Here is a 71,886-nt window from a genome sequence, read left to right on the forward strand (position 1 = left end):
AATAGTGTATGTATTCTTTCATAAGCAGAAACATACTACTGATACTTTGACAGAGTGGATACATATTCTGAATTCATAGTGAGAATAGGATTTTGACATTTCATACACATCATTTTACTGAAGACATCACTACCATGAATACTGGCAATTTGTTTATAATTTGGAACAAAATATATTGAAATGACCCATACTGCTATTGGACCTGTGATCTACTCAGTGTGGTCTGTCCTGGATTATCTGAGCCAAGGAAGGAAATAATTCTCACAAAGCATGGCTAGTTAAAAATCACTGCTAATTGAACCTTCCTAGCACTTTGGCTGGTAGGGTCCTTAAATGTGTATCTGATAGTACTTTGCAGTTTGATGAAGCAAAAAGAAGAGTTGGCTTTTACAGGAATTTTTTTCTTTGATTTAGTTATATTTGTGTGAACAAAATCTGATTGTTACTTTGGGAGGATAATACATGTCTTGCATTATTATATACATGAGACATATTATTAATCGGATCAGGGCCTAGTGTGTGATTAGCAGCCTGGTTCACTATTATAACTAGTTGTCTTTACATCTCTTATGGTTTATTTACTTGTTAGAACACTTTAAATGGAAAATGCTTGTCATTTGAGTATCTGAATCCTTAGAGGAAAAAAGAATGGAGTATGTGTCCCCTTGAAAAGCCTGCAGATTAGATTATCAGCACAGTTAATACATAAGGGACTTTGTGTCTCTCTAACTTGCCAATATCTATTTGTTGAGTGTTGCAAGAGTTTGCTAATTAAACAATTCACAAGATGTTTTGAGCAGAACTTGTGGACATTTCACCAATTGAACATTTTATTGCTGCCGTTGAAAAAAGCTAGTTGGTGTTTATTAACTAACGTTCTTGCCATGGTTCTGGAGAATCATGGGTACAGCTCTGGTCCCCGACTCTAGATTTTTAGAGCTCAGAGTCACTATTGACACTTTGCTTGCAAACGTGCCTGTTGTTACTTCAAGGCACCACCATCACTTTACTGAACTTGCAAATATGAATTAAGTAACAAGATGCTTTTGACTGAGAGTCCAAATCAAATTAAAGCTGTGTGTGGGAGGGGATTGGGAGAAAGGCTCATTCTTAAGAACAATTTTTTTAACTCAAAGAAAAACATATTGTTTCAGATATAAAGGTAGGAACTGAGATATTCAAAATTAAAAGTAAATCCTTTCGGGTTAAGAATTTCCATCTCATAATTCCTTACAGATGAAGCTACAAAGCAGTTTTATATCATAGTGTTTAAGTACAAACTTCCCTTATCCAGTCTTTGTGGTATAGCCCAGCAGGACTTGGACTACTGGCCTTCCCACTCTGTTGTCCTGCAAGTGAGCCCTCAGCGGCGAAATGGGAGAAGCACAGAGAGTCTGCACTCACCCACAGATCCCTAAGAGGGTAAGGACAGTTTCTGGCCTTCTCGTCCTTCACCACCTTTGCGAGTGATTTTAGTTGAGTGAATTGGCCATTCCTAGAATGTAATTAGTAGGAATATTAATTTAGCCTTTATAAAGGTGAAAAAACTGCCCCACTCTTCAGACAGCTTATCTAATCTGCTCCAGCATATATCAACTTGCTTGGACTTTAATGCCTTCAGACCCAAAAGCCTGTTTATCAGCCACACACAACCCACTCAGAAACAGCAAGAGAAGCTGCTACGAAGGAAGTAGGTTTGACTGTATTTGCCCTTTGTTGTGGTCAGTAAAGGAACTACTTGTGCTTTTTAATTAGAAGGGTGGGACCAGATTTTTCTTAATTGCAGTTTGAGCTATAACACAAAACACTGAAAGAAGAAAGATTTTTTAAAATAAATTCAGTCACATTCTCTCCTGCATTCAACCCCTAACCTTTTCTTTGAACGACTTCTCATTTTCCACTCTTTCCTTAACCCTTCCTTCAGAGCATATTCAGCCTCCTCAGTTCTGAATAAGGTTTCGAAGCTGTAGCACTGCTTGTGTTTGTTATTTGGCTTGGGAAGGTGCCCAAGATGTGCAAGGCCCCAGCAGGTGAGAATGCAGGGACAATGGGTGTGGCTTTTGTTTTCAGAATGTAGATTCACAAGTGCTCAAGGAATATGACTTCAGCACTACACATTTTGAATAGCCAGAAAGGGTTCATCAGAAATTGCAGACAGCTGCTTGTACTACGTAGGATTTATCCCTAGAACTAGACAAGGAAATTTGTATTTCCTGTTTTAATTAGAAGGGACTTTCACAACATAAGAATAAAAACCATGGTTTGCCCCAAAGACATGCATCTGCTTTATATGAAATAAATGCATTATAAGTGTGAGAAATTGCTTGAAGATGGCCATGATATTGAGAATATGCTGTGTATTTACTTTATAGTCATCTGAGGTTTTTTTTTCCAGTAAGGTTAAGAACCTCAAGAATTTTTATGAGTGGTTTAGAGAAAAGCATGTTCAAGCACTGGAGTTAAAGTTGTATTTATATAGAAATGTGAAAAGAAGCCTTTTGCTTCATCCACCTGCCAGATATATTCACATATCTGTAGCCTTGTCTTATGGACCCTGAGAAGAGGCAGTGGTCCTTAATTTTTCACTACAGTTTTTGGTTTAGAATGCATACTGAATGGCGTATAAGTGGATAGGAATATATTTGTTGGGATATTTCTTTTTTTTTTTTTTTTTTTTTTTTTTGAGACGGAGTCTCGCTGTGTCTCCCAGGCTGGAGTGCAGTGGCGTGATCTCCTCACTGCAAGCTCCGCCTCCCGGGTTCACGCCGTTCTCCCGCCTCAGCCTCCCAAGTAGCTGAGACCACAGGCGCCCGCCACCACGCCCGGCTAGTTTTTTGTATTTTTAGTAGAGACGGGGTTTCACCATGTTAGCCAGGATAGTCTCGATCTCCTGACCTCGTGATCCACCCGCCTCGGCCTCCCAAAGTGCTGGGATTACAGGCTTGAGCCACCGCGCCCGGCCTAGGGATATTTCTTTTCTTCTAAATTTGTAAGATAATCTACTGGTTTATTACACAATATTGATTTTTTTATTCTCAGTAAATCAACCTTACATATGTCTATGCAGAGAATGCTAAATTGACTGTTTCAAAGGAAAGCATGTCAAAGAGCCATTTTTAAATCATTTGGAGTGACAGAGGATTCCTCACAGAAGCATAACTCATCTTTTAAAATGATATTGGATGTAATCATCACTTAGTCCTTGCTCTACAAGAAACTCAATTTTTATTCCTATATACCTCTTACTCCCAGAAAATGTGCCTTAAACCTTACATAATTCATTTCCCTTTTTAATTATACAAATATAGGTAAGACAGAAATAAGAAGTATATTCTGAAGATCATAACTCAACTTTTGCTGTAAAAAGTAGATAGAACTTGATGCAAGTGAATTTGTGCCAGTTTCTCCTAACTTTCCCATTTGGGCAGGGGCACTGCTTGATTGTATAGGTTTAGAATTTTGAAATGCTTTGTGACTCTTCATCTCCTTGGACTATTCTTACATTACATACCACCCTGAACCAATATTTGGCAAAAGTTATTTTCAACTCTCAAGTGACTCTTGGGACAGCCTCTAAGTCAGTTTGAGCTGCTATACAAAGCACCACAGAGTGGGCAGCTTATAAACAAAATAAGTTTATTTCTCAGGGTTCTGGAGACTGAGAAGTCCAAGATCAGGGTCCAGCCAAGTTGGGTTCTGGTGAAGGCCCTCATCCAAGTTGCAGACAACTTCTCACTTGTTGTCTCCTCACCTGGATACAATCAGAGTGAGAGCGCTCTCTGGGATTTCTTTTATCAGGTACTAATCCCATACACAAGAGCTCCACCCTCATTGCCACATTGCCTTCCAAAGATCCTGCCCCCTAATCTATCATATTGAGGGCCTAGGAGTTCAGCATGTGAATTTTGGGGGGACACAAACAGTCGCAGCTTCAAGACAATTGATTCTGGCCTCCATTTGCTTCCACTTTGGCATTCCCACTAGCCAGCATCTTCCTTCCTTCCTTCCCTCCCTCCCTCCCTCCCTCCCTGCCTCCCTCCCTCCCCTCCCCTCCCCTCCCCTCCCCTCCCCTCCCAAAAAAAAAAAAAAAAAGGAATCCCTTCCCTTCCCTTCCCTTCCCTGTCCTCTCCTCTCTTAGGTGGAGTTTCGCTGTTGTTGCCCAGGCTGGAGTGCAATGGTGCAATCTCGGCTCACCGCAACCTCTGCCTCCTGGGTTTAGGCGATTCTCCTGCCTCAGCCTCCTGAGTAGCTGGGATTACAGGCATATGCCACCACGCCAGGCTAATTTTGTATTTTTAGTAGAGACGGTTTCTCCATGTTGGTCAGGCTGGTCTTGAACTTCCGACCTCAGGTGATCTGCCTGCCTCAGCTTCCCAAAATGCTGGGATTATAGGCTTGATCCACTGCGCCTGGCCACCAGCATATTTCTTTAACTTCATCTTCATAATGTCAGTGTCCTGTTCAAGAAATCACGGTTCATAAAGATCACTTGATGAACCAAATTTAAATTTATAGCATTCAGAGTCGCCATCTATCCAGTCAGTAATTATTTTCATCCTACAAATATTTCTTGAGTACCTACATGTATCAAGCATTGTCCTAAGTGCTGAAGATACAGCAGTAAAAACAACACAGACAAAACACCACAAGACCCCTGTTATTCTGTGACCCCAATAGGGGTTACATTCTAGAGGGAGAGACAGATAATAAACAAGCACATTAATTAATTCCATTTCAGGTACGATAAAAAAGAGTGATTATGACAGTAGAAATAAAACAGTATAAGAGAATAGAGAAACAGGCTAGGACACTATTTTAGATAGAGCTCTGTAGACCAAAAAAGAGTCTCTGAAGAGGTGGCATTTGAGTAGAGACTAATGAAATGAATGAGTGATCTGTGTCATGTGTGGTAGAAATTCAAAGGAGGGAATATGCTTGTTTGTTAAAGAAATAGAAAAGCAAACAAACAAAACAAAAACTGTGTCTGGAGCCTAGAGAACAAGTGGGAGAGTGAAAGGAGATGAGACCCAAGGGATAGGTAGAACATGGAAGGGCCTGGTTTGCATACCTTGGCAAGTAAGGAGCTTTAATTTCATTCTGAGGATGATGGAAAGCCTTTGGCAAGTTTTACCATTGGAGTGACATGATGTGATTTATGCTTTCACAGATTTCTGAATGTAGGTGAAGAATACATGGTAGACGACAAGTAGGGAAGAGGAAGATCACTAAGCAGACTCATTCTTTCAACAGTCCAGGCAAGTGATGACAGTGTCTTGGCTAAGATTGGAGTGGTAGAGATGGTGAGATATGGTTGGAGGATTTGGCATATATTTGGAAGGTAAAGCAAGTAAGACTTGCTGATGGATTGGATGTAGGTGGTGGAGACGGAGATAGGGAGAATAATAAATAACTGATGATTCCTAAGTTTGATTTTGGTGAATGGAGGTGCCATTTACTGAGATTGGAAGATATGGAGAAGAGTAGTTTTGGAAAGAGAGAAACAGTTCTGTTTTGGATTAACATTGAGATGTCCATAAAATGTCCAAATAAAGATGGCAAGTAGGAAGCTGTTTATAGGAATCTGATGCTCAGGGGAGTGTTCCAGGCTGGAAATGAAAATCAGGAGTTGTCAGCTTGTAATTAATGTATTCAATCCAGACAGTTATTTAAATTCAAGCATTAGATGAGGTAGTTGAACTCCAGGTCATGCTATCTTTTCGAAGAGGAAAATGAGGATCCAGCAAAAGACACTAGATGTAGTGGCCAGTGAGGAAGGAGGAAAACAGGACAGTAGAATAGTCCAAAGTCACGTGAAGAATTTTCTCAAGGAGAGCACAATTGTGTCAAGTGCTGCTCAGAGATAAACAAGCCGAAAACAGAGAATTGCCCATTCATTTGGTAACTTGGAAGTCACTGGTGAACAACGTGAAAGATGATTTTAGTGCAATCATAGGTGAGAAAGCTTGATTGCAGAGGGTTGGGGAGAGACTGAGATGAGAGGAAGTGGAGGCTGTAAACATAGATAACTCACTCGAGTACTAGGGATTGGCATAAGTGATGAAAGAGGAGGGACTATATAATAGAAAATTATGTACAAGGGGGGATGGATCATAGACTTGAAGTTGGGTGACAAGGGAAGTGAGAACAAGTGGTAAATACTGGAGAATGGAAAAGTAGGGCAGTTGTTCATTGGATTGGAAGAGCTGATCTAATTTGAGGAATTTCTGGAGTCAGAGCAGTAAAAATGTTCCGGGAATACTAAAGAGGAGGAGAGTAGAGACAGAGGCTTTGGAGGACATGTGCTTCATGGCATGATGGCCATTAAGTGAATTGAGAGTGGGTGGCTGGGATGGGGATAAAGGGGGAGAAAACAATCAGATGATGACAGAGGTAACAAGAACTAACAGTACGGAGGAAGACAGTGAGCCAGATGTAAAAGTCTTCCGTCATCAAGGGGGATAGACCAGGAGATCAGGGGATGATGGCAACTAGCAGAGGTGTAGCAGACACCTGATGTCATGTGCTTCAAAGGAACTGGGATTGGGATTGGAAGAAATTATCTGGAAGCAGTCAGAGAAGCAAGGAGAACCCCAACCTCAATGCCAAGTCCCCTGCTTCTCTTCCTGGCTTTTAGCCAGTGTCCCTGGATTTAGCCACAGCAGTTAGATGGCTCCACTAATCTGGACTGAGTGCCTTCCAGCAGTTCAGCTCTGCCTTGCCCTTAAACACCTGGCTAAGGAGTTACACACCAGTCAGGATGTCCCTGGTTTTCCTTCTGGCTGAATTCATCTGCAATGGCCATGATAATTATATCCCATAGCTCATTGTTATCTCAAACATATTTTCCAGTATGTGATTAGATTCTGAATTCCTCTACTTCATTTTGGCCACCCTCAACAAATTTGGCTCTTATACCCCAGCAACAAGTACTGTAGTGTAAGGACACGTGATTTCTTAATTTGAGTTGAAGGTCTTAATACGGAAATTGAAGCTTAGAGACATTGAGTGATGGGCTTAAAGCTTTCAGCTAATTAGGGGCAGAGGTCTTCATGCATTTTCAAGGCATTGGGAGACTTTAATGATATCCAACTGGCAAATTCAGCTCTGGCCCATCCATGATCATTTCTGCTTTAGTTAACGGAGTTAGAATTTAGACCTGTCCAGGAGACCTAGAAGTGAAGTGACAGACTTTAAAGCACCATTACAAGATATATTCAGGAGAGAATCTATTCTAAAGTTAATTGTGTTGATCCACTTCGATTATCAGATTGGCAAAGACGAAAATAGCTTAAAAATGCCAGTATAGGCAAGAGTGGGGGGAAAACAGCTATCAGTGAGGTTGTGAATATGTTCATCAGTGTTGCAAAGCAAGTGGGATGTGTCTATTAAAAATTTTTTTAAAATCTTTTAGCCTCCACTGTCTACATAGCTGGTTTTGATAACTCTTTTAGAATATTGGATATTTTAGGATAAATTCCAAATTTCAAATTTGGAACTGCCTATAGAATCTTAAAAATACATTTTTACTATATCTATGGGAACAGATCTTTGTCATGTGCAGTATTTCTTGTTATGCTTCAAGATCTAAGTATTAAGGGTAATTTTCTATTCCTTTGTCCTATGGAAAACTGAAATTTTAATTTTTCTTCTCACAGGGAAAGAAAATGTGTAATCCTTCATGAGGCTAATCCACAACATGAAAACTCATATCTTGAAACTGATTTTCCACTGATTTATGCAGAACAATTTGAGATGTATTTTCAGTGCTCCAGATGCCTCTGCACAGTTGTTGATGGGAATGTGGAGGAAGTTGGCTCTTACTGAAGTAATTTTAGTGGGATGTATACACAAAATATTGGCTGCACCTGGCCCTTTCTAAGAGTGAAGTGTCTTTTATAGCAAATTGCTCTAACAAGAGTTATTCCTGTCTAGAAAAGGTTTGGAATAGCTTTCAAAACATTTTCCAACATAACCCCTACCCTTCCTCCAACACACACACCATTTTGAATCATAGGTTTTGACTAGGTTTTGGTTTGCTGCTGCTCAGCCTGCAACAGTTGGTTACTAAACAGGAGGACTACTAATGTGTTCAGAGAATATTGATTCTCTTCTGGTAGCTGATAGGAGGGTTTGTTGGGAAGGAATGGGAGCGTAAATGAATAATCAGTGCTGGTTTCTGTTTTTAAGAGTCAAAGGAAATGGCAGTCCCCTCTCATTTCACCTCCCACCCCCCAAAAACGCCTACATGAAGATAGATGGATTCCCTTCCCAGCAGAGGGCGAAGGGGATGCCCTCTATCTGCAATAGGAATGGCGGGGTGATTCTTGGGTCCCCGCAGATTTAGTCCTTTCATTGTGTTGTTTTCCTGGGGCTTCCTGACTGTGACCACTGCTCAGCTCTTAAAACCTCTACCTTCAGGTCACACGAAGGTCAATGTAAACTAACTCAACACCTCCTTTCCAGATCCTTCTTCAAATGGCAAGAAAGACCAGGGGAAATAATGAGCTTGGATTTTCAAAGGCTGCTTTCTACACCAAGTATGTGCACTGGAAGTCTTTTGTGCTTTGGCTGTAGTGCAGATAATCTCAGCACCAACTAGTATGGTCTAACGCTGGTTTCACAAGTAGAGTTTTCTTGATCTTAATCTGTATCCTGCCTATGAATGCCTTACACCCCTCCTCCTACCAAATAATGAAAAGTCACATTTTAAAGCAAAAACATGAATTGCTGACATATCAGCTTAAGTTTTCTCCTCATTTTCAGGTATTCAAGAATTAGGTGTGACTCCCTGCCCTGTGTGATACATATTTTCTCTAGGGCATCCCTTCATGTGTAAAGAGAATGAGTCAATTTAGTAATTCTTAGTTCTTTGAAAAATAATTTCTAAAAAAATAGGAAAGAAATACATTGTGATCAATCCCCAAAATATTTATTAGTCAATTCTGGAAATTCCATGTTAAGTTTACGACATGCTGAATCAAGTTCTTGACCAAATCATTTGTTAGCTTGAGATTAAAAAGATGGGGCAAGGAGAACAGCTGACATGGAGGGTAGAAGGCAGAAATGTGTCAGGAAAGCTTTTGCAATGTTATTTTTGGTTTATTTCCCCCTTGTATGCTAGCTAGTCTTATTCAAAATAAATTATTCATCTTCATTGTGTCAGTGTGGCTTGTAGGGATTTAGCCTATATTCTGTTTACTTACATGTTTTAACAGAGTGCAGAATAGAGAATAGCTTTGAATTTAAAACTAGCTTAGAGAGCTCAAAGCTCGCTCATTCTGCAAAGGGTAATAATGCCCTAGTATTAAATTTTTACCCCAAATCCAGCATCTGGGATGGACCCGATTGTAAGAGGAAGTACATTTTTCATAGATGAAAGGGGGGAAATCACTGTCTCATCTAAAAATAGCGTTGTGTTTTCCACCAGTTTATATCAGCTGGAGGTAGGATTAAACAGTAGTTGTCTAGAAGAAAGAGACAGTAATTGAGTGTGACTGTTTCCTCTGCAAAGGCCTGGCCCAGGTGGTGAAAGTTAAGTATTGTCATTCAGATAAGGCCCAAAAGCAGTTAGCCTCGATGTCTATTTGGCTTTTCTGTAAAATGTCCTTTCTGGGTGTTGAGCTGTGGACAGACAAAATCCAGGCCTGTTCACAGGGCAGTCACAGTGATCACTCAGGATCAGTGAGATGCTTAGCCAGCGGGGAAACTGTTGGGCAGTTTAAAACACAGGTGGATGTTTTTGCAATGAGTAAAGGAGCCTTGAAGAGGATTTGCCAAATGACTCAAACCTGATGTTTTGAGGACAAGCAGAATAATTCTACTCCTGTGTGAAAGGGGAGATAGGAAGCAGTGCTTGTCGTCTAAGGCCGTGCGGCCCAGCCTCAATTTATCTTGACCTCTAATAACAGGAAAATCCTCTCTCTGATTTTCCTGGCAGTATAGGCATAATTTGGGTCCTTATGTTTCAGATGTTTCCAGAGCTGTTTCTCCTTGGTGAGAAGGAAAGAATGCATGCTTGGCCAAAGTCCTTACAGATGCTGAATTAAAGCTAGCATTGATCAGGAGACTTTCTGGGGATAGGGTGGGAGTAGAGAACAGCAGAGAGCCTTGGAAAGAGCCTTGAGGGGCTTGCAGATTCTGGAGGGGTTTTCAGCCCAGCCAGTGAATTGCTTTTTGAATTTGGAGCAGTTGCTTAACTGAATCACCGTTTCCTCTTCTGTAGAAGAGAGTTGATGCTCTCTGCTCCTAGTCTATCTGGTCTTCAGTAGGACCTCTGTCAGCCACACTGGTTGTCCCTGTGACTAACTGTGCACAGACTGCTGGAATGGCTGAGGTCTGCCAGGGATGAGTTTATTCTGATCTCTGGGGTAGTTGGAGGCTGTCTTGATGGCTAGAGGAGGTGTGTGGCTTTAGTCTTTTTGTTGATCTTATGTATTTATTGAACAAGTGTTTCTTTTTGTCGAGTTTTTGTGTTTTAAACAGACCAGGTCTTGCTATGTTACCCAGGTGCTGGACTCAAACCCCTGGGCTCAAGCAATCCGCCTGCCTCAGCCACCCAAGTAGCTGGTACTACAGACATGTGCCACCATGCAATCTCATGTATTATTTCTTCAACAAATATTTCTTGAGTACCTACTATGTTGAGACCTGCCCCCACACAAACCAATCCATAAGAGCCAGGCCCTAGGTGACAGTACATTTTCAGAGAGCATCCTATAATTTAGCTCTTTTATAGCATCTCGTGTTGTTAATAAGCTGAAATGTACACTGGGTAAAAGTCTGGAAGGAGGAAAGTGTAATCAACAGTTCACTTTTTCTTATGTGTATGATTAACATGTATCAGTAATGTTCAGTTTATCGTAATTATATATTAAAAGGGCTACACTTTGGGCACACAAGTATGTTTTTAATTACTGCACAAAAGGTAATACAGGACTAGGCTGCTTGCCCAATAATATATAAATATAGAAAATGATTATGTTATTTGTAGTTTGTCAGTTTATTTTAAATAAAAACTGGGTCAGCAGGCCTTCAGATAAGAGGTTAGGATAAAAGAAGATTGAGACTTCCCTGCTTCCATGGATTGAACCCATGACTTCCAAAATCAGGGGTCTGCACCATAATCCTAATGGATTGACTTCCAAAATTCCTTGGATTTGTCCTGCTGGACTTGTCTCTCTAGGGCTTAGCTGGATCCCTGCAGATAGATATTATGGTTTATATACAGTAATTCCACTTAGTCCAGCTGTAAATTTAAGTCTATTGTATTAATACAACATTGAAAGGCAGCCTTGCCCTTGCCCATGGAAGCTGAGCCTGTCTTTCAGATGTGTTTAGCAGAAAATCAAGGATTTTCAATTAGTTGGTTGGGAGGCCCTTGGAGAAACAGCCGCCCAGCCTAACCACCCATTGTCTATGGTTTCCGCTTGCTCCTTCCAAATGGGACAAATAAAGAGATTCTGTGCGTGGTCATTAATAGGCAAGCTTTGGTGGGGGCTTTGTTCTTAAATGGGGGCTTTATCTTATCCCTGCTGGTTAAGCCCCTCCATGTACTCCTCACCTGTCATAACTGTCATACATTTAATTCATCATGCTGGTGGGCAGGAGCTAGCTGATCATGTTTAAATGGAAGCGGGGTGAGCTGTGAGGAGGGCTCGGTCAAGTCAGTCTTAGAACTTTACCCTCAAAGACGATTATCAGATTTTAATAAAGATTTTTTAAATAAGATTTTAATCAAGTAGGCAGTTTCGTGAAGGAGAATTTTCTGCTTCATGATTCTCCCGCAGAGCAGGTTGGATTTTAGAATCTAGCATTTCAAAAGATAGTGCAACAAAATATGTTTAAAATTCTTGAATCCAAATTTAAAATACAAGAGACATTCAGAAAGGGCATTCTTCTGTTCCTTTCCTGTCTAACTTTTTTCCTAATTATAAAAGTAATGTTCATTCTTAAAGATTTGAAAAAATACAGAAAAGAAATCAACAGCATTTCTACCACCTGGTTCTAATTGATTACTATTTTATATATGTTTCTAATCTTTTTTTCCTGTGGATATACATATATACACATTTTCCACTAAAAATGCTTACAGTAAGTAATGTCAGTTACTCATCCAAGTATTTTCTTCATCATTACGTATCTATTGCAACACTGTTCTTTATTATAAAATTATGATATTGCCTGTGGTAAAGTGTTTGAACCATACCTATGGACATAGTGTGCCAGGCCCTTTCCGGATGCTTCATGTGTGTTAAGTGATTTAGTCTTCACAAGCTCCCAGTGAACTTAGTGCTATTGTTATCTCCATTTTGCTGATGAAGAATGAGAGATGTAGGGAAGGTAATTAACTTGGCTAAAGTCACACAGCATGTAAATAGTAGAGCCAAGATCTTAACCCAGGCGGGATGACCTCAGAGCCAATTCTCTTCACCACCATTACAAACAGCCTCATAGAATTTGCTTGCATAAACAAGACATTTAACCGAGTCTACATTGTTAATCATTTGGCTTGTTTCCAGTTTTTCAATATTATAAACAGTGCTTATAGGCAAAAACTTCATGGATAATTCTCTGGTTGCATTCAGTTACTTCCCTGGAATAAATTCCTGTAAATGTAATATCTATGTTTAAATGTATGATGTTGGGTTTCCTTAAAAAGCTAAATATAGAATTACCATATTACAGCAATTCTACTACTAGCTATATACCCAAAAGAATTGACAACAAGGACTCAGATACTTATATGCCAGTGTTCATAGCAGCATTATTCACAATAGCCAAAAGGTGAAAGCAATCCATGTGTCCCTCAACAGAAGAATGGAGAATCAAGATGCAATATAAGCCATCAAAAGGACTGAAGTGCTGATACATGCTACATGTGGATGAACCCTGAAGACACTGTGCTAAGTAAAATAAGCCAGACACAAAAGTTCCAATACTGTATGATTCCACTTGTTTGAGATACCTAGAAAGGGCAGAATCAGAGACAGAAGGTAGAATAGAGGTTACCAGGGGCCGGGGAAAGGGAGGAATGGGGAATTATTGCTTAATAGGACGGATCAGAGTTTCTGTTTTGAGTGATGAAAAAGTTTTGGGAATAGTGATGATGGCTGCATAACAGTGTGAATGTAATTAATACTACTGAGTTGTATGCTTTAAAATGATTAAAGTGGTAAATTTCTGTTTTATATATTTTTTAACCACAATAAAAAAATGTACATTTGGTAAAAATTTAGAGTATCTTCAGCAACATCTTATTATTTTTAAAAAATTCAAAGCAGTTTGTATATAATTTATCTAAATTATGTTTATTTTGCATAGGTAAATATATTCACATTGTTCAGAATTCTAAAGGTGCCAACAGGTATACAGTATACAGTAAAAAGTGTACACACGATCCAGCCACCTTGTTCTTTTTTTTTTTTTTTTTTTGAGATGGAGTTTCGCTCTTGTTGCCCAGGCTGAAGTGCAATGGTGTGATCTTGGCTCACTGCAACCTCTGCCTCCTGGGTTCAAGCGATTCTCCTGCCTCAGTCTCCTGGTAGCTGGGATTACAGGCAGATGCCACGACACCCAGCTAATTTTTGTATTTTTAGTAGAGACAGCGTTTCACCATGTTAGTCAGGCTGGTTTCAAACTCCTGACCTCAGGTGATCCACCTGCCTTGGCCTCCCAAAGTCCTGGGATTACAGGTATAAGCCACAGTGCCTAGCCCACCCTGTTCTTCTCCTCAGAGTAGCAACTGTTCTCAGCTTCTTGTGTAGCTTTCCATATGTTTATCTGTGTGCAATATGCATATTCTCCTTCCTTCCTTTTCACATAAGTTATAGTGTCTTGTAAACTATTCATTTAAATTTGTATTTATAGAAACTTCTCCCACTTTAACTCATGCACTTTCCAAAAGCATGGTTAAATTCTCCTTCTACCATCCGCAGTCATACACAGGAACGTTGTTACCACAAGCTGTATTGAGCTGGGGTTCTGGGTCAAGAGATGGGCATCCTTGCCTGGACACACAGTGCACTCTTCGGAAGGGACCTTTTCAACTCTACAGTGACAGCATCATGTCATCTGCAAAGAAAAGAGGACATGCAGGCATTTTTCTTTCCCCACATAAGGAAATCATGTTACCCTCCCTAATTTGTTGAAAAGAGCCAACTTCTTTAGGAATTTGGGCTATGAACATTCTCTGTTTGGAGGCTGTTGTTAGGTTAGCCAGGGGCAGAGCCTTCTTCAGCTGCAGGTGACTCCCTGTCATTCACCCGTCTTTGTGCCTGATGGTCTATCTAGTGGTGTGGGGTTGCACAAAGCACACCAGGTTGTGGGGATAGACCTCGCATTGGCCATCAGCTTGACTACCACTAGCCATCACCTTTGGATGGTCACTTTGCCTCTCCTGTAAAATAAAGGGCTTCTGTAAGGACCCTTCTGGCATCTGCAGTCTACGAAGTCTTTTTTTTGAGATGGAGTTTCGCTCTTGTTGCCCAGGCTGAAGTGCAATGGTGTAATCTCGGCTCACTGCGACCTCTGCTTAAACCACTGTTTAGTAGCTTAGCACAGAGTCCAATCAATTAAAAAAACTTAAAACACATAGAGTTGAGAACAAATTCTGTAACTTGATTATATATGACTCCCAATAATGTCTAGGTTTAAAATAAATAAAACATCAGTTCTTGATGAAACCATATATGAAGATGCTAAAATTGCCTGATGACACAGAGCTTTAAAAAAAAAAATCAAAGTTATCCAAATTGTTTGTAGACTTATGCAGCTCCAAAGTGGTGTTAAGAGTTAATAAATGAAAGCATCTTTAGCACCTAGGAAAGATATTATGGGCTTTTTCCTTTCAACAGCAATAGATACCTGGAAAGTCCTTTTATAGTTGTAACAATCATGGAAAGAAAGCAAACTGGAATCTGAGAAAGGTGCTGGATTTGAAGATTTAGATGACAGCATCTCCTCACTCTTCTATGGTTTGGCAGCCCTCTCCACTGCTCAGATACCATGGAGAAAGAGAGACGAGCTTCTCAGATACTCCGAATGACACGTGCCAAACACGTGGAAGGTAAATCCCCTAATACAGTCTGTTCTTCCAGCATTCCCTGGCAGTCAGCCAAGCTAAATATTTCTGCTGGATAAAAAATGCACTCTCGTGTGCTCTACTGTTAACTGGTTGCCTGACTTTAGTGGAAGAGGTTGCTTCAGTGGGGAGAATGGGAAATGAGGATGGTCTCCAATACCCTGTGTGTGCGTTTTTCACCTTAAAAAAAAGTCTCTCCATTATTTGTGGCCAGTGACTGTGTTAATTTATGCTAGAAGGAAGGGGAAAATTGGGAAATAGATTTAATGCAATTCTTCCCTCTCCCCATCCACCACTTCTCCCACAATTTGTTTTTGGTGATTATCTTTTCAGATTTCCTCAGTGGCTGTCATTTGTGTCTGTTGCATGTTTTTTAGCTAAATCAATTTTCAAAGGCTGTTACATTTGGTCAACTGAGAGACCTAACATATGGACTAGTGGGTTTGTGTCAGATGGGGATTATAGTTAATTGAAATTTATGACAAAACTGCTGACTTCATTAAGACTAATTAGAGGAATACAATTTGGAATCAACATTTCAGATACCCCCTTCTAACTGTTTTAGATGTTTTTCTTTTACATAAACGATAGCACATTTTTAGTCATGGCAAGAATTACAAATGAAATTATAGTACACTTTTGTATCTGCTTTTTTTTTATCCAGGGACTTATCTCAAGCATTCTTTCATATCTCATTTTAAACTTTTTAAATTCCTGAATAATACTTATATTATGTTGGCCTTATTACAATCTATTTGATAATTTCTATAAATTTGAATATTCAGGTTGTTTCTAGTTTGTCATAATTGTACATAACATTGTAACTAATATGCTTATATAACTTTGCTCGAATTATTTCCCTGTGGATATATTTCCATAAGTATAATCATTTGGTCAAAGGTTATAAATCTCTAAGGCTCTTGGTAGATGTAGCTAAATTTCTTTTCAGAAAAGTTATACCAACAAAGTATAGTTTGTAAATATCTAGACATTTAAATTTAACCTAAAATTTCGAGAATTTCCATCTCTTTATATTTTCCTCTATGTAAATATTGGTAGTATTGTTAATATTTGAATAGTAACCCCGTGGCATACTGCTTCTATCTTTTGTGCATTTGACAAACATATTGGGCTCTGACTGTGCGCTAGGCACCATGCCATACCCCAAAGATTGGCTTTGCTACTTTCAAATATTTATTCTGGAGGCAATCTTCCAGACTGTTTCTTTGAATAACCATGATTTTTAATGACATGTTTGAACCATCTACATTAAGAATGCATCTTACTGGCCTGGTGCAGTGGCTTATGCCTGTAATCCCGGCACTTTAGGAGGCCAAGGCAGATAGATCATTTGAGGTCAGGAGTTTGAGACCAGCCTGGCCAACATGGTGAAACCCTGTCTCTACTAAAAATACAAAAAATTAGCCAGGCGTGGTGGTGCGTGCCTGTAATCCCAGCTACTTGGGGATGCTGAGGCAGGAGAATCACTTGAACCTGGGAAGGGGAAGTTGCAGTGAGCCAAGATAGCACCACTGCACTCCAGCCTGGGGGACAGAGTGAGACTCTGTCTCAAAAAAAAGAATGCATCTTGTTATGCCACCCATTCATGTTCTAATTCAGAGAATGAGGAGAATTATATGTATATGTTATATATGTATGTATGTATATGTATGTTATATTTGTGTATATATCTATACACACGCACATACAGACATACATGTATCTCCAATAAAAATTAATACAGAAAGATAACAATACTGATCCACTTCCTGTTGATTTTGCAATGATTTTCTGGTATTGGATATTGCATTGCTGTACCCATCCATACATTTACTGGTGGTTTCCTTTCCAAGCCACAGTATTCACTCATAACTGGAATCAGGAGCACAATCTGTGGCCACAGACCCAAACCAGCGTAAGTGACCGCTCTGAGTACAAAACTCAGGTCCTTGGCCTCATTACCCCAGTTCTTTGTTAATCTCAGAGGCAGATTGTGTGTTATGTGGTATCAGTCCAAGCCATGTATTCAGATGCCATTCCTGGGAATATTCCAAACCACAGTATATTTTCTTTGCTTGGGAGGGAGGGTGGGTGAGAGTTAAGGAAGACAATATTTTAAGTGTAGATATCATCTAAAAGGTTGGCATCTGATTAAGGCAGTGGTTCCCAAACTTGACAGCACATTGGAACCACTTGAGGAACTTTGAAAAATAGTGGTGCCTGGCTCCCACCCCAGCATTCTCAAGGTTCATTAATTGATTTGAGATGCAACTTGGACATCAGGATATTTTAAAGTTCCCCAGGGTATTCTAGTGTGCAGCAAAGTTTGGGGACTACTGAAAGATTTCATGGGGCATATTTTAATGACCTACTATCAATGTGTTCCATTTTCTGATGCCCTTGGCTGGGCTTTTGCAGTTGTGTTTACACCAAGTCATAGACATTTATCTTCTTTACCTATGGTGAGGAAAAGATGTCCCTCATACTTAGCTGTTTCACTGGGGGCAGGAAAAGAGGAGAGAAGTAAGGGAAAAATTCACATTCCAAAAGATAGCAACAACTAATTGAATCTGGACATTGTTTTTTAGGGCTATTTTGGGGTGTAATATGTACATCTTAAGCAGAATTCCAGATCGCAAATGAGGTAGCTCTGGGAATCACGACCTTCCTTGTCCTCTCTACACTGAAGTGCAGCATGCAATTGGTTGTGCCTCACCTGAGACTAAAGTATCTCATATTCCCCAAGCACAACTCTTCTATTATCTGTTATAGAAGGGGAAGCAATAGAAGAAGGGAAGAATAGAGAGAGAAAGAATAATTCCCTCTTCCTTCCCACAATTAATTAGTGCCACAGTCTTTTCTCTATAACCCAGTCTGAATAAAACTCAAGACCCGGATATCTGGATTTCAGCGTCGCATTGGGAGGCTCTGCCTGGATGTATATGTGGCTTCGCCTGCTGTCTGTGATGCCCCCTGTGTGGGGGAGCTGCAGGGCAACCTTCTAACCATCTACATCGTGAGCCCTGGGTAAATGAGAACAGAAACACGACGTGGTGGATTGAGCTGTTCTCTGGAAAGAGGATGGTTTCAATACTCCTCATCCCACACAGCTTCCAGGGGTGCTTTGAAGGGAACCTTATGCCGGCTGGCTTTTGAGCTTCCCCGGCAGACATGGCCTATGGTGTGTACAAATTTGACTCTGGTGGGCTGAGGAAGGGGAAGTAATGATGTCACAAGGGAGTAGTAGAAGGGATGAGAACTGGCTGCTGGCCCTGCTCTTCACCATGTGGCAATTAACAGGAGACAAATGTCCAAATCCTGGTGACAAATGAATTTGTTTGCCTATGTGCATGTATATCACTCTAAACCCAGAGTATCTCTCAATTTCCTCTTTTTTTTTTTTTTTTTGAGACAGAGTCTCACTCTGTTGCCCAGGCTGGAGTGCAATGGTGCAATCTCGGCCCACTGCAACCTCCACCTCCTGGGTTTATTCTTCTGCTTCAGCCTCCTGAGTAGCTGGGATTATAGGTGCCCACTACCATGCCCGGCTAATTTTTGTATTTCTAGTACAGACAGGGTTTCATTATTTTGGCTAGGCTGGTTTCGAACTCCTGACCTCGGGCGATCCACTCACCTCGGCCTCCCAAAGTGCTAGGATTATAGGCATGAGCCACAGCACCCGGCCTCAATTTCCTTTTGATTAGGTATTAAGGGCAATGCTGTATCATCATATATCATATTATTTCTTCAATTTAAAAAATGTTCTGAATAATGATTAAGCCATTTACTGTCTATGTTCTCTGGTCTGCTGGACAGCGTGAAGGAACTAGTGTATTTATTTATTGCATTGCCTAGGTAATATGTGGCTAAGTATTTATTGTTTAAACATTATTTGTGATTTTTAAAATTTATGTGAAAAGAGAAAAGATCACAATTTAGTAACTGATTTCAACGAGTGTATTTGTTAGAATCATGATCAGTCACTGTACATGGAATCCCAGGCCCAGTGACCAATGAGGAGGGAGGCCTGGCTATAGTATTGACACAGATGCAGGTCCCACATCCTCATCTGCATTCCTCAGAGGCCAGGTGTGACTTTGGATTCAGAATTTTTCAAATGTTAGAGAGGTGATATTGAAGCATATACCCTCAGTGAGGTGTTCTTATTCAAATGTTAGGGTTTCTGCAGCAGAAAACATGATCCACATGAGTGGAGACAAAGACTACAGACAGCCTCTGGTCAGCATCCGTGGGAGCCATGCAAAATTTTGGGGGAGGGAAGGACCATGGGAAGGCTGCAATTCAGAGTGATAATTCTGGTGGCAGTGGTGATGATGAAAATTGCAAAGGAGTGAAACTGAAAATGGAGAAGGTAATTACAAGGCCACTATAGTATCTTAGTGGTTAAAGTGGGTCTATGGCAGTGGAAATAAAAAGTGAAACAACATTCCATTTCCAGAGCTTTTTGGATTTTGGAATTGCAGATGAAATGTTGTAGGCCTATAGTCATAACTGAGTGACCAAAAGAAAATTACTTTCCCTAAGAGTCAATTTCTTCCTTTATGAAATTAAGAAATACAGTTTCTAGGGATTGTAATTTCCCGTGTACCAAACACTTGTGGACTTCCCACTCAAGTTGCCAGTTGCTCACAGCATGTTGTATAATGATTTTAAAATACATTACTCATGTATGTTTGATCATTGCATTTTCTGATTTGCATGTTTCCCAAGGGTTGTTTGTATTTGTTCCCAAACTAGACAATGCTAGTTATAATTATGTAACTTAATTAAATATTATATAAATCAATGACGTATAAGTATTAAGAGTTGTTTCCATTAAAAACAAGTAGAACTCTTTGGAGACGCTTGGTAAATACAGTTGAAAAATCCTATAATTGAAATAGATGAAACAACTATAGAATATTGGGGTGGGGGACGAGAGGGGATATAAATACCAGAGAGGCCTGGTGCAGTGGCTTACACCTGTGATCCCACCACTCTGGGAGGCCGAGGCAGGCGGATCGCTTGAGGCCAGGGTTCAAGACCAGCCTGGTCAACATGGTGAAACCCCATATCTACTAAAAATATGAAATTAGTCAGGCATGTTGGCACACGCCTGTAATCCCAGCTACTCAAGAGGCGGAGGCATGAGAATCGCTTGAACCTGGGAGGCGGAGATTGCAGTGATCCGAGGCCTTGGTCCTGCATCAAAGATAGGAGAGTTGACATATTGTTTCCAATACTGTATAATGTTTAAGGTTAATAGTCGTCATTTTAAAGAAGCTCTAACTTAACTGTTTGTATAATTTAAAAACTATTGGTCCCAATTGCGTTGGATAAGAAAGCATCAACCATGCTGACTATTGACCAAATTAGGCGGGAAATTTTTTTTTATTATCATAACACAACTTGATTTGTGTTATCAATATTTCTTAACGTATCAACGTACCTTATATTTTGAAATTTTCTCTAAGACCGTGTTTTTATGAATTGAGCCATATTTTTTTTCTTTTTTTTTTTTTGAGATGGAGTCTCGCTCTGTCTCCCAGGCTGGAGTGCAGTGGCGCGATCTTGGTTCACTGCAAGCTCTGCCTCCCAGGTTCACACCATTCTCCTGCCTCAGCCTCCCAAATAGCTGGGAATACAGGCGCCTGCCACCACGCCCGGCTAATTTTTGTATTTTTAGTAGAGACGAGGTTTCACCGTGGTCTCCATCTCCTGACCTCGTGATCTGCCTGCCTTGGCCTCCCAAAGTGCTAGGATTACAAGCGTGAGCCACTGCGCCCGGCTGAGCCGTATTTAAAGTAAGGACAGTCTATTATTACCTTTAGTGGCTTTGTTTCCAAAACAAACAATTTTCAAAAATCCTCATTTTCCTATATTAAATTAGATTTCTGGGAGCTGAAGTAATATTTTAGCCATGGTTTTAGTTCTGATTCTTAAGTAATTCTATATATTTTGAGACAATTGTATTTTTATTCTGGTGATCTATGGCATTCAGAATAAGAACATTAATATGTAATAGCAGTAGCTTCTTGAAATCCAAGACATTTTTAAAAAGCTTTACATAGCCTTGTATTAACCATAAAATGTCCCTGCTTCTGATCATCTCTTCCCTGGCCTTCAGGGGCTATTGTGTTTGTTTTCCTGTAGGATTACCCTCATTTTTTCACATACAATTTATCACCATCAGATGCTTATCAGGAATCCTAGTCGAAAGAAGACTATACTTTTAATAGAATGTAGACTTTCCCTTTTCAGGGAAAGTTGCAGCAAGCTTCTTTTTCTTTCTCTTCTTTTTTAAGAGCTGGAGTCTTGCTATGTTGCTCAGGCTGGTCTGGAATTCCTGGGCTCAAGTGATCCTCCTGCCTCAGCCTCCAGAGTAGCTGGTACTACAGGCATGCAGCACTGCACACAGCTAGTAAGATTAATTTTCTTTTTTTTTTTTTTTTTTTTTTTTTGAGACGGAGTCTGGCTCTGTCGCCCAGGCTGGAGTGCAGTGGCTGGATCTCAGCTCACTGCAAGCTCTGCCTCCCAGGTTTATGCCATTCTCCTGCCTCAGCCTCCCGAGTAGCTGGGACTACAGGCACCCGCCACCTCGCCCGGCTAGTTTTTTGTGTTTTTTAGTAGAGACAGGGTTTCACCGTGTTAGCCAGGATGGTCTCGACCTCCTGACCTAGTGATCCGCCCGTCTCGGCCTCCCAAAGTGCTGGGATTACAGGCTTGAGCCACCGCGCCCGGCCAAGATTAATTTTCATCACCATACTCTTATTCCAAAATCAAGGAAGTTGGTATAAAACAATAATAAAAATCACTACCGGTAAAATTTAAAAAAAAAAAAAAATTTTTTTTTTTTTTTTTTGAGACACGGTCTGGCTCTGTTGCCCAGCCTGGAGTGCAGTGGCACTACCTCTGCTCACTGTAACCTCCACCTCCCAGGTTCAAGCCGTCCTCCAACCTCAGCCTCCCGAGTAGCTAGGACTACAAGTATGCGCCACTACACTTGGCTAATTTTTATATTTTTGTAGAGATAGGGTTTTGCCATGTCACTCAGGCTGATCTCAAACTCCTGGACTCAAGGGATCCGCCCACCTTTGCCTCTCGAAATATGACATCCCAAAGTGCTGGCATTACAGGCGTGAACCACCACACCCAGCCTGGTAAAATCAAAGTATATAAAACTCTAAATACATGATTGAACTCTTAGGTGGCACTAAGATTGAAGAATCAGTAAAATAATGGAATTGTATTAAATTTTGTATACAGAAAGAATTTGGAGTGATAGTGCCTGTAAAAACTAGATTTGAAATCGTAGTATTTTGTGGAGAAGGCTTTTGGGGAATTGGATGGTGTTATGTTACATCGGTCTTTTAAAAAACATGTAAGCTGTTACTTTATTAACAGAGAAAAAAGAAGCATTTTTTCTCTGAATAATTTAAAACTATGTAGCACTAGAAAAAATAATCCCAATTTAAATTTATTAGATCTGAATTAGTATTATATGAGGAAGGCATACTGCTTAGTAAAATGTAATGTAATTTTAGGCTATATTACTTAAGATGTACAACTGTTTCCTACACACAAACAAATGGATTATATGCAGAATGGTTGCATAACTTATTTATCTTTGTTTTAAACTACTCTGCACATCCTAAAACAATTTTGCAATCAGAATTCTATCAGCCCACTAAGCAACAAGGAGTTTGTTTTGTTAATTGCTCTAGTTAAACCTAATTACTGTGGGTGGAGTGGCTTTCCGTGAAGGGGAGGAAGGCCCTAAGACTGGCAGGAGAAAATTTTAGGAAGAAGTCCAGTGCCAGGAGTGCAGATGGCTGAGTGGACAAAAGCAGACCCCACAAGAACTGTGTAAATCACTTTCACTTGGAAAATCTATTACATTTGTTTTTAGTGGATGAACTGATTTTCAAATGCTGTTGTCAGAGATAAGTTCTTCCCATTCCCATAAACATGAACATCTTAATGTCTGTGGCTCCTGCCCTGGAACATGTTTTTCGAAGTCCCATAAACAAGGGCTGAGCGGCAGTCTTGTTTTCTCTAGAAAAAGAGAAAGTACATTCAGAGCCCACTACAGTGCTCCCTTCACAGGTGGGAGCTGAGAACCATTTTAATTGATTCATTCAGCACACATCGAACACACCGCCAGGCACTGTGCTAAGGGCTGGGTTTTCAAAGATGCCTAGGATTATGCATAGCCCGGTGGGTAGAAGACCACAGAGACAGATCATTGTCTAGGAGAATGAATCACAGTTAGAGCATGAGCAAAACAGTGGTATACATGACGAAATGGAGCCCAAGGCTCCCTGTTTTCCATTGACACCGCCTGAACTGGAAGCCAGGTGTCTGGGGCCATGCCTAGCACTGTCACCATCACCCAGCAACTCTGTTAGCAATACATGTACTTCAATAAACCAGGACTGTATGTGGACTTCTTGGCTGTATCTTTGCTTTTTGGGACTTCTGAAATTAAAAATGTTTCCACGAATGTCTGAAGTCATATGAATGAATGTTTAATATACATAACAGTTTGAAGGATAATTTCACATGCTGTGTTTTCATTCCTAATGGCATTTTGGAAAACCTATCTTCTAAAGAATGGGGGAATATCGTCACTGGAGAAACCTTTTCTTTGTCTGGCAGAACCTTTTTCTATTAATGTAAACTAGTTGTTAATGAAACAGCGGTCAATAAGGAAATAAATCTTTGATTTGTTTAAATATCTTCTGCACAGAACATCAAGACAAATGGGTGTCCCTTGTCTGAGGAGGGGAAAGCTTTGGGAGAACATTGAGTTAAGCAGTGAGGTAACTGTGATGAGATCTTTCTTGCTCGGTAAATGTGTTTACTTTTTTCACTGGTATTTATACTAGTTAATGTGTTGCTCCAGATAAATCTACTTCCTGCGTCCATCTTTCAGCTTGTTCTCCTCTCTTGGGAGTTGACAAATGGTTTGTGTTTGACACCGTTTATCAGCTGAGTCCCTGCTGGGTGCTGCCAGTGGCTTGCTCAGACTACCGTAGAGAAAAAGTGAGCACGGTAAATTTGTATTTCTAGTCTCTCTGTCTAGAGGAGGGTGCATTGCTCAGGAACAGATTCGGATGACTGCGAGTCTTACCTCCTGGAACACATAAATTTTCAGTCCAAAATAAGCTCTTAATCTTTTCCTGGTGGGATCTCTGTAAAATTGAATAAAATGACACCCAGTTTACAATTTCCTCAGAAGGGCTAAATTAAACCTACTGAGTGACTGCTGTCATATTTTTGACACCCTGAAAGTGCCTTACATTTGGGGAACACTGAAAAAACATGTCCCCCAAAATGACTGCAATCCCAGAGACAGCTTCTTTTGATGGAGCAGGATAGCAGCCAGATGCCTTCTTTGTGTTGTATCAATACTTTTGAAAACATTCATTCACATTCATGCAAAGGGAATAAACTTAAGTTAAACAGCATGGCTGGGCACAGTGGCTCACGCCTGTAATCCCAACACTGGGAGGCCGAGGCGGGCAGATCACTTGAGCCCAAGAGTTTAAGACCAGCCTGGGTGACATGGCGAAACCCTGTCTCTATCAAAAAATAAAAAAATTAGCTGGGCGTGGTAGTGGGTGCCTCTAGTCCTAGCTACTCAAGAGGATCACTTGAACCCGGGAGGCTATGGTGAGCCATGATTGTGCCACTGCACTCCAGCTTATGTGACAGAGTGAGACCCTGTCTCAGAAAAGAAATAAAATAAATGAAACAGCGTGAGGGCCTTGAGTAGATCATTTGGGGTCTCTGGAAGTTAAAGTTTTATTTTTAAAAAATTATTGTCAGTATTATTTTGAGATGGAGTCTTACTCTGTCGCCTAGGCTAGAGTGCAGTGGTACGATATCAGCTCACTGCAACTTCCGCCTCTCGGGTTCAAGCGATTCTCGTGTCTCAGCCTCCCGAGTGGCTGGGACTACAAGAGTCTGCCACCACCCCTGGCTAATTTTCGTATTTTTAGTAGAGACAGGGTTTCACCATGTTGGCCAGGCTGGTCTCAAACTCCTGACTTCAGGTCATCCACCTGCCTCGGCCTCTGAAAGTGCTGGGATTACAGGGGTGAGCCACCATGCGTGGTCTATTATTTTTAACATTTAAAAAAACTGTTAAAACAAGGATCAGTGAGGGAAAAAAAAATAACTGAAGAGAATGGTATAATGCACTCAGTACCCAGTTCAACAATTACCAACTTAAGACCTAGGTTGTTTCATCTATCCCCACCCCACCCAGTGATTTTGAGGCAAAGACCAGAAAGCATATAATTTCATTGATGAATATCGTATCTTGTATTTCTGAAACACAAGGATTTATTTTAAAAGAAAATCAACACAGCAGGGTGCAGTGACTCATACCTGTAATCCCAGCACTTTGGGAAGCTGAGGCAGGCAGATCACTTGAGGCCAGGAGTTCGAGACCAACCTGGCCAACATGGTGAAACCACATCTCTACTAAAAATACAAAAATTAGCCAGGCGTGGTGGCACATGCCTTTAATTCCAGCTACTCTGGAGGCTGAGGCACAAGAATTGCTTGAAGCCAGGAGGTGGAGGGTAGTGAGCAGGGATCGCCCCATTGCATTTCAGCCTGGGTGACAGAGCAAAACTCTCTCAAAACAAACAAACAAAAAACCCAACACGTGATTCATGATGGTTGGAATTGTTAATTCCAGTATTGTATTTTAAAAGCACAGATTATTAACCACTCTTTAGGCTATTGAGCAGGGAAGAGTATTTCAGCATTAAAAATACACCCAGGGGCCAAGATTGAATTACAAAGATGATTTTGCTCCTTTCATGCATTCTAGTAGATTCTGGAAGGAGAGCACATGCAGGCAGGCACCAAACTGGCATTTAAAGCTCTGTTGTTTAGATAGAATTACATCCTTTGGGGTGTTGGGTGAGAATGAATGCTTTACTCTGCCTAGCTTGTGGTGGCAGCGTAATTAGTGAGATGTCAGCTACAAATGAATCAGTGAGGCATGCACTCCCCACACATAAGCACATGCAGATTTGGCAGCTAGCAGTGATCTAGCAGTTGGAGCCTAAGTGTGCCTCGTGCCACTTGTTGAGCCTAATGCAAAGTGCAGTTTAATCACTGATGTGCCCGTGAGCATGATTAGCTGTTAACCGATTAGTGAACTGTCTGAGGCCCCAGAGTCATTGATTTGGACTCAACCTTCTGTTCCACGCTCTCCACCCAGCCCCCAGCATCCTTCCTTCTCCTCCCCTCAATCTATGAGGAAGAAGGGAGAAGGAGAAGAGGAGAAAAGGTCCAGATGGGAAGAAAAGAATGCTGAAAAGATCCTGTAGGAAGTAGGTCAGGTACTTTGGAGATTAGAGTAGCTTGCTTCATCCCTGAATGCGAGAGCCAGGCACAAGTAGCATACAATTAGAAGGAATTAGAACAGCAACAAGTAGCTTGGATTTATCAGCTTTAATTGTCTATTGTCAGGACAGAGCTCTCCTCCCAGGGATCATGGTGGCAGTACACATCCTAATACTTTTAATGGGCATCCATTGTGGGATTATCTCTCCTAAAGGCAGTGCCTGTTCTCTTAAAAGAAGCTGTGGGGATCCTGCCTGAAAAGCACCAAACCGCTCCTCCCCTGTGTTTGGTCCCATTCTAGGGTAAGGCAGGGTTGCCCTTCAGTCCCCCAGAGGTGCACCTTAAGGGAGCGGATGCCTATTGAACATTAACTCCTTTGCCCTGCTTCCCCGGGGTGCGTGCTTGGAGGAAACAATGGGCTGTAGATGGAGAACAGATAAGTCAGGGCCAATGGCTTCTGGATCTCCAGGCTATCTTCATGTTAGAAGGTTTCCCAGCTTTTCCTTAGTCAACATTAGAGAGTTGTTCAAAAGATAAGGTGTCTATTAAATGAGGTTTGTTATTGTCTTACCTTTGCCTTCTCTTTCCTGTCCACCTCTCAGGTGGGTAGAGGTGAAGGACAGTCACGTCTTCTTCCAAACTCTGGCACTGAATTCGGTTTAGGCGGGTTGAATTTCTTCTGGTGTCACCACCGGTTTAACATTTGAAAGGTTCTCCAATAAGCGCAGCCCCCTCCTCCTCCTTTTCAAACCCATGTGTACCTTAGGTCCAGTAGGTGCTTAGGATCCAATATAGTACCCTGAGCTTGGCTGGAAATCTGAGAGCCAAGTTGTGGTTCTGCTGCCTGAGCTGCAGCCCTGCCTGTGGGCTGGCATTTCCCAGGTTCACAGTTGTATGTAAGATCCAATTACCAAAAAAGAGTCTGGGAGAGATGCCCTTTCTGCTTCCTGATCTCTGGTCCTCAGTTTCCTCAGCAGGAAAATGAAGTGTTGGAGGGGATATATGGTCTTCGACTTAGATTGGGTACTAAATCCCCTTTGGAGCAGAATGGGAGTTGGGGGCTGGAGGTGGTCAAATGATTTCACTATTAACCTTTATGATGCTGTCTCTTCTATCCTAACTTACCTTGGCATGAAAAAAATCAAGCCTCTACAGTCTTGATCTTCCCTTAGAAAGGATGAGAAGATTGTCAGTCCCATTTTAAATAAAACCACCTGTGTCCTTTGGTTAATATTCTGTGATTTCAGGGAAGCACACGGTGGCAGGTACAACGGTAGGGTCCTTTTTCCTGTTCAAAGGGGACTGCTCCTCCCTGCACTGGGTCTTCTGCTGCTGTTCCTGTTCATCCTCCAGAGAAGCCTTTCACCTTCATTTTCAAGCCAACTGGTCCTTCCTAATCTTATTCTTGGCGACATTCCCTTTATTTCCACCTTAAGTCCTCCCCTCTTCCATAATGGCTTCTCCACCCACTGAAAGGTGAGAGAAGCAAACATTTGACCCACAGTCTTGCTCTGTGGAAGCTACTCCTCCTGTTCTCCAAATAAAGAGAAGAGATGAGTTTCAGAGTGGACACGTTTTCTGTTGCTCTTTTTCTCCCTTGTTAACAGTTCAGGTTTTGCCTTCGGTTAGTTTAATTTTAGGATTATTCCTTTTTTCACACCAACTGTAAGGTTAGGAAGTGCCTTCTGGGTTCTGAAATAATCTTCCTTCCCCTGTTCTTTCTCACAGACTTCTCAGAGATTAAAATTCTTCTGTCTGAATATTCACTATGATAAAAAACATAATTAGAAGGGAAAGCAAATATTGGAAACCCCAAACCTTGGTTTCCCCACAAGTCACATGGAAATGATTAGTATTGCTATTATCATTTATTAAGTAGGTAGATGCTGAAATAAAGGAATAGCTTAAAACATAATTTTAAAACCATATATAAATGATTAGATGAGAATACAACTGTCTTTCTGAAGGGAGGCTAAAAAAGATATTAATACTTAGATGTAATGAAACAGGTGGTTCTTTAAATACTCTGAGACCTAGGATGTCTTGTGGGTTTTATAAAGTCCTCAGGAGAACACTTAGAGCGTCATTCCTAGGGAGGGAAGGGAGCTCTACTTGGGTTCTTGAATTTACTTAATTTTTGTTTCCTTTATGTAGGAAGTCAAAACACTGACCTCATTCCAAAACATCCAACAGCCCCCGAAGGTCACCATCCCAATATTTAGGCCCTGAATATGTTTGTCAGAAGTTTTTGGGAGGTGAGCTGTGTCATGAGAAGGAAGCTTGTGCTATTTTTAAATTGATTCAACTCATCATCGAAACATATCATACACATATCACACCAATGACACACACAGACTGCATTGTAACATAGCATGTGTCATACACATATTCTCTCTCACTCATACACACATACTCGCTCTTCTTGTCCGGCTTTTAAAAGCAAGGCAGCCAGAAGGCCAAGCCCAGTGATTTGAGTTGAAAAGGCTGTTAAAGTTTAAAAACCAAGTGTCCCTCTAGTTCTCAGCCTGGCTTTGAGACATGTGGGAGGGCTTCAAAGCCTCAGTGCCCCTCTCTCAGGCTCAGGCTTACAGTTGGTCCCCAAATGTTTACTAGCATGAAGATGCCTGACTTACAGGAAGCGGGAAATGGGTGTGGGGGGTGAGGGTGGGTGGGTGGGTAGGGAGTAGGAAGAAGAGGGTGGGGGGGGGCGTTATTCTCTTGATGTGGTTAGCCTGTCATTGACCTTGTTTGGGTATGGCAGGAGTTGAATGAGAAAATGAAAACATGTTTCATCCTGGGTACATTTCATCCCATTTTTTTTTTACTTTAGGAGAAAAAAAAATCCTTTCCTTAGGGAAAAAAAAACTTTTCCCCAAGTGGAGTTCAGGTCTCCAGATTCGGTACTCAATTTCCCTTCATTCTACCATAGTCCTTTCCCTATAGAGTCATCTGGCTGCCTACATTGCAATTCCCAGTCCACCCAGGAACTGGGAGAGGAAAAAAACTGGCCCATAGCTGAAGCCGAATTAAAATTGGCTGGTGGAACTGTTGTGATGATGCCATCCACGGGAATAGATGAGGATTTCTGAGAACAGAACTATTTGGCTCATTCATGATTTGCTGCCATTGTGAACACTTTTAATGAGAGAGCTCTGCCTCAGAAATGCTGATTAATAAAGATAACTGAGGTTCTTTTCGGTGTTCTAACTTGGGGGGAAATAATATAGTGACTAAAAACGCACCAAGTTATTACTTAGAAACAAACCCTTTGAGACATAAGATTCCAGACAGTGGCAGCCTCTGATAGCTCTCTCTGCACAGCTGTACCGCTGCCAGGGTCTCCCAGCTTTAGTCAGCACTAAAAAGGTACACGGCTCAGACCCTCTGGGAGGACCGAGTGAAGTTCAGAGGTCAGTCCCTTTTATTCCCCCTTAATGATTTTGTGCTGGACAATACCTAAATATTACAATATGGACATGTTTTTTTCTATTATGGAGCAAGCTTCCTTTCTTTTATTTCTTCTTCCTTTTTAGTATCTTTCATTTTAAATGATGATATTATCCATCCTTGACTACTGTAATCATAGTCAAAAAGTTGGTTTGGAGGTTCTTTTCCCCAATCACTTTGAGACAAGAAGCAAACATGTGAAGGATTTTTACATTCCAACACTGTGCCTGAAAATTTACTTTCCTTAAAGTTCTACCCGTGGCCTTGTCCAGCTCAGCTGGGACACCTGGAACTAATTTTAGGGTTGCCTGGCTAAGCCCCACACTGGTATTTGAAGTCTGCGTCCTCCCTAGACTCAAGCCCATTTCACCACCTCTGAAGGTGAGTGCAGGCTGATATTAATTAACAGTGAGTTGATTCACTGGCATCTTCCAGTCATTAAAGCAAATATTTGGCTTAAAATAGCCTTCTTCCCACCTCAAATATCCAACTTTTTGCCTATTCCCTTACTCTATCTTGGTTGACTCACCAGCAGTTGCATGATGGTGCATGTGGCCTAAGAACAGAGTTTGATTCTAAAAGGGAAGTGAAATACTCTTTAACATCTGCAAGTGAGACTGTTTGAACAGCAGGCCAGCCTTCAGTATGACTACATTGTTTTTCTGTCCATTGTGGTGCTGACTCAGCATCAGTTAATAAACCCTCTTGAGCAGGCTGGATTTCTCTTGTTTAATTATCAGCTTGGAGTTTTCTGAGGACTCTTAGGAACTGTTCATTCAGTTTTCCACCCCTAGCAGATCTGCCTTCTAAAAGTCCTGCTTCCTCTTGGTGCTAGCGTCCCCTCTGGCATAACATGAAATCACAGGTGGGCCAAGCAGCGAGCAGGGAGTGTGTGCTAATCATGTCCCCTAGTGGGAATTTAATTGTTCTGTACTGAGAGAGAGATTGCAGCAAGAGTTTAGACACCATTTCCTGGCAAATAATCTTGTGCTTCTGCCCCTCTCCCCTAAAAAACATTCTAGAAAAGTTTTCTAAAAGTGAGGAAAGAAATTTTAAAGATAAACAGACATTTTTAGGATTTAGTTGGGCTTTTGTTTTGCTTTGTTTCATTTCTTCCTGTAAACAAATACTCAGATGTCCATTTCATTGTATGACTAAGTTGGTATCATTAGGTTGGAACTGGGTGTGTGTATGTGGGTGTGTGTGTGTGTGGGTGTGTGTGCACACGTGTATTTAAAATGTTAGAAAAGACATTGCAGTCTAAGTTCGAAGGAGAGATGATTAAAAAAAAAAAAAAAAAAACCTACCTATGATAAGGCAAGCAGGAAAAATGGAAGACCTGGATTTCAATGATCTAAATAATAATTGAAATGGGGTGTTTGCTATAAACATTGTTTCTCTGAATTAAAGGATTCCTTGCTGAAGGCACAAGACCATTGAAGGAAGTAAAGCATCTGGTTTGTTTTGTAATGAGAAGCAGGAATGCAAGGTCCACGCTCTTAATAATAAACAAACAGGACATTGTATGCCATCATCACAGGATGTCCTTCCTTCAACAGAGGACTGACTGGGCTGGAGGAAAAGCTGGCCGGGGCTCAGAATAAGCCCCACTAATTACTGCCTCCAACCGCTTTCCACTTGCAGTGATCAGTTCAATATTCCTCTGAACTGTGAAACGACTAATGCTCTACATTTTACTTACACTCCTGGGAAGTCAGCCTGTGGGTTCTGGGAGGAGAGGAAAGGAAAACAAACATTAATATGCAGAATTATAACTTTTTCCTATTTCCCTATTTACTAAATAGTTAAAAGAGGAAAGTTCGTTCTGCCAAGTTTGAACGTTAGCAGGAGAAATGGAATGTTACAACTTTTGGGGCGGGGGGCGGGGAAACGTGCGTTACATACACAACAGCTTGAGGACCAGACAGCTCCACTGTATTACATTAGCTGCAAAAACAGTTTAACCTACTCTTTTGAAGTAAGAGTTGTGTCTTTTGTACCCGGGGAATTGAGCTGAGAAATTACAAAATGTGTAGTCAAATTTTAAGTTTTCTTAATTTAAGGAACGTGCGCCCCCTAATTCTGCCGCGCCAGGAAGGAGGGCGATCTGGAGTGTTTAGAATACAATAGAGCCCAAGTAAGCTGTTGAGGTTAAGTGCCTTCAAAGGGAAGTAAGAAGATTCCAAGTCAATGTTGAAATACACATGCGAAGAGAGGAAGCTCTCGGCGGCTGTGCTCGCAATCTGGGGGAAAGCCCTGGGCTCGGCCAGGTGGTGTTGGCCACGTTGGCCACGCCCCCACTTCGCGCAGCCGAGTGGCTAAGGAAATCTTAAGCAGGGAGGGGAAGCCAGACGGTTAACACAAAGTGCTGCCGTGACACTCGGCCCTCCAGTGTTGCGGAGAGGCAAGAGCAGCGAGCGCGGCACCTGTCCGCCCGGAGCTGGGACGCGGGCGCCCGGGCGGCCGAACGAAGCGAGGAGGGACCGCCGAGGTGCGCGTCTGTACGGCTCAGCCCGGCGGGGGACGCGGGGAGAATGTGGACTGGGTAGAGATGAGCGAGACTTTTCTCAGATGTTGGATATTTGCTTGGAAAAACGTGTGGGTACGACCTTGGTAAGGAACTTGAATTTTTTTTTTTAATTCTGAAATTGACCTGAAAACTTTCTTTTCTTTTCCTTTATTATTATTATTATTATTATTATTTTTTTTTTTTTGCTGATGTCGCAGTAGAAACATGCTTCTGCTTTAGTGCACTTAGTGCTGTCAAACATTTGTGAGACTTTCCTTATGAATCATTAACCCTTTCAATTCTAGACATAATTGCCAATTCATTGAAATTTCAGTAGTGGTTCCAGCTCACACTCGTCAAACTATTCCGGGTTGGCTGAAGTTTTCAATTTTATTTTATTTTTAACATGTATTTGGCATCATGGCTCTACATGTTGGAACTAAATAAAAATAAGCAGGTTTGCTTAAATCATAACAGGGAAAAACAACTTTGCATCCAACTTTTTTTTTTTAAGAGCATCCTATTTAAGTGGAAGAATGTAAAAACCTCCTTGAAGGGCTTCCACAGAATGTTACGTTTACATTTTAACAAGTACACATTCTTACATGGAAATGATACCCATATTCCTCATTTTTATCAAACACGTCTATATGAGAAAGCCCTTACAGAAGTTGTTTACCTTTTTTGGCCTTTGGAAAACACTTTTCTGAGTGTGAGGGAGGATTTGGGGGAATATCCTCATCAATGTACAAGTGGAAGCAGAGCTTGTCCTCCAAGTCTTCTAAATTTGTTAGAACTTTAGTTACAGTAAACTGTAGTACATCAGTGACTTCTGGGAATTCATACACTTTCAGATTTAAATGGAAAGTGCTATTTGTAGCTGAGGGCTTCTAAAGGAATTCTCTCCAGGGAATTTTAGTGAACAGTTTTATGTTTTGTTTTTGCCTTTTCAATTTGGTGTGAGATGCTTGCAAGTCAGAAGACACTGCAGGCTGTTTTCCCCTTCACCCATTTTTCCTCCTCTTTTCCTGTGGTCCAAGTGATTTCTAAGAGGCCGTAGCTCAGTGATGCTGGCAGGATGCAACCCTTTTCAGTCTTCCATGTGGAGGATGAAAGAGAGCTCGCAGCAGAGGGAGGAGGCAGTTGTTTTGAAAGTTGTTTTGCGTTGGGAGCTGGTGGGAAAGTTCAGTCTTCCCCATTTGGAAAAGGCAGGCTGGGTTCCGCTCCTGCACCACACGCGCTTTCCATTTTTAGCTTCATTCAGAGGCAGACAGAGCTCCTTCCTCTTCCTCTCCTTGTTTGTGACACTTTTCTGAGGCAGCTTTTCCACAGTGTCGAGGGTCTGGCGGCCATGACCCCAGGCATTCTGGGACACTGAACTGTGTGCCCAGAACATTTTTCTGCCGTGAGAGGTAAAGCCAGGGATTGTTCAGAGGTGATTTTTTTTTTCCTTTTCCCCACAGTGAGGTTGCCACATTCTTTTTTTTTTTTTAGAGTAGCATTTTAAAACCTTGTTTCTTTTCAAGGCAGTTTACTTTATACGGCTTTTTGGCTCTTACTCAACTGTACCAAGCACTCTGCATCTGCTTTTAAAGTCTTCAGACTACTGTATTAGTCATAGCCTCTCAGAGGGAGCCACAGGAACGGCGGGACAATGGGGATTAAAGGCCTTTCCCTTCTCTTCCAGGCTGCCCCCAAGTGTAGCTCCAGCACTGTGAGGTTTCAGGGATTGGCAGAGGGGACCAAGGGGACCATGAAAATGGACATGGAGGATGCGGATATGACTCTGTGGACAGAGGCTGAGTTTGAAGAGAAGTGTACATACATTGTGAACGACCACCCCTGGGATTCTGGTGCTGATGGCGGGACTTCGGTTCAGGCGGAGGCATCCTTACCAAGGAATCTGCTTTTCAAGTATGCCACCAACAGCAGAGAGGTAAGCCTCTGGTTTATTGACGAAGAAGATTGGGGACCTGGCGCCAAATCTCCCTACTAACCCTTGAGGCCTTGTATTATCTCTGAAAACCTCTGAGAATCTGTAAGTATCAGTAAATAATTGATTGCTTGATTCAATTCTTGCATTGCTTTCTTTCTCTTTCCCTAAACCATTTCCTTCTTATTTCCTCCAGCCTTCAACTGTTCCATACTAATTAGTAAACAGTTAAATATTTTGGCAAATTGACACGTCTCAGAAAAGCAACTTGCAGCATAGGGTGGGTGAAATTGTCAGTGAACTTCAAGAAAGCTCTGGGCCCACTGGCCCTAGTGCCCCTGTTGTATAATATCTCTTAAGGGAGAAAACATTTTCTTAGAAAAAACAGTTTTAATGATTCTTTTGTCTGTCTTTGGTAATTAGTTGGCTTTATTCTTTTTAACGAGCCAGCTTTATTAGCTGGGTTTCTAAAATTATTCTCAAAACTTTGACGTGTTTATGAAGTGAAGTGATGGTATAAGCCGAGAAAGGGGGTCATGTAAAAGTGTCCTCTGTCCGGATGACTTCAGAGCTAACCAGTGTTTATCTGCAGCAGCTCCTTTGCTGGGGCTGGGCTGACAGGCCAATTCCTTATTGGCCTCTGAAGTGGGTACACTCTTTGTTGTTTCAAAGGGGATGAAAACCCAAACTTGGAATGAGCAACTGATGTGTGTTTACCTTTATATAAAGCTTATAGCTAGGCGTGCTGTTCAGCTGTGAAATAACTTGCAGAACCACCTCTTGTTTTCAGAATTTGGCTTACTATAGCTGTACTTACTAGTCTACTACTGGGTTGCGTTGGATGAAATGACCCCTCAGCAGGCTCCCCATACCACCATGAGCACAGAGCACTGTCAGTTCTATTACTTCCTTCAGAAAGTAGGGAAAGGGGATGATTGGCCCTAGGAATCCAGAATTTGGTACTGGGACTGTTGCTTACAGCCATGTCAATTCACTTTCCCCCTTCCCTAAGGAATATTATTTGAAGCAATCCGGGAGACTGGGAAACTCTTTGTCTCTTTCCTGTTTGTGTGTCTGAGTCCAGTGTTTTTGGTGAGGGGGAGACACAGCTGTCTAAAATTAAATAGAGCCACGATGCTCAGTCTTTCTTTTTTCCCCCGCTGCTGGGTGAATGGAGGCAGATTTTATAAAAAATAAAATTTAAATTCTAGTTGTACGTGAATGTTACCAAAAAATTTAACCCTAGAGGTCAGCCTTAATTATACCTCTTTCTGAAAGTAATGCTCTTCTTAATAGAAAGTCTCTCAATATGTGGCCTTGGAATGAATGTAGAATTTGTTTGGGTATATAAGGTTTGACGATGGCTTTAAAAGGTGTAGTGTGTTTTTTCCCCATATCAAGTTTGACCAGATTCATTTGTGCCGTGTTGCCCTGTCCAGCCCTTTGGGACTGAAATAAAAATTTCCATTCTGTGGGTCATCTTTGCCTTTTAATTCTATAATGTTCTTATCCTTAGTTCAGCTCTTAGCTTAAGTTTTTCAATTTCCATCATTCTCCTTTAAAATCATAGCTAAGTCAAGTAATGCTCTTAGATCATTTTAGTTCAAGGTTCAGAAAGATAGTCACTTACCCAAAGGCATATAGGCAAAGCCAGCTCTGGGACTTGAAGCAAAGTTCTTCTGACTTCTCCAATGAGTGCTTCTCGATTATGCTACACTAGCCCCTCTTGGTGTCACTGTGGTTTTAGTTATCATCTTAACATATTTCAGACCAATCCTTAAGCTATTTTGTGTTTTTTTTTTTCCCTCTGAATGTAGAACTTCCTATATCAATATATTAAGCAACCAAAAAACAGACAGTGCCTGTGTTCCTGAAGAGGGTCCTTTGAAACTAACCTAAGAGGTCAGGATTCTCTTATCCTATTTCCCTATCTTGCATTTAACTGAAGCACTTGAATAGAGGATAGTATATCTTTAAAACCTAATCATAAAGTCAAGCAAGGAGTAAGCTTGAATGTAATACTCTCTTAAGCTTACTCTGGAATTTGTACCTGTTTTTCTGTTTCTCTCCTTTGTTTTTGAACTTTGGGAAAGGACAGCTCCCTTAGAAGGTGAAAGAAGATGGTGGAGTTGAGCCATTAAGGGTAGGATAGCTGCAAACCAGTTCCGGGACAGCAACATCAAGGACTAATGAAATGTTTACATTATCTTTATTCAGTTAGTTCTTTAAGTTCCATGAGCCATTGAAATAGGAAGAGTCTTTCTATATGTACTTTTTATCTGACTTATTAATCTTGCCCTTCTTTAAATGTTTTCATTTAAATAGCAAAAGATGTTACAGTATGTACTATTGTGCTGACATACTGGGGAATTTTTTTTTTTACAAGACCATTTTTCATTATGAATTTGTACAATGTGTCAGCACCTTTTTTTTTTTTTTTTGGTTAAAACAAAACATACAAATCATATTTCTGATCTTGACCCTCATTTTTAGATTGGGTTTAGAATCATTCAGCACCTTTAATGAAACTGTTCTTACTTCCTATTTCCAGAACTAAAATCAAATATAGACCTACTATTCAAAACTTTGAAAATGTTTTAAACTGATGGGTTATTCTTTTATGGGGGTTTTCCCCATGTCCTCCTGAAATAATCTCTTATGACTACTTGACTACAGAAAAATCAGTTCAAGCATTTATATTTCAGAAGTGTTGCCCTGTAGAGTTTCTGCCCTCGGTTGAGACTGCTTGCACTCAAGAGGCACCATGGCTCTTTGAGTCTAACCTCCCTGTATTGTGGCTGATAAACATCAGACAGATCGTGAGGACTCCCTTGGTGTCCATTCCGATCGAAGTCCATTATTAACTCAAGCCATCTGTAAAAAGTATCTAACCATAACATGCAATTCCCTCTTCATACTGCCTTTTATTTGAGAAATGAGGTACCAAGGCATCACCGTGTTTCCTTTAATAAAAAGATAATGAAGAAGGAAACCTTCTTCAAACAACTTTGTTCACTTCACTCCTTTTTAAAATGGGGTGATTGCTGGGTGTGGTGGCTCATGCCTGTAATCCCAGCACTTTGGGAGGCTGAGGAGGGCAGATCACCTGAGGTCAGAAGTTCAAGACCAGTCTAGCCAACATGGTGAAATCCAATCTCTACTAAAAATACAAAAATTAGCCGGGCATGGTGGCAGGCGCCTGTAATCCCAGCTACCTGGGAGGCTGAAGTAGGAGAATCACTTGAACGTGGGAGGTGGAGTGAGCTGAGATCATGCCATTGCACTCCAGCACAGGCAACAGGAGTGAAACCCTGTTTCTAAATAAATAAAATAAAATAAATAAAATAAAAATGTGGTGATTGCAGGCTGAAGGTCTTGGTCACTACTGAGTTCCAGTCCTCTCAAGACAAACATTCATATGGTCAAAACAGAATTATAATCTAACGAGTCATTCTTACAGAGTGGGATTCGGGGAGGGAAAAGAGATAGCTAGTAATTTAAATGATCTTAATGTAATTTGGGGAGAGGATGATCAGATGACATTTAGACTTGGATACTGTTTCTGCTTCAAACCCACTGCTGTGTGTGTCTGTTTGCATACTCTAAAAAAGGAATTTGCAGGGGGAAAAAAAAAAAACACCTATATTGTTCTTGTTATCAGACTTCCATTAAGCACTGCAACTCAACCCATCCTAAACTGTAAAATCTCCTTCATTGTGTAAAACTAAAAAGAAGCCCTGTGTTTTGTCCGGAAGCTGTGGATGGCAGGGCGTGTTCTGTAACTGAGGCCACGCACAGAGACAAATCTGCTCAAGTGGTGGAGGGGTCTGCCCTGCACATAAAGAGCTTCTGTAGGAGCAGGTGAAGCAGGGAGGTATTGAAGCCCAGTGTCCTCTCGCTGTTCGTTTATAGAAGGCACACAACGGCCCGTCCCCAGCAGTAATTCTTTAGGACCCTGGTCAGTTCCAGTGAAGTTTCCTTCCTGAGTTAGGTGAACACATTCTTTGTCTTTTTAGCACTATGAAGTTTAAGGCACACACCAGGTTCCTTCTTAATATTTGCTTGGTTCAAAGACAGACTGTTACAAACTATGGGTCAGGGAGATGGGTAGTCTAAGATGCACATTCTGGATCTTTCTAGGACCAGAGGGAGACTTAGTACTTGGTTTTTCACTTCCCTTTAAAAACAGTCCTGATTCCTATTCCCCCTCCAAAGTTACCTGGACAAGCACAATAGTCTTAGAGTTTCAGCTTTTATGGCGTCTGTGAATAATGTCTCAGATGTGCATTTGAGATGAAGATGTTTATTGTGTATTAGAACGCTAGACTTAGAATGGATATAGGTGGTTTGTAAGCACCTTCCAGTTTTGAAATTTTATGATTTTGTATCTATCTATAGCTGTGAGTTTCTATGTGCCCTATAGCACTGTATGTATTGAAATTTAAAATATTAGAGCTCTGTCCCTTTCCTAATGATAACCTAATATTGAAGCTCTTTAATTTGTCTGGGGTTTGAGGATTATCGTAGACCTCTCTTCCACCACAGAGCCTTTTCTTTTTAATTGTTCTCCTGTCTGGCCTGTTGAATTGTGTTTGTAAGGTTAGAGATGGCAAGAGCTACTTCCGGTGCTGCTTTATAGCTCACTAGTGACGAGTCCATAATTGTGCTCAAAAAGGTATTGGGTAGCTTATGCTTTCTAGCTGACTTCTTTTTGGGCACAAGAAAATGTGTGTAAGATTGATAACTGAAAACCTAGAGGCCCATTCTGTAAAAGAATGGCAATTTGGAAGAAGAACCACAACCTCAGTGTAGTGCTCCTTGTTGGTAATCAAGCTGTGACTCCCAAGACATCATCTGTCAGAGACTATAATTTAAAACAAAGTTGATGAACCAGTTGAGTGCCTTTCTTAAAATTACTGCTGTAAAGTTGATATGTTGAAAATATCAACTGCTAATTATTGGCTCACCAACAAATGGCATGATTTGTTTTTCCTGTTTGTCATTCTAATATTACAGAATAATCACTGAAATATGAATATCAAATGATTTGCATGTCATAGAATTCAATTCCATGAATTTTCCAAATTAATTAGATTTTATAATATGTCCAAAACAATGAGCCTCTGAATAAGTCTACTAAAGCTTTAGATATATATATATTTATATCTCAAGACTGCTCGGAGATACTCTTGTCCCCAGTAGTTTTACTGCCAACAAATACCAATAATGACAAACGGTGATTAAAAGGGCAGATAGATGTAAATGAAGGCAGAGGAGGAGGATGAAATGAACATCTGCTTTTTTCAGCTCTCTGACAGAAATTCATAAAGGACCAAAAATAACACTCTTGTTTCAACTTGTGTTAGGTGTAGGAAAATTTTCTTTTTTTCTCTTTCCAGTCTGAGTATGCTTCATTGATTTGTATATTGAATACTAAATTGTTTCAGAAAAAAAAAATCATTGGCTGATGAGACACTTAAATGAGAAAAGCTAGTCTGTCACAGGCATGTAGGTGTGCCATATCTATTTAAATAGAGGTTTAAATTATTGATGAGACTTAATGAGGAACTGGTGTATATTGTAACCAGAATAGTAGATTCCACTGTGAACAATCTGTGTGCATTGATGGAGTCACATATTTGAGTCTACCATTTCAGGTACATGAATGCACAGGAGCTACTGGGGATATAAAAACTGGAAAATAAACATTATCATCTATTACCACTCCCTCCTCCTTGGTGCATTTTAGTAAAGAATTCAGTCAAGTGATTGGTAGGCTGTCTTGAATGAGGAGAAAATAAAAATAGGAAAGCGAGAGAATAAAAACCAAAACAAAACTGTGACTGCAAACTGTTGTAAAGGACTACTTGCAGAGGAGTTCTATTGAATAGTGACGAATTGCTTCCTGATTCATGGTTGGTGATTTTTTTACCCTCTCAAAGAGAAATGTATTATTAAGGAGGAACTGGTATAGTTAACATGTTTCTTTAGCAAGGCCCTACAAAGTTAAAATGTGTGATGCATCCAGTCTGAGGTCATTTCCTCAGATCTTAGAACCTACAGCTTTCCTCAGTATAAACTCAGTTTCAAAGGAGGGCTTTTGGCCAGGCATGGTGGCTCAGCCTGTAATCTCAGCACTTTGGGAGGCCGAGGTGGGAGTATCGCTTGAGTCCAGGAGTTTTGAGACAAGGCTGGGCAACATGGTGAGACCACCCTTCTCAACAACAACAAAAATTAGTTGGGCGTGATGGTGCATGCCTGTAGTCCCAGCTACTCAGGAGGCTGAGGTGGGAGGATCGCTTGATCCTGGGAGGTCTAGGCTGCAGTGAGCTAAGATCAAGTCACTGCATTCCAGCCTGGGTGACAGAGGGAGACCTTGTCTTTAAAACACACACACACACACACACACACACACGAGGGCCTATGACCACTCTTGAGTAGAAGACTCGAGAACAAAGTAGAAGACCAGAGAAGAACAAAGTTACTTGAAAGATCTCTTATTAAAGAGAATATACAAGCTATGAAAACACACACACACACACACACACACACACACACACACACACCCCTCATCTGGAATGAAAAAAACATAATACATTTGGTTTCTGGTTCCTTAGGCTGTTATGGAACAACCAAAGAACATTATTTTGGTTTCTGAGGTCAAAACTATTTTATTCCCCTCAAGCACACTATGCTTATGGTTTGAGGGAGAATGAGAAATAGGAAACTAGAAACAGGCTGAAATGATCTAATCTTGACCATCTAATTCTGTAGTGTCTTATTCTCATTCTAAAAGAGAATGGCTGTCTTCTCTGTTCTAGTATAAAAAGTCATGATAAAAATAAAGGATCCTTTATTACCAGACAGTAATCCCCTAGACTGTTTTAATGCTTGGTTGAGTATTTGCTTATGATCTCAGACTTTAAAAGATGGTCTCCTATGGTGAAACTTGTTAATTATGTGGGCATTATTAATGTCTGTTCTACTTATCAAAATTTTATCATTGTTAGTTGTATTACCACTTGACAGTCCAATTTATTTAATTGAAAGATTGGTTAACATTTTACAGTTAAAGTAATTGTTTCCTGTGTTTTTTCCTGTTTAGGTTATTGGAGTGATGAGTAAAGAATACATACCAAAGGGCACACGTTTTGGACCCCTAATAGGTGAAATCTACACCAATGACACAGTTCCCAAGAACGCCAACAGGAAATATTTTTGGAGGGTAAGTAAGGGAAATTTCTTCAGATCCATTAAATGTTAGGAAAAAATGGAGCTAAAAGAGCTGGGTGGCTCACCTCCTTTCTCATCCCGTGCTGAGAAATGCTGGGGCTCACCCATAAGTATCCGGCATCCCCATGGACACAGGGAATTCTGAACAAATGTGATGAAACCGATTAAATGTTTGGCCTGTAGGTGGTTAGTGATGGAGATATGGGCTATATGTGAATCTTGATTTTTGCAATTCATTAGAGCTTTGTAATGAAAAGAAACAGTTTGTTGCTTGCTTTAAGGATAGGTTCATTTGCATTTCTCTGCAAGGAAGTAGTAATGAGTCACCACACCTTAGATTTCACCCCTTTTTGATTTCTTGCTGACTTTAATTGAATGGAAGAGTTATCACAAATGAATTATCTTTTTTTTTTCTTCTTCTTTTTTTTTTTTGAGACGGAATCTCACTCTGTTGCCAGGCTGGAGTGCAGTGGTGCGATCTCGGCTCACTGCAACCTCTGCCTCCTGGGTTCAAGCGATTATCCTGCCTCAGCCTCCCAAGTAGCTGGGACTACAGGTGCTTGCCACCATGCCCAGTTAATTTTTGTATTTTTAATAGAGATGGGGTTCCACCATGTTGGCCATGATGGTCTCGATCTCTTGACCTCGTGATCCGCCTGCCTCGGCCTCCCAAAGTGCTGGAATTACAGGTAGGAGCCACCACGCCCAGCCAGGAATGACACAAATGAATTACCTTAAAAGTAAATGCCATTAAGAAAGGATAGCTGGAAGATGGGTTGAGGGGAATGGAGGACCACAGAACTAGTCCTATTTAAATACATGTGCACCGTAAACGATTCCATTTGACAATAGGTTAATTATCTCATAGCATAAGGAAAATGCTTAACAGTCATGCAAGATGATGAGCTTTCCTATAGAATCCAACCAAAAGATCTAGCCAGTACAATTTCCTTTGCTATATTAGGGCTAGAAAGGCCCCCAGAGGTGAACTAATTAGATGGAATCCTTGAATAAAAGACTAGATTAGCAGTGAACAGAAAAAAGACAGATTGCTTTCCTTCTTCCCATAGATGTCTCAGGGATATTTCGTTTCCTCAGAAGATAAAGATATGGTTATTTAAATTTAGTAAGCGTTTTTGTGCATACTTACATGAAATGTACATTATTTGAATTCTTTAAAAAGAAACAGCTGCATGATAACCAAAATTGCTATGCTTGCTTTAGCTGGTATTTTTGCCTAGAACAATTATCGTTCGGGCAAGAAGCTATTCCTAAGAAACAATATTCTTAATCCAGGAAGTTTTGCATTTTTAGAAATGTATCTTACTATCTCCCAAGCAAAAGAGGGTAGTTACATATTCACTAAGAATCATGTGCTCGCAATTTTTATTTAATAATTATTCCTGCTTAAAATACATTAATCACCTGACTTATAATGGTGGAACCATGAGTGCATTTTTGCCTTTATTGTCAATAAAGTCTTCTCAGAAGTGAGCCATAAAGGTGCATAGTTCTTGGAGTTAAAGGTCTGAATTAAGACAATCCAGCATAAGTCTCATTAATGTATGATTATTTTGAGAAAAGGCAAGAAACACCTAAAAATCTCCCCTCACTGTCCAGTTCCCTGTTTCATTTAAAGATTCACTATAAGTAACTGAAAGGCTTTCCTTGGGAGGATTTATTTGAATCAGCCTTTCACATGCAAAGGATATTGTAGAACATCCCGGTTTTGCTGGCAGGAATATGAACATCTGTTGTGAGGAAAGAAAAAGTTTCATGCAAATTACACAGCCAAAGAAGGGATGTTCAAGTTGAGAAACCAGTGACATTTCTTGTAACTGTACTATGAATCAGCACATTTTAATCTACTAGATAATATATGGAAGTTCAGGAAGGTGGTAGGAAACGGTGTTCATTTTACGTATGCCTTATTGTATTTTGTGTGTGAGTGGCTTCACGGCATCGACATTGCTGTTTTTAAATGAGGATACAGTAAATTGCAGTCCAAGGAAGGCTAACTGGAATCAACATACCCGTAGCTTTAGAAAGCAGTTTCCGCCCCAGCGAAGAGTGCAAGAGCGATGGAACCCCATGTTCCTGGAAGTTTGCACATCAGAGTAAACAAACTTGAAAACCCCTCTTGATAGCAGAATTCACCCAGCCTTGTTCCATTTTCTCTTAACAAAACACACCGCAAAAGCTCTCACAAGCTGCTTTGATGAAGCCACATGTATTTCCCCCTTCACAATTTACAGGAAGTTACTCTTAAAAGAAAGTGATTCTGGTGTTTACCGCCTGTGTTAAAGGGACAGAGTTCCTTTTTATTTCTGATAACGTTTGAACGAAATACAGAAACTATCTGTAGACTAGCACAGTCGGTACGTGAGTAAGGAAAAGCAATAACCTGCTGTCCGGTGAGCGCAAAATTCCTGCTACGAACAGTGCCTTACTACTGCTTGGAGACTGCAAGTCGCAGATCACACTAGGTATTGACTGATTGTATATGTATAAGGGCATTTCTTAAAGTCTGAAGTAAAGGTGGTACCTCCTAAAAAGAGGGAGGGAGAAAAAACTCTGTGTGGAAGGATAAGGAGTGTGTTTATAGTTTCAGTAAGAGTGTACATTTTAATTTTTCTTCTTCCTCTGCCTCTTTGCCAAGTATCGTGAGTGCATCTGTTAACCAGAAGTAGTATTACTCTAGGACAAACTTCGAATTCTTCATTCTGCGTTGCCTTTAAGGAACAACATACTTTCTTCCTGTTCTTCTTCCAAAAACACATGCCTATGGCTCTGTGTGTGGTGTTTTAGCCAGCCTCCTCCCAGATAAGGGGTTCCCTCTTCCCTCGTTTGAATTAAAAGGAAAGTGCAAGTCTGGACATGTTTATCAAGAGGAAAAGTGACTTCTCAGTAATAGACTGTCAGATTCTGGCTGCTTGCCCCAGTATTCACTTTGTTATGGCAGGTGAAGTTCACCTTTGCCCCACCCAGTGTTTCCACAAAAAGGCAAGGTTCCAAGTATTCATATGAACAAGTGTTACTTTAGGACTTGGAGGGTTGGGGGTGGAGGATGTTTGCATAGTTGAAGCCTTGGGCGGGGGTGTAGGAAACGGCGAGTACAGAGGCCATAGAAAAAGCTGAGACTCAGTTTGACGTCGTCAGCCGGCTTGGTCTTCTACCCAGTGACTCAAAGCACTAAAAGTCAGCATAATCGGAACTGAAGTCAGTAGCATCGCCCATTTGCCATTCACTGCAATAGCAAAAGTAGTACTCTGTGGTGGGTTAATCGGTTTGAGGCAGCTCCTTAAATGAACATTTGTGTTTCATTTTTCTGTTATTTTCCCGAACATGAAAAGACGATAAAACTGAAATGGAAAAGGTAACTGACAAAGTGTGCCTTACCTGTTTCCGTCCTGATTTCTGCTGATTCAAGACGATTCTGGCTAAACTGATTTGATTCTTTTTCTAACTAGGCAGTAGGGGATCAGAAATCACACACGGTACCGGCTGTGTTTATTCTGAGAGGTGCTGGGGAGCTTTGGGGTTGACTTCCTTTTACATGCCTGTCTTCTCTTTCGGACAGATCTATTCCAGAGGGGAGCTTCACCACTTCATTGATGGCTTTAATGAAGAGAAAAGCAACTGGATGCGCTATGTGAATCCAGCGCACTCTCCCCGGGAGCAAAACCTGGCTGCGTGTCAGAACGGGATGAACATCTACTTCTACACCATTAAGCCCATCCCTGCCAACCAGGAACTTCTTGTGTGGTATTGTCGGGACTTTGCAGAAAGGCTTCACTACCCTTATCCCGGAGAGCTGACAATGATGAATCTCAGTAAGTGGATTACAGAAGAAAAAAAATTAAAAATGCCAGTAATGTCAGTTCTGCCCCTGTGAACTAATAACATGTTGTTTAATTACACTGCTTGGTCATGTGTTGGATGAAGTAGGTGGCTTAAGCTAGGGACTAGGAAGAGGAAAAACATTTTTTGAGTCCCTATTAACTATTATGAAACTTGATCATTAAACAAATATATATATATATATATATGAAGAGCTACCTTGAGTTTTGAATTCAGAATGTTACAGGAAGAAATATATGTCCAATTCTAATTTATCCAAAAGCAGCTGGGAGAATTGCAGGGATTGGTCCAGACATGCTGCATATGCAAGGTATAGCCCTCATCTGTGGTAGTTTGTCAGGACTTAGACTACATCAGAACATTTATAGATGTACATTTGAATGTACAGTTAGGATCTGATGTGGAACATTGTAAGATCATTGCTAGAAAAACTTCGTCATAATTTTTCAGTATTATTCTAAGTGAATAACCGTAAAGATTTTATATCTTAGCTTCCTTCCTTACAGTAAAAAACTATCTGATCTCTTGATCAGTATTATAGTAGCCACCTATCACCTTATCTTAACAAATTCTCAATTCCTGAGGTTTCTATGCTTTTACTTCTTTTATTGGGTTAAAATTGCTGTCATGACCTCTCTCTGCAGAGGGCTGCGTCATTTTAGTCATTCTCAAGTGGTCTCTGTGAGCAATTGAAGAATTGTCGTAAGATTCTAACCTCTGCTGTAACTATGCTTGTGTGTTGTTGGTTAGACCACTAAGTCTTATTAGCAGTTTTAAAAATTAGTTCCTTTTGGTTTAGAAGTTAAGACTAGATGCTGAAGTTTTTATAACTTTTTGTTTTGATATCATTTCAAACTTAAGAAAACATTTTGAGAAAAAGACAAAGAATTTCCAGTTACCTTTACCCAGGTTTACCAATTATTGATATACTGTCCGTTTGCTTTATCGGAAGGCTAAATTGTTTTAGTTCTCATTTTCACCTTTGAGACATTTGGAATAAATGTCAATGTTAACATAAATTGGAATTTTGACTTTGATTTTAGGACCAACGAGCAAACCAAGTACTTACCCTAGTCATATATAATCCAGCTGTATGGTTATTTGGTATTCAGTCCACACTTCATTTTACTTGATCTCCCTTAAGATTGTGTTCGCAGTTTTCTGAAAATCTGGGGCTATAAAAGCACCAGGACCTCCCCCGTAGGATCCCGTTTTAAGACATGTGTTTGGGGTCCTTACACAACAGGTTACCCTTGAGCTTCAGGAAAAGAACTGGCTCGCAGTTCCCCAGTTCCAGCTTGATGGGTCTAATCAGGTACTGACTAAAAAGGTGGCAGTTCTTTTCCCTCCTCTCTCTTCAGCACTCCCTGAGACTCTGGACACTCTGTCATATCCCTGGGGCTGAACCTCCCAGGAGCCGTTCGGTTGTTTTGGCATCTGTGTGTGCCAGGCCCAGTGCTGAGGACCTAGTAACAAAAGACAAATGCACAGGCACAGCAGCATTTTTGGGGAACTCATTTTCCAGCTGGGCATCTCAGGAGAAGCGCACAGCTCCCTCCTGGCTTTCTTAACATAGTGAGCCACTTCCTCTTAAGAGTCTCCCTACATTCCTTGAGTTTAATCATTCATGGATTCAGAGGAAAGTCTTTTGATTTTTGCTTTTCTTTAAACAGTTCATTTGAGGTTACCTACCCCAGTGACTTTGCACCAACCACCAAGAAACTTTTTTGCGTGTTTCCCGCACCCTGTGCCAATCAAGGGAAGGGTTTAAAGGCCTGGCGTTTTTATTCCTCAAGGAAAGACTTTGCACAGTATTTTAAGGTTCAAGTGCTTCTCCTTTGTGTTCAGAAGCAACTCTCATATATACTGTGAAATGACACCTTTTATTTATCCCTTTTTATTTATGCAGTAGGTCCCCTTTTATTGTGGCAGAATTTTTTCTAAATGGTGGTTTAGCATTTTCAAGCACATTTCATTGTCCAATATTCATAGTAAAGAATGAGAGTTAACAATAACCAGTCACATTAAAACAAGATTCCTGCTGCCAATTGTGAAACCAGTTGTCTTAGGCGTGGCAGCTGATGATTGAGACTGTGATCAGGAAAATTTCCACTATTTCATCAGGCCTAATAGGTAGATTGTGTCTCCAAATGAATTGTGTTGGTTTCTGTGCTTAAAGCACAATAGAGGTGGTGCAAGAATCTCCATGAGGGCTTAAATGGCAGTGATGGTTCAGGCGGTAGAGTTTGGAGAAGAAGGGATTTGCAACAAACCAAAGGAAAGAAAAGCAAGTAGCCAGAAATCACAAACTGGCATTTTTCTAAAAACAAAGGAAAAGGAATAAAAGAACTAATAAGTTTGAAACCCCCACCCCTCCCAAATTGGGGGGGGGGGGTATTTTTTTTCTGTCTATCTAACTAACCCATCTAGAAAACAGTTGACCAAATTATAGACTTCTAAATGTTCATCTGCTTTCTCAGTTTCAGTTGAAAAGAGACTTTGTTTTGCCTACTGCAGAACTTCTAGGTTCTTTCTTATAGTCTTGGGGTTCTTATTATAGATCGAAAATGTGAGTCGGCATAATTAAGCCATTCGGAGTCTTCAGAAGCAGTTCACTCTTGAAATGACTCCGTCCGCCTACAGCCATTTAAGATTTCAGAACAAAAACAGATCTTGATTTTCTTTTTCATGTTAACTCAAGCTGCTGCTGAGTGGGAGAGTCAGAAATGACACCAGCTCCACTGATTACTCAGCTGCTGAAGGATGATTTTTTAAAATGCACCTTTACTGTATATGGACTTCCTAATTTCCACCTGTAGAGCATCTTAGGGAGGCTAACATGTCACTCTGGATGTTCTTTTAGAATAAGATGCAATCTATTTTTCCGAAGGCATTAGAGATAGCAAACATTTATTGTGAGTTTACTATATACTGGGCACTGGGCTAAGCATTTTGCATAGAAAGTTTAAAATTCTGACTTTTTTGTTGGCCCAATCATAAGTTTCATATCAGTTCAATATTCAAATTATAGTAAGGTGCTTAAGAAGAACGCCTGGCTAAATGTGAGGGGCACTGCCACAAATGGACTGAAACTTGATGCTTATTGCAAATTTATGCTTATTATTTGTTAAATTATAGAACCAAGGGAGTATGAAAGCCACTGGAAAAAATATGAAACTTAGATACATAATTTGCCACCTAAAAATGGCTCAAAGTCATGAGGATAAAGTTTTTTGTATTTTCATTTTATTCGAGTGGCATCGTTTTTAAAAATCATTATGAATTTGACCCTATATAGATGTTTCCAAATCATTCTTTTTCACCTTCATAAAATTCCTTCCTGTGGCTGTGAGATGCCTTGCCTATCAGTTTTCAAGCTTAATTGTCTTTCTCATCCTTTACCATTTTAGCTTTAAAAAACAAAAGTGACAATTAGAACTTCCTGCCTGCTGGGCCTCACTGAAAGACCGATATTGGCCTGATAAGGAGATATTTATTTTAGTTTAGTGGCTTCAGAAATCCCTCTCCCTCAGCAAGCTTTCCATCTCGGCCCCCCATCAGCATCGTCCCTGATAGCAGTGTTCTCTGTGTTTATTCTGGGGCTTCAGGCTCGCCCAGGAGGAACTGATAACAGCTGGCAGGAGATAACATTCTCTAAGGGGCTCTCAAATTGGAATCCCTCAAGCCAGTCAGCCTAGAGAATACATTTGAAGGGTTCAGTTCTGGAGTTTCACAGAGTTCATTTCTAGACCTATCAGATAGCAAGCCTGGAGTTCTTTCTCAACTAATCAAGCAGGGACATTTTTCAGACGATGAAGGATATTTGCACAAAGGCTTCAGCGCAATCCCCCAGACTTGCTGCCTCTGAAGGCATCTCCACACATCGACAACGGCTGATGCCTTTGGTGCGTTCCTAGGGCAGATGTCCTGACTTGAGTGACTGTCCTCCAATAATCAGAGCTCAAACTAAACATCATATGTTTTACTTTTGGTTTCCAGGCAAGGCTGAGCAGGGAATTTTCAGTTTTCCCTGCTCAGATGGGTGTTTTCCTGAAGGCATCATTTATTGTGTGGCGAGGACACAAGGCTGGCTGTGGCAGGGAAGGTCTAGAACTGTCCTCATTGCTGCTGTTCCTAAATAGTATCTTTACCAAGTAATAACGTGCCGTCTTTGGGAATAAGTGCTTTCCTCTTAGCCTGTTCTGTTTTCTTGGGTGCGCTAAGTAATTGAACTGGCTCAGGAAGTACCTATTGTGGTTTGGCAGAGGTGACTGTCACGCCTTGTGACTCCAGGGGCCAGCACTGCTGGAATCCTGGCTAGACCAGACCGAGCCTTGGTGAAATGCTGTCTGCACATTGCAAGGAAGGGTGGCATTCACTTCGCTAAGCTCCTTGGCATAGGCAGTTTGAACAGGGCTTTATCAAATTCGTATTCAACAAGAGTAGAGGTGAAAATTGATGACTGTGTATTACTTGAAATGAGTCTTAATCTTTCACATTTAGTTCTCAGGGTGTGCTGATTTCCTTTAGGTAAACCATGAACATCAGAAAGACTTTTATTAACCTATGACAGGGTCCCCACCCCAGTATTTTTCCACTCCATTAAAATGGAAGCTATCTTTTTTTTTTTTTTTTTTTTTTTTTGAGACAGAGTTTCTCACTCTTGTTGCCCAGTCTAGAGTGCAATGGCACGATCTTGGCTCACCACAACCTCCGCCTCCTGGGTTCAAGCGATTCTTCTGCCTCAGCCTCCCAAGTAGCTGGGATTACAGGCATGCACCACCGCGCCCAGCTAATTTTGTATTTTTAGTAGAGATGGGGTTTCTCCATGTTGGTCAGTCTAGTCTCGAACTTCCGACCTCAGGTGATCCGCCTGCCTCGGCCTCCCAAAGTGCTGGGATTACAGGCGTGAGCCACCGCATCTGGCATAGGCTATTTTACTCCAGCTTAAACAGCAATTTTCTATCATAAGGTCTGTACTAATGAAAACAGAATTACCCAAGGCTGCTGTTTGTTCTGTCCGTGCTGCCATTGTCCCCATTTTGCTGAGGAGGAAATGGAACTGCACTTTTGAGTGAGTGGCCCAGAGCCCTCTAGAATGAGAGCGCGTTGGAAGCCAGATATGTGGCGATTGTGTCGCTAGCTGGTACTCAGGTTTTCTCGAGAAGGAGGAGCAACTTTGGCAATTTTGTTTCAGTTCTCTCTAGCCCGCTGTGTAATCGCCCCGTTTTCTTTACTTCAGCACAAACACAGAGCAATCTCAAGCAGCCGAGCACTGAGAAAAATGAACTCTGCCCAAAGAATGTCCCAAAAAGAGAGCACAGCGTCAAAGAAATCCTAAAACTGGACTCCAACCCCTCCAAAGGAAAGGACCTCTACCGTTCGAACATTTCACCCCTCACGTCAGAAAAGGACCTCGATGACTTTAGAAGACATGGGAGCCCCGAAATGCCCTTCTACCCTCGCGTCGTTTACCCTATCCGGGCCCCTCTGCCGGAAGACTTTTTGAAAGCTTCCCTGGCCTACGGGATGGAGAGACCCACGTACATCACTCGCTCCCCCATTCCGTCCTCCACCACTCCAAGCCCCTCTGCAAGAAGCAGCCCGGACCAAAGCCTCAAGAGCTCTAGCCCTCACAGCAGCCCCGGGAATACGGTGTCCCCTGTGGGCCCCGGCTCTCAAGAGCACCGGGACTCCTACGCTTACTTGAACGCGCCCTACGGCACGGAAGGTTTGGGCTCCTACCCTGGTTACGCACCCCTGCCCCACCTCCCGCCAGCTTTCATCCCCTCCTACAATGCTCACTACCCCAAGTTCCTCCTGCCCCCCTACGGCATGAATTGTAATGGCCTGAGCGCTGTGAGCAGCATGAATGGCATCAACAACTTCGGCCTCTTCCCGAGGCTGTGCCCTGTCTACAGCAATCTCCTCGGTGGGGGCAGCCTGCCCCACCCCATGCTCAACCCCACTTCTCTCCCGAGCTCGCTACCTTCAGATGGAGCCCGGAGGCTGCTCCAGCCGGAGCATCCCAGGGAGGTGCTTGTCCCGGCGCCCCACAGTGCCTTCTCCCTTACCGGGGCCGCCGCCAGCATGAAGGACAAGGCCTGTAGCCCCACAAGCGGGTCTCCCACGGCGGGAACAGCCGCCACGGCAGAACATGTGGTGCAGCCCAAAGCTACCTCAGCAGCTATGGCAGCCCCCAGCAGCGACGAAGCCATGAATCTCATTAAAAACAAAAGAAACATGACCGGCTACAAGACCCTTCCCTACCCGCTGAAGAAGCAGAACGGCAAGATCAAGTACGAATGCAACGTTTGCGCCAAGACTTTCGGCCAGCTCTCCAATCTGAAGGTAGGCCTTGAGAGAGAGCAGTCGGAGGGGCTGTGAGTGCATGCTTGTGTTTGTGTTTAGCTTGCTTTCCACGGGGTATCGATTGCATTTGCAGTCGTATGAGCCCCAGGTTGGGAATAGTGGGTATAGATTCTGCCTGGCTTTTGCCACTTCTAGCTCTTTGACTTTGGACAAGTGACTTCCCTTCTCCTGATTTGCTTCTGAATAATAAAAACATTAGGGGTTTGGACTAGAAGATTAGGTGAAACCCTGCTAGCCTGTGATTTTTGTGCTTTTAGTTTAAGAAAAGCACCATTCTGAAAACATGAAGATTTTTTCTTTTTGAGACTGTCTTGATGCTTTTCTTAAGATATTTGCATCATCAACACTTGAGTCTTTGAGCAGAAATGTTAGGTCTCAGAGCCAGCTTGAGAGCAGAGCTAACACATGTGGCTTCTTCCCAGGTCCACCTGAGAGTGCACAGTGGAGAACGGCCTTTCAAATGTCAGACTTGCAACAAGGGCTTTACTCAGCTCGCCCACCTACAGAAACACTACCTGGTACACACGGGAGAAAAGCCACATGAATGCCAGGTGCGCAGTATTTTCTGGGTAGACCTTCTGACCTTTGTAGAAAATGTCTGTGAGTCACCCTCCCATGTCCTATATAGCCCGTAGTTAAAGCCAACACCAGATTCTGCCTTGTCCCGGGCTGATGGCACTATGGGCCTCCCCAGTGCTCTGTATCTGCTGATGACCTGAGATGACACAGCCAGCTTCCAGTGGGTGGGAAAATGGTAGGGGAAATAAACAGCCACTCGTGTGCCGTGTGCCCACATCCCCCTGTTTGCTTAATACCACACTGGAGGTGCCACAAGGAGGCTTCTCACCTCCCAGGTTGCTGGGCGTTGGCCTGTAAGCCTGCCCCTCCAATTGGCAGCTCTTAATCTTCTGGCCTTCCTGTCTCCCTTCCCTACTGTCTCTCTCCCCTACACTGTAGGTCTGCCACAAGCGATTTAGCAGCACCAGCAATCTCAAGACCCACCTGCGACTCCATTCTGGAGAGAAACCGTACCAATGCAAGGTGTGCCCTGCCAAGTTCACCCAGTTTGTGCACCTGAAACTGCACAAGCGTCTGCACACTCGAGAGCGGCCCCACAAGTGCTCCCAGTGCCACAAGAACTACATCCATCTCTGTAGCCTCAAGGTTCACCTGAAAGGGAACTGCGCTGCGGCCCCGGCGCCCGGGCTGCCCTTGGAAGATCTGACCCGAATCAATGAAGAAATCGAGAAGTTTGACATCAGTGACAATGCTGACCGGCTCGAGGACGTGGAGGATGACATTAGTGTGATCTCTGTAGTGGAGAAGGAAATTCTGGCCGTGGTCAGAAAAGAGAAAGAAGAAACTGGCCTGAAAGTGTCTTTGCAAAGAAACATGGGGAATGGACTCCTCTCCTCAGGGTGCAGCCTTTATGAGTCATCAGATCTACCCCTCATGAAGTTGCCTCCCAGCAACCCACTACCTCTGGTACCTGTAAAGGTCAAACAAGAAACAATCGAACCAATGGATCCTTAAGATTTTCAGAAAACACTTGTTTTGTTTCTTAAGTTATGACTTGGTGAGTCAGGGTGCCTATAGGAAGTTGCTTGTACATAATTCCAGCTCTGCAAAGCTCTCTCAACAGCAAATGGTTTCCCCTCACCCCTGGAATTAAAGAAGGAACTCCAAAGTTACTGAAATCTCAGGGCATGAACAAGGCAAAGGCCATATATATATATATATATATACACACACACACACATATTATGTATACTTATTTACACCTGTGTCTATATATTTGCCCCTGTGTATTTTGAATATTTGTGTGGATACGTTTGCATAGCCTTCCATTACTAAGACTATTGCCTAGTCATAATTATTTTTTCAATGATAATACTTCATAATTTATTACACAATTTATCATTCAGAAAGCAATAATTAAAAAAGTTTACAATGACTGGAAAGATTCCTTGTAATTTGAGTATAAATGTATTTTTGTCTTGTGGCCATTCTTTGTAGATAATTTCTGCACATCTGTATAAGTACCTAAGATTTAGTTAAACAAATATATGACTTCAGTCAACCTCTCTCTCTAATAATGGTTTGAAAATGAGGTTTGGGTAATTGCCAATGTTAGACAGTTGATGTGTTCATTCCTGGGATCCTATCATTTGAACAGCATTGTCCATAACTTGAGGGTATGTGTGCAGAATTACCCAAGAATAACTTAAGTAGAAGAAACAAGAAAGGGAATCTTGTCTATTTTTGTTGATAGTTCATGTTTTTCCCCCCGCCACAATTTTACCAGAAGGGTGACGGGAAGGCTTTACCAACCTGTCTCTCTCTCCAAAAGAGCAGAATCCTCCCACCGCCCTGCCCACCCCCCGAGTCCTATGGCCATTCAGAGCAGCCATATGACTTTTACATCCATTGTATTATCAGAAAATGTGAAAAAGACAAATTGCCATGTTTTAAAACCACTGCAAAATTTTCCCCAAAGCATAGGTGGCTTTGTATGTGTGAGGTTTGGGACTTGAGTCAGGGTGGTGTTCTGTTGTTGGTTTTTGTTGCTTTTTTTTTTTTTTTTAATGTCAAAATTGCACAGACATGGTGCTCTACCAGGAAGGATTTGCGGTAGATAGGCTCAGGCCACACTTTAAAAGCAAACACACAACAAAAAACGGGTATTCTAGTCATCTTGGGGTAAAAGCGGGTAATGAACATTCCTATCCCCAACACATCAATTGTATTTTTTTCTGTAAAACTCAGATTTTCCTCAGTATTTGTGTTTTTACATTTTATGGTTAATTTAATGGAAGATGAAAGGGCATTGCAAAGTTGTTCAACAACAGTTACCTCATTGAGTGTGTCCAGTAATGCAGGAAATGATGTCTTATCTAATGATTTGCTTCTCTAGAGGAGAAACCAAGTAAATGTGCTCCAGCAAGATAGACTTTGTGTCATTCTATCTTTTATTCTGCTAAGCCCAAAGATTACATGTTGGTGTTCAAAGTGTAGCAAAAAATGATGTATATTTATAAATCTATTTATACCACTATATCATATGTATATATATTTATAACCACTTAAATTGTGAGCCAAGCCATGTAAAAGATCTACTTTTTCTAAGGGCAAAAAAAAGAAAAATCGTTTCTGAGACTTTGCTTAATAGTTGGTGGCCTCACGATCCCATCAGTATGCTTGGGCACCCCTTGCCTACTGTAAGAGACCCTAAAACCTTGGTGCAGTGGTGGGGGCCGCAAAACAACCAGGGAGGAAGAGATACATCAGTTTTTAGTATTAAGGACCCTCTAAGACGGCTTTTTTTTTTTTTTTTTTTGCCACCTTATGATTATGTGGTCACACCCAAGTCACAGAAATAAAAAACTGACTTTACCACTGTAACTTTTCTCTTTCCCTCCTTACGAAATACTGATACATCACTCTTCAATCTATTTTATAATTGTATTTGACATTTTGTTCACATCAACTAATGTTCACCTGCAGAAGAGAACAAATTTCGAATAATCCAGGGAAACCCAAGAGCCTTACTGGTCTTCTGTAACTAGCAAGACTGACAGTTTTTTTATGTATCAGTGTTTGATTAAACACAGTCCTTAATTGAAGGTAAACCAAAGGATCTCATTGACATTAGACCAAACACTTTTGATTCCCAACTACTCCTTTGTTCTTTGTCTCCTTTTGTGCTTTCCCATAGTGAGAATTTTTATAAAGACTTCCGGCTTCTCTCACCATCCATCCTTCTTTTTTCTGCCTCTTACATGTGAATGTTGAGCCCACAATCAATGGTGGTTTTGTTTTTTTCCTCTACTCAAAGTTAAAACTGACCAAAGTTTGGCTTTTTACTTTGCTAGAACAACAAACTCTCTTATGTTTACATACTGGTTTACAATGTTATTTATGTGCAAATTGTCAAAATGTAAATTAAATATAAATGTTCATGCTTTACCAATCTTTGTCTAGTGTCTTGAGTGAAGGGTCAGTGAGCGACATCTGCATACTGTACAGATGGCACCAGACCAAATTTTGAACACAATACAATTTGCCTCTCCCTTGCACCCACCCCGGTTCTGCTTCAGCAGCAGCCTCTGGGATGCCCTGATCTCCCCCAGCTCCTTCCAGGAGTATATATCTGCGCGATCTGACAGCATCGATCGGTCTCTCATAACTAAGATTTTTCTTCATGAACTATAAAGATGTTCCCTAAAGGAGGCATTTCAAGCATCAGCCAGTAAGTGGGAGAAGATTTGTTTGCTTTGTGAACTTTTGCATTTTATTTTCTCAATGGACATGGAGTGGTGAGGAGATAAGGAGGACTTGGATCACTTCCAGAAAGGCCCTGCTAGCTTGTGCCAGTCTGTGTGCGTGTGTGGAGACTCAGCCCACTTACGGGTGTGGGGCCCTGGGAAGCTGGGTCGGGGAACACTGCCCATTGATGACAGCAGCTTCAGTAGCTTCCTCTGGGCAGGCCATGGGGAGTGCCCTACAGCCCATGTTTACTCCTTCACATGTAAGACATGGAAGTACATTTGCTGTTTGCCACTTGGCCTTTTTTTTTTTCCGAGACAAGGTTTTGCTCTGCCACCCAGGCTGGAGTGCAGGGGAATGATGATGTCTCACTACGGCCTTTATCTCCCAGGCTTAAGCCATCCTCCTACCTCATCCTCCGAGTAACTGGGACTACAGATGCGCGCCCCCAGGCCCAGCTAATTTTGTTTGTTGTAGAGACAGTCTCACTACGTGGCCCAGGTTGGTCTCCAACTCCTGGACTTAAGCAATCCTCCTGCTTCGGCCTCCCAAATTGCTGGTATTACGTGCATGAGCCACTGCACCTGGCCTACTTGTGCATTTAAAACAAGTTTCCAGAAAGCTACTTTCCCAGAATCTGAGCATTGTTAGTGTGAGAGCCAGGGATCTCGGTGGTATGGCCATGTGGCCCCGCGTGATGAGAACAAGTCTGCGTGCTTAGTCATTCATGCTCCAGAAACTAACCTGTCTCCAGAGAAAAGGCTCACATAAATTTGGGTCTCATTTGATAGATGTAAGTAGATGCTTCTAGAAAAGTGATACTGCATTCAGTGAAAAGAAAATCTAAAAGCCCTTTGCAAGTGGTTTTCATGCTTCCCATTTCATCTATTAGCAAATTGATGGTTTTATGCACATGCTGACTTCATGTTAAGAAAATAATGCTTCTGCTTACATTTGGACACTCAAACTGCCTGATGTTTTGTTTTTAATGTTTCTTCTTTAAATTCACTTAAACATCTGTGCCAAGAATTTGAAATGCTGCCAACATGTAACTGTGGAGTTAAGAAAACCAGAACCCTATTGTCATAAACGTGCCAAATGGTGCTGGTTATACTCCTAAATTCTACAGAACCACTGTGGTAATAATTTTTCAAAACAAAGCCCAATAAGATCCTGTGTGTAACAGCTAACTACCATAAATCATAGTTCTTTACTTGGCAAATCATTTCTTTTTTTCTTGAGAGTTATATATCTTGGGAACACTTGTGGACTTAGCTGTTTAATGAAACATTTCATAAAAAGATAATATTCACTAATGAACCCAAGTGCACCCAGCCAAAGTCCGTACTGTTGAATCAAGACTTCATCCAGCTGTTTGTAAGACAAAGTAAGACTGAAGAAGTCACCTTTTTCTGAGTTTACCTTTAACAAAATAAAAACTCTGTGCAGAAATGATGCATTTAATTCCCTACCATAAGGCAATATACAGAATATACAGCACCATGGGAGTCTACAGGCACATTTCCAGATATTTTTTCCTTGGGGGAAACGAAATCAATTCAGGACCCATAAGTTGGTATAAACGAGCTCATTCCTCTGTGTGTGTGTGTGTGTGTGTGTGTGAGAGAGAGAGAGAGAGAGAGAGAGAGAGAGGCCTTCTCTAAAAGGAGATAATGAGAAAAGGTCAGAACAGAGGAATGAAAGTAATTAGAGGCACATGGCAGAGAATGTCTAATGCAAAACCAGGCCTCCAGGATAATCCAGTCTAGAAAGGAAGGCTGTACCACAGAAGGCAGCAACTGAAAGAACTGATGAACAGAAGAGTTAAATAGAATGTGATCATTGAATCAGTCCAGAAGGCACTTCTATTTCCTTTCAGAGATCATGGAGTTCTTTGTCCATAACATGTCATTTCATTTGCAGCTTCTGGCCAGAAGAAATCAGATCGTTATGAGCAGTGGCCACCAAATCTACTTCTGGGTATGTAGTGGCTACAAGAAATGTTTCAGGATCGGTGGATAAGCTTCCCTAACATCATTTTTCAAGCTTCAAGTCCTCAGAACCCAAGTTCATTTGCTCAAAGTGCTGCTGACAGCTGCTCCTTAAATAAGTGAAAAGTGATTTTAATCTCAATACGTTCTTAATCGTGTAATTCAGGCAAAAATGCAGCAAGATTCCAAAAAGTTATTTTTAACTGAATTTATGCAAATAGTCACTCTCCCTTTCCCAGTTTTACAGCGTCCTGTAAACGAACAAGCCCTCTCCTAGTTTGCTCTTCCTTCCTGGTTTGGCAAGTAATGAACCGGGGTTGGCTGTGTGCACTTTTCCTTCTCTCTGAATTTTCAATAGGTTTTATTCAGCATAAACAAGAACGTAGTCATCTTGTGGTTTCCCCTACCCCCATCATAAAAGAAAGGAGAAGTGACAGATGAATAGCAATGGCTAATTTGGTAAGAAATTCTTCAATATGTTAACAAAGGGAGTTCTTATGGAATTGTGGCCAAGTTCTCCGACTTCAGGTGTCTTAAAGAGTCACCTGTGGGTGATGGCAACCAGCTCTTCCCCATTGTAGGTGAGGAACAGAGCAAAGGAAATGAAATTAAAGCGTTGCAGAGGGGACTTTGGTTTAAGTCACCTAGACGAACACCTACATTTCGGGCTTGTAACACAATGGATTCGTTCCCATGGGAGGGAGTAGTCCCCATCCTTGCAGGGCTTAGAGAGGAATCAGTGTGTTTGAAAGCACAGGATGAACAAGATGCTCTGGCAAGCTTTTCCTAGGTCTTTAATGTTTCATGTTCTTTAATGTTCCTGAGGCCTCCTTGGAAATGCTATGGATTTAGGCAGATCTGGAGAGCCCGTCTGATTCTGAGGAAGAGTCTATGATATCATGAAATGAATTATGCTGTATATTCTGTGAAATATTTTAAGAGATATTCAATGTTTGAATTCCCAGGACTTCTGGAAGGGTCTGAAATTGAAAATGAGGCCTGGTGCCACTGTCACCTGCATTACGTGTGGCACTCTGTAAAAAAACCTCCGGGCTAGCAGCCTTTCAGCACAGGTATCACTTAAGAAGAGAAGGGACCATCTCTGCCTTCTCTCCTCTCACCAGCACTACTTCCCTTGAGTACTGTTTCCCATCCACAGGCAAAGGAAGTGAGACACACCCCAGTCCCCTTCCACATGACCCTATCTTGCCTCTCCAGTTTTTAGTACAAGCGACCTGATAGTGATTTGCTGTGAGATCAACCAACTGTGGATCATTAATGGGGTCACTTACTCTTTCTTCCATGGCTCTCAGGGCCAGAGTTTAAAAATATACCCAAGGTGGGAACTGAGTTGATGAGCTCCTACCTTCAGGGGAAAAGCAGCGTATCAGGAGTTTAGAGAGCTTGGTTCTAGTCCTGATTCAGCCCCTGGTTAAACACGTGCTCTCAAGAAAGTCCTGGAACCTCGCTGGGCCACAGTTTCCTGGTCCTTAAAAGGAAGGAGTCATTCCTGGGTTGTCTTCCTGTTCTTTGGAAGATGCTCTTACATCTCCTAATATGTTCAGATTCCACTGTTTTCTCTTATTTCCTTTTGATTTGTTTTCCTTGGAACTCCGGTTGTTGCTATAGGCAGATATTTGTAATTTAGAGAGCAGATGTCGGAGAAAAGGAAAATGAGGGGCAAGTCTGCATGGAAACAACTATTGTGGCTTCTTTTGGCAAAAGCGAGTGGGCTTGCAAAGGTCCTGCTAATTTGTAAGAACCATGCACTTTCCCCAGGAATTAATATGCTCATCTGAAAGGAATCAAGATTCTTTTAATGGACATAATGGCTTATGCTTAAATCGAACTTCTGCTTAAGTACCATGAATTCTAGGATGTTTGGTGGGTTTTTGTTTTTTTCCTTCGTCTTCTTTCTCTTTTACGTTTTTTTCTTAAGCAAAGGCCTACATGTAAGATGACTGAGAAAGATTTAAGCCCGCTGCCACAAAAAGGAAAGGGGGACAAAAATACGGGCAGCTAAAGAAAAGAATGGGGACCCAGTCAAGAGACCCTAAGAAGACGTTGAAAGGAAACATTTCAGTTAGCAAAGCAATCAAGGCCCCGAGACTGTTTTAACGGCTCAAAGTTTAAAAAAGGGAATAAAGAAAAATTAAACTGAGAGAGGGAGGAGAGAGGGAAAGGTTAAGCCAAGACAGAAACTGTGAGCAGATAGATGTGAAAGGGGCTGAAAATAAGTGAAAAGTGAAAAATTGCTTTATGAATAAACCGTTAAAAAATAGTGAGTGAAAAAGCAATTGTGCTTCCAGTTATTACTGAATCACAAGCTCGTGGAAGCCAGTGGCTGACCCCAGCAGCAACTCCACACTAACCTACATGGCAGCAGTTGGTGCACTGCAGTTCCTGTGGGCGGACACCGTTTTCTACTTGAGTGTTCAGTTTCATTGTGATTACCTTCCATCACTGTCGCATGTGGGCCATTTTACCGCCTTGAGCACAAAAAAACCTGACTTGGTCATCTCTCTAGCCTGCTGACACTCCAAAGCAGGTGATATCCTCCAGGGGACACACATAGACAAAGGAGTAAGGGCAAGGGGAAGGTAAGCAAGCCTGAGAGAAGGAGAAGCCTCTGCCTGCCCCTGCTTTTTCCTGAAAATGACAATGCGATTTCATACTCAGTGCCCCTGGTCATTCTTGGAGGGTGCGTTCCCACAAGGACATGGACAAGTCTCTTCTGTGCTGACAGTCAACTGATCACCCTTCTTAGGAACACATCTGGGCTCAGGCTTAGCAAACGAGATGCCAACCATAGCAAGCCTCCCTCCACCCCTCGGCATACTTGGGGAATCATGGGGAGCCCTAGGAAGTGGACCGGTTCCACCAGTGTGACCGCCCTCCTCCTCCAGGAAGAGGCTGAAGAGTGGAAGTGACGGACACCTGCCATAAGGGAGGTCAGTCCTCATGAAAAATGTCTGGCACCAAATGGCACACGCTGCTTCCAAAGCTGCAGGCTTGCTCTGCTTCTCACTGCAAGTGCAAAACCCATTTTTATATTCGAACTGCCCCACACAGCTAGCTTTTGGTTATATGCTTCAACGGAAAGGAGGTGGGAAATGGGTGGCCACAGACTCCAAGGTAATTTGTGTGGGAGTGCTTCCTGGGCACTTTATTGGTAAGCATTCACCCTCCCTGAGCACATCCTCATGTCGGTGACAGACGTGGGGAGGCAGGTGGTCCTCCAGGGTTCTAAGGTTGGGGAAGCTAGGCCAGGGGAACATTTGACCCAGATGACCCAGAAAGCAGTTAACTCATGCACACAGCTGGATGCATAATCAAAGAATGAGGTCCGATTTTGATGAACCTGTTTCATTTTTAATAACCAGGGTAAGACTGTAGTTCTGTACATCTGGCCAAGGGGGCTGAGGTTTTCCTCAAAGGGCCATGCAGATCTTGGTATCTTTTTTTTTTTTTTTTTTTTTGAGATGGAATCTCGCTCTGTCACCAGGCTGGAATGCAATGGCGCGATCTCGGCTCACTGCAACCTCCGCCTCCCGGGTTCAAGCGATTCTCTTGCCTCAACCTCCCGAGTGGCTGGGACTACAGGCACCCACCACCACCTCCAGCTAATTTTTGTATTTTTAGTAAAGACGGGGTTTCACCATGTTGTCCAGGATGGTCTCGATCTCTTGATCTAGTGATCCGCCTGCCTCGGCCTCCCAAAGTGCTGGGATTACAGGCCCAAGCCACTGTGCCCAGCCAGATCTTGGTATCTTTTCTTGCTGTTGCTACAAGAGGTCCCTGGCCTTGTGCTGATGGGAAGGTTTAAGGCAATGCGCTTTCCTCCTTGAGACTGTTCATAAAGGAGGTAGACAAGATTGGTCTTTGAGTATCTCCATCCCAGAAATAAGAAAATTCAGGTATGGAAAGTCAAGGAATATGCCCAAGACACCTGACAAGTCCATGCTGGAACTGGAAACTGAATCCCAGCTTCCTGGCTCTGGGCAGATTAGTCAATGCTCCTATTGCTGAGCTGGGCAGGGGCCAAGTGAGCCACTGGCATTGTTTGTGTGTAGGGCAGGCTTGCCAAAGCAGCAGAGTCTTACAGCATTACATGACTGTCTTCTGCCTTGTCAGGAGCTTGACTCTTAACTAGTTCTGCAGACATTTCAGTAAGGAAGGAGGAGATAAGGAGCCTTGGAGAATCATGGCTTACTATAGCCTACCATTACTCTGAATCCATCTCACTTCTAACTCCACAAAACCGCTCCTGTCTCTGAAGCTGAGTTCATTCCAGATACCCGCTTTACTGAAAGGTTTCCATCTCTCTGGGGGTGGCCAGTTCCCCTGTGAAGTGCCAGAGTAAGGTGACATTTCCGGTGCTTTAGCAGAAAGATGGGTGTCAGGCGTCAGCAGTTCTCCAGCAGCCTTAGGCCAACAGTGTTCCAAAGAGGAAACTGAGGCACAGAGCTAACCCCACCCCATCAGAGTGTTCCTGAGAGACCTGGCAACTGCACCTAAAGAGCGCCACGATCCTCAGGTAGGGGGCATTGCACAACTGCAAAAATTCACATGCTATTTTGGATAAACCGGCTTTAAAGTTCATTCCACTCCAGAGACATGGAGGGTTGTGTTTTCTACAAAGGAAAGGAAATGTATTAATGGACATATTTTCTGCTTCAAGTGCACACACACAAAAATGTGTTGTTTCTGAGCTTAAGGAGGCATGTTCTTTGTTTTAAATATTGCCCATGCATAGTTAACCAGTGTACCTGGAGGCAGAGATGAAAACTGAGAAAGAACAGTCAGGTCTATCTTTGTGTTCCAAGACAATGTAATCCCACAAGGCACAATTCCTCTAAGAATTATCTGAAAACTTTCAGTATGCCCACCTGTTATACAGCTTTTGCAACCACCAGAAACCCTAGAAGATTTATAGTGGGATTGCTTCAAATTGGTCGTTTTTGTCTCCTCAAGTTTTGACCTACACGTGGATTCCAGACTGAAAATTACATTACCCAAAGCAACCCATTCAGCCCATCTTAGATAGATTACAGCTGCTTCAACCCTTCCCCCAAATGGAGGGTAATAACATAATATATTATAGCTCATGTATAGTCTGAAGAATTATGTGCTCTTAAAAGGATTGGCTGAAAAGAAAGAAAAGGAAGGAAGACAGGAATCTTCTAAAACTAACTATATAACTTACAAATGAGAGAAGCATCCCTTAAATTCAGGTCTGAATCTTGTTCACATCAGAGATGTGAGCACTCCAAGATGATGGTATGGAGATGAACTTTGCTAGTAGGGACTCTCAACCCATCTCTCTGAGTTCAGCTGAAGGCCACTGGGCACTTGGTGGGCTTCTCCTAAAGAGAGGCATACATTTCTGCAAGACTGAAAAAAAAAAAAAGGCAGGGTAAAGTCTGTAGCTGCAGGTTGACAGACTTCCTTCCTCTCTTGGGTTTTTCTCCCTTCTAAGGGCCGTTTGAAAGTTCTTTTTGTGCTTCTAACTGAGCAGAAACCACATCATGTCTTTTGTCATCATCTTTGCTCACCACTGGAGACCCTGGTGGTTAGAGAGGGAAAGTCCCTTTGGATGGTGCATATGGGGGTAGAAGGTGTTGGGAGCCAGCAGGGGGTCTGGGTGAAGAGGGAAGAAGAGACGAGAGGTTATCAAGCCTGCCTCTCTGGCCCAGGCAATATACCCACCCTGGCTGGACTTTCCAATCCTCAGCATGGCAAAGTATATCTTCTAGGTTATCCACTATGTCCCTGGTTATGTTGAGTTGCTGAGGTAATAGTCAGGGGTATCCAATCTTTTGGCTACCCTGGGCCACATGGGAAGAAGAAGAATTGTCCTGGGCCACACATAAAATACACTAACACTAACGACAGCTGACAAGCTTAAAAAATAATCACAAAAAAAATCTCATAATGTTGGCCAGGCACAGTGGCTCATGCCTGTAATGCCGGCACTTTGGGAGGCCGACGGGGTTGGATCACGAGGTCAGGAGTTTGAGATCAGCCTTGCCAAGATGGTGAAACCTCGTCTCTACTTAAGAAATACAAAAATTAGTTGGGCACGGTGGTGGGCGCTTGTAATCCCAGCTCCTCGGGAGGCTGAGGCAGGAGAATCGCTTGAACTCGGGAGGCGGAGTCTGCAGTGAGCTGAGATCAAGCCATTGCACTCTAGCCTGGGTGACAGAGCGAGACTGTTTCAAAAAAAAAAAAAAAACAACTCATAATGTTTTAAGAAAGTTTATGAATGTGTGTTGGGCACCTTCAAAGCCATCCTGGGCTGCGTGCGGCCCACGGGCCACAAGCTGGACAAACTTGGAATAGATCATTGAACAAAAACAAAAAATTTACTCCAAGAGTTCTGTGTTTCTGGAAAGCCCAAAGAGTGGCCACAGTGGCCTCTGCGTGGCCTGAGAATAGCTTTTACCTGCCTTCCTGGCACAGAAATTACCTGGAGGTGGATTGGAAGCAGAAGCAGGGAATAGGAACACAGCTACGTATTTGGTTTGAGCTCTTTGAGAGTAGACTCTATAGAGACATTCTATTCTCTTTTTTATTGTGATAAAAAAAAATAGAACATACATTTACCATCTGAATCACTGTGAAGTATACTGTATGGTAGGATTAGCTATATGCACATTGTTGTGCAGCAGATCTCTAGAGCTTTTCATCTTGCAAAACTGAAACTCTATACCCGTGGAACAAGAGCTCCCTGCTCCCCTCCCCCTCAGCTCCTGGGTAGTGACATTTCTTGATCGTGCTGTTAACCATGAGTACTTTTCTTCGGTTAAGTCTATAAACTTGATTTCCGTACCAAGACCTGTTTTGAGTTCACACACCAGCTGACCTGCTTCAGGAGTAGTTCAGATTCACTCTGCCATGAATATTCATCACTCACTATGGGTCATGATCACAAAGGCATGTCCTCAGCACTCTGGCTGGGCTTCAGCAATTTATGGAGTTGTTATTTGCACCACCAAACCAGTCAGGAATGAAAATAACGATCAACTCCTCAAATGTTTACAAGCCTCCTGGGCTATTGCACATGTAATTTAGAGCTGCCATCTTGTCTCCTTCTTTCTGTCAGTGGAATGGAATGTCCTCTCCAGTAACTCGTTGGCTTTAGGAACATGGGGAATAAAAGGCTCCTCGACCTGAATGGTCTAGTCAAGGCTGGGCTGAAGTCCTCTTTGGTAGCAAGGTGTTTGGGTTCTCATTGCACTGCAATGCTTCCTTACACAAGTCACTTCAAAACAAACCTTCCCTGCAGGTTGTCCTTGGAAGCAGCGCAGGAGGCAGTTAAGTACTCTCACCCAATCAGCACAATCAATTTGTCATTCCCTGAAAATAGAGTCGTCCCTCCAGTCTGTCCAGGTCGGTGGGGATAGAGGAAGGCCCGGCTGCCTTTGAGCAATGCCACATTCCAGCAGGGAGTGGTTCCCCCACATTCACCACACTAGGGCGGGCGTGTTGTGCCTCGTGCCTGCAGCCACCCTTGAAGTGTTGTTGTTAAACAACAGTCATGAACTCTGGAATGTCTCTGGTCATTTATAGCGTGACTGTGTCACTCTGTAAATGACACTGTCAAGCTTCAAGGCCTAGAATGAAGTTGGCTTGCTTTTCAATAGACCATAGTCCCGCCCAAAACAAAGCTTCCAGGCTTTTACAATGTACTTCTTACTCTGAAACTCCTAAGAGAATCGAAATGCTAGGGAAATAAAATACACGAATAGACTACAAATCACACTCCAGTCATCTTACAGACCCTTTAAAACACACAGAACAATTTCACCACACTATCTGCAAACAAGCAGCTTTCTGGAAATTAGCTGGGTGCTTCTTAGAGCAAGTTTTGTCTTCTCTCAGTCTTGTCTTGACTTTTCCTTCTTTGGTTCATTTCCTTCATGAGATAAATGAAGAGAGCAAGAGATTGAGGTTCCAAAGAACATGTGATTCATGAGTCATGTCTATTTTTTTCTCTATAGTGTTCACTGAAAATTCATTGTTCCAGTAGAAGAAACAGAAAGTTAAAATGAACATTAAATACTGCCTTTGCTATTTCTGCAATACAGCAATAATTATGAAGATAATGCTTCTCATTTGATTTATGCTGTATAAGTTACTATTGTCTCCTTTTATCCTCACAAATACCCTCCAAGATAACTTTATTATTCCCATTTTGCATATGAGAAAACTGAGGCCCAGTGAGGTCAAATGAATTAGATAATGCAGGAAAAAACCTTAACCCAGTGCTCATATAAAATAATCCACAAACAGTTACTATATTTAAGGAACTTCCTTGACATCACACACCTAGGAACTGTGACGAGGACTGTGACCTTCCTATGCTGTGGTCACTACTGACTCCACCTCAGCAGAGCAGCCTTAGGCCATAAAATACACAGCTCTTTAAAGAGAAACATGGTTTTAAACCTATTCTGCAAACTACAGCTTATTATGTACTGGCTATGAAGGTAGAAGGTTTGTGGAGGATCCACTAAATGTAATTCCCATAGTCTTGTGTTCTTTTGACCCATTCCCCCCAAGAAAAAAGTGCTTACAAAATCCTTCCTACTGTCCCTCTTAATTTTAAATCCCTTTCATCAGATAGGTTGAGTCAATACATGAATCCTGAGATTTTTAACAATTTTTGGTCTCAAGTTGTAGGTTTTCCATTGTATTAATGAAAGATAAGTCCTGCATTTTTACTGATTCATTCTACGAACATTTATTACCTGCCTATTATACTTCAAACATGGGCCAAGCTGGGCATGAGGGCCAGGTTCAAACATGACCAGGACCTTGACCTCAAAGAAATACTTGCTTCATGAGGGAGAGAGCAATGTACAATCTGATTAACGTTATTTGTCTCTTTTAAATAAATTGGTTCTATTAATATCGGCTAAGAGGGATTACTAAATTAGAAATACTAATACCCAGCTTTCATTTTGTAGCATTTAATTTGATGAGTGTTTGGAGATCCTTCACACGTATTCACCTTTGGTTTAGTAAGGTTACTTAAGTAACAGCAGTGTATACTGACTATATATTAGAGTTCCGATGTCTGATAGAAAAGTCATATTTTACTTGTTATGTTTGTACTAGCCCCCAAGAGCATTGCTAGAATGGAGTTTCAACAACAAAAATCATTGTTGAACATGGCTGTGCCCACAATGAAAGTACGAGTTATTATAAATCAGTGAGGGCCGGGCACAGTGGCTCACGCCTGTAATCCCAGCACTTTGGGAGGCTGAGGTGGGCAGATCGCTTGAGGTCAGGAGTTCGAGACCTGCCTGGCCAACATGACAAAGCCCTGTCTTTACTGAAAATACAAAAATTAGCTGGGCATAGTGGTGCACACCTGTAGTCCCAGCTACGCAAGAGACTGAGGCAGGAGACTCACCCGAACCCCGGAGACGGAGGTTGCCATGAGCTGAGATCGCACCACTGCACTCCAGCCTGGGCAACAGAGCATGACTGTCTCAAAAAAACATCACTCACTCAATCAATCAATCAATCAAGGAGAGTCTAGGAATAGGTGGTTTGTTCCTTGCAATAGAACTACAGTATCATTTTCAGGTACATCTTCAGAAACATGAGTTTCTGGATAAGATCGCAAACCAAAAGAAACTCTAAGGGCTTTTTTTTTTTTTTTTTTTTTTTTAACATTGTATGAAACACTCTCTGCTGAGATGTCGTAGGCTTTGCCTTCAACCATCCTAGCATCTCATGAGGATGCACAAAACCATTTCAGGCTAACCATTATTTTATATCAAAAGAGTGCATTCCCAGAACAATAGTAATACTGGGGAGGCACGTGAGGGGAGCATCGGTGTCACAAAATAGAACAAGCAAGATACTCTGGGGGATACTGGGGGGGACAGGTGATCAAGAGACCCAGGTTTAATCCTGGTTTGGCCGGCTGGGTGACTTTAGCAAGACATGTAACCTCCCTGCATGTTTCCACATCTGTTAAATGTAGCAGTTAACCCAAATGACCTCTTGAGTCCACTTCTACAAACCAATGAATGTAAAGCGTATTGCTCATTTTAATAAAGCTGTATGAACATTAAAAATAGTGTTGAAACGTTTGGTGGTGGCTCTCTCTTCTAGCCTCTGCCCAGCACGGATGTTTTGGTCGTGGTGGCAAAGGGAAACAGGAGCGTTGCCTTGTAGCTCTTGGCTCAGAACTTTGGGAGGTTTCAATGACTCAGCACGAGGCCCTCTGCCCTGTGGGTCAGGCCTGCAGGTGCTCAGGTGGGCCTTGTTGTGAAGGAACTGTCAGCACTTTGGCGTGAGGCAGGAACTTGAAATGTGGACCATTTCAATAGCCACTCAGATTCCAGGGCACTTGACTCAAGCTTAGGAGTGTCAACCTCCATCCCCTCATCAAACTGCCACCTTGATAATTATGCTCCTCAAATTACTCTCTTATTTCAGTGCTGTGTGGCATCCACACTTCCCATTCCCTGGTGTTGTGGAGTTGGCTTGTTGTTTTCCAGCCCATAAACCTGATGACAAGGCTTTTACTGGTTAGGGAGTGGATAGAAGGATGAACTGGGATATTCTCTCTAGACTTAATGGGTCTGCTCCTGCAGGTCACTAAAGAGGAAAGAGAGAAAGAGCAAAGAAAACAAGCAATCCAATGCTCTTCCCCTTCCCTTCCCCTTGAGGGCAAAGGAAATATACCACCTCAGAAAACATTGGTGTCACACTACAGTCACTCTAAGTAAGGGTCTTAGAAATCTTGGAAAGGTTGTAAAGATTAATAGAACACGTATGCACATGGGAAAAAACTATTCTTGTTTTTAAGAAGTAATACGTTGCGAAATTACAAAGCTGTATGATCTTTAAGTTATGAGATGTCGACATAATTGTTTTGAGATCAACCAATCAGACCACACATTTCGTACTACCAGGTTATAATGAGTGTTCATTAAATATCATGATAACAACACCCTCCTTGTTTGTTAACAAAGGGCATTCTCTTCCTGTATCACCGGTGACAGCTGATGCAGGACAATTAAAGTCATCTACTCGTTCTCCCTTTTTCCTGATTGATTTCAGAGCTGTTGTGTGGCCAGAGTGTTTTTTTCCCTTCTTCTTCTCTTCCTTCTCCATTTTCATCTTCCTCTGAACTGCACTAGATCCCCTCATGGGAGGGACTGTCACCCTCCCGACCAATCGAGGCCCTCTTGGTGATGCTTAACTTTTCCAGGTCACTGGGCCACTGTTTTGTGAACTGAAGTCAACACTTAACAAACGGCATTCCAATAGCTGGAGACATCTGCCTGCCTCCCAAGGTGACCGATTTTTCCAGAGGACGGTTTACTCTCCTTGCTGGGCTAGCCAATGGAGTTCTCTCTTCTAAGTGTGAACATAAATGTTGGAAAAATATTCAACTTCTGGAAAGCATATTCTAAATATCTGCTTTTATTTTTTATCAGTTTTATTTTATTTTATTTGTGTTTCCTTTGATTTGGTTCTCTGATTTAGGCAAGTCATTTAACCTTTGAAATACCATTTGCTTCTCCATACCACTGGCATGATTGAGGAGCTTTAATTCATTCACCCGATATTTGATGAAAGCCATACTGTGTGCATAATGCTGTGTTTTGTGTTTGAATGTCTGTGCCTGTTCTGTAAGCAGTTACACACTCATTGAGAAGACAGACATTTACACAGGAAAAGAAAGCTCACACTGTCAGGCAGCACATGGTAAGACAATGTTGCGTGTACAAGGATATTCACTGCAGCATTGTTTGCTTAACAATGTTTTGGAAAACATCTAAATGTCCATTAACAGAAGAAGGGTTCAATAAATTATGATCATCTATATAATGGAATACTAGACAGCTATTAAAGAAGAATGAGGCAGATCTATGTGTACCAAAATGGAAGAGCTCTCAAATATAGCTTTAAGAGAAAAAAGGAAGTGTGTAACCGTGAGTACTGTGTCATTAGTGAAAAGAAAAAAATAGGAATATAGATACAAAGTCTTATATATACATGCAGTATCTTTGAACAGCTACATAACAATCTGCAGAATGTGGATGCCTCTAGGGAAGAGATGGCTGGAGTATGGGTTGGGAGAGAGATTTGCTTTACCTTGGCTATTCTTTCGTATCTTTTGAATTTTGTATGAGGTACCTATATTATCAAATTATTAAATAATATTTAGAATGTGTCCTAATCCTCTAGTCAGCTCTCAACATTGAGGGCTGGCAAACATTAAAAGAGGGACAAGTAGAGAACTTTTTCATAGAGGTCTGAACCATGGAGTGGATTCTCTGCAAAAGGTTTAAAATAGTTCTATTGGAGGAAGGCGTGGGAGTTACTGCTCTGTCTCCTTCAAGTCAGTTCCAATCCAATGCTTCTGACATGGACAGAGGGGCAGAAGGAGGGGTTTCAGTAACTTAATACTGCATGACATGGGGTTTCAGGTCACCATCTCAACATGTTTATTCAAAAGGGAGGGGATTTGGGAAACACAGGAGAGAAAGCTGGAAGAGTCCTCCTCCTCTGAGAACCTGTGTTGTCACACTCATGGGTGTTCTCTGTCACCTGGACACATGTGGCCAACTAGGGGACTGAGCAGCCCTGGCTCCTGTCATAAGAAGGGTTCTAAGTTCTTCCTGGCACATTCCCAGAGAGTCTGCAAGCTTATCAGAATAGCACTTCATAGACTCAAAGAATCTCATAGGGAGGAGGGACCCTGGAGATTTTCCTCAACTTCCTCATCTTACAAGCAGGCCACTGGGGACAAGTGATCTGCCCAAGGACACATCAAGCGTCAGCTGCAAAGCTGGGACGACACCCTAGGTCTTTTAACTCTACATCCAGTGCTCTTTCAAATCACTGCCACGTGGTCACAGTCCCCTTGGGTTTTCAGCAGAGGCAATGCTAAGGACATGACAGTTATTTTCCCCAAACCGATGGAACGCTGTGAGAGCAAGTTCAACAGCTCAGGCTTGGGACTTCCCTGACACCAGGCTGCTGAGACAGGTTTTGGGGCGGGGGTGGAGAACGAGGAGGTTCTCTCTCTTGCTCAAGAGAAGGTGGGTGATCACACAGACTTTCCAGCAAACAGCCAGGGCAGGCAGCCTTTGGGGCACCCAAACCTCCCCACCATGGGTCCAGTCCAAGCTAGACGCTTCAGCATTGACACTCGACACCAAAATATATCTCATATCAATTTTTATCAGTGAGGGGTTATATAAAACCTACAATCTCAGATCTGGAACCATATAATAAGAGCAAAGCAGTCAGAAAAATGGGTAACTTTTGCCCCTTTTTTATGTAGGAAAAAAAAAAACACCTCAGTAATTGAACTAATTTTTAAAAATGTAACAAAGGGCCAGGCACAGTGCCTCATGCTTGTAATCCCAGCACTTTGGGAGGCCGAGGCAGGCGAATTACCTGAGATCAAGAGTTCGAGGCCAGTCTGACCAACATGGCGAAACCTCATCTCTATTAAACTATTAAGAATACAGCAATTAGCCAGGCATGGTGGTGGGCGCCAGTAGTCCCAGCTACTCGGGAGGCTGAGGCTTGAACCGGGGAGGTGGAGGTTGCAGTGAGGTTAGATTGTGCTACCACACTCCAGCTTGGGCAACAGAGTGAGAGTCTGTCTAAAAAAAGAAAAGAAAAAAAAAGTAACAAAGGCCAAAGGCCAAAGTCCCCCCGACTTTGTCACTCCCTTTCTCTTTTCGCTATGCACATGAGTCCCCCTGAGGTGTGTGATCAAGTGAGGTCTCTGGGCACCGAGTCTGCTGGCTGTGCTGGCAGCCCTCACCTCTCCTGGGCATGC

General features: G+C 41.9%; 1 protein-coding gene and 1 long non-coding RNA gene across 8 annotated transcripts; one reads left to right on the top strand and one right to left on the bottom strand.

Moving 5' to 3' along the window:
• Positions 1-13,994: 13,994 nt before the first annotated feature.
• LOC103883897 lies at positions 13,995-27,157 on the bottom strand. 2 transcript variants are annotated; one of them, XR_004184372.1, is made up of 3 exons: positions 27,018-27,157; positions 24,213-24,273; positions 13,995-14,070 (listed from the first exon to the last, which is right to left on the bottom strand). It is a non-coding gene; the product is annotated as an uncharacterized LOC103883897 (long non-coding RNA). The 2 variants fall into 2 exon arrangements; XR_002521676.2 differs by lacking the exon at positions 13,995-14,070 and adding an exon at positions 24,062-24,108.
• A 4,941-nt stretch (positions 27,158-32,098) lies between these two features.
• Positions 32,099-55,772, top strand: PRDM1 (PR/SET domain 1). 6 transcript variants are annotated; one of them, XM_003897964.5, is made up of 7 exons: positions 32,100-32,506; positions 34,090-34,338; positions 41,441-41,560; positions 45,149-45,401; positions 50,672-51,780; positions 52,224-52,352; positions 52,759-55,772. In XM_003897964.5, the coding sequence occupies exons 1-7, from the start codon at positions 32,465-32,467 to the stop codon at positions 53,332-53,334; spliced, it is 2,478 nt and encodes an 825-aa protein (XP_003898013.1). In that variant the 5' UTR covers positions 32,100-32,464; the 3' UTR covers positions 53,335-55,772. The 6 variants fall into 6 exon arrangements, with proteins under 6 accessions (XP_009204026.1, XP_003898013.1, XP_021793339.1 ...); XM_021937647.2 differs by having other exon boundaries at positions 32,106-32,506; positions 34,090-34,440; XM_009205762.4 differs by lacking the exon at positions 52,224-52,352 and having other exon boundaries at positions 32,099-32,506.
• The last annotated feature ends 16,114 nt before the right edge of the window (positions 55,773-71,886 follow it).

Source organism: Papio anubis, chromosome 6 (assembly GCF_008728515.1).
Source record: "Papio anubis isolate 15944 chromosome 6, Panubis1.0, whole genome shotgun sequence".
Taxonomy (NCBI): Eukaryota; Metazoa; Chordata; class Mammalia; order Primates; family Cercopithecidae; genus Papio; species Papio anubis.

Coding starts and splice junctions, on each gene's coding strand:
- PRDM1 (XM_003897964.5), top strand. CDS start 32,465: ATGTTGGATATTTGCTTGGAAAAACGTGTGGGTACGACCTTG. Junction 32,507..34,089: donor AACGTGTGGGTACGACCTTG/GTAAGGAACTTG, acceptor CTTCTCTTCCAG/GCTGCCCCCAAGTGTAGCTC. Junction 51,781..52,223: donor GCCAGCTCTCCAATCTGAAG/GTAGGCCTTGAG, acceptor GCTTCTTCCCAG/GTCCACCTGAGAGTGCACAG.